Source organism: Peromyscus eremicus, chromosome 8a (genome assembly GCF_949786415.1).
Source record: "Peromyscus eremicus chromosome 8a, PerEre_H2_v1, whole genome shotgun sequence".
In the NCBI taxonomy this organism is placed as follows: Eukaryota; Metazoa; Chordata; class Mammalia; order Rodentia; family Cricetidae; genus Peromyscus; species Peromyscus eremicus.
In genome coordinates, this window is record NC_081423.1 from 63,142,731 (window position 1) to 63,214,819 (window position 72,089).

The window sequence follows — 72,089 nt, forward strand, 5'->3', positions numbered from 1 at the left end:
AACCAGATGGATCTCTGTGAGTTCAAGGCCAGTCTAGTCTATAGAGCGAGATTCAGGACAGGCACCAAAACTACAAAGAGAAACCCTGTCACAAAAAAAGCAAAAAAAAATAAAAATAAAAAAATAAAAAAAAATAATAGTGGCTTCATGTAATTATAAGGATTAAAAGACTAAGTAGAAAATAGAATTTCATGCCACTTAAGGATTATATAATTGTTGCCTTAATTAATTTGCCATTTAGTTTCTCAGCCAACAGAAAGTCCTTGAAAACTAAGTAAGTGTTCCATTTTCTCATTAGTAGAAATAGCTAGCAATCACCCACAAACTCACCAATGTCTGTTGGCTTCCAATCCCTGCTCAACAATGCCAAATATACAGAAACAAAACTGGGTATTTTTCTTCCCCAGAGTAGTCTTGGTTCTCCAGTACTTCGGTCCTTAAAGTGTAAATCATGTTGGGTGCCTTTAATACCAGCACTCAGGAAGCAGACATAGGTGGATCTTTGTGAGTTCAAGGCCAGCCTTGTCTACACAGTGAGTTCAAGGCCAGCCAGAACTATATAGTAAGACCCCATTTAAAAAAAAAAAGTCCCAGTAGTAAAGCCTATAGGTACTCAGGTCCATGAATTCTCTGATCACAAAACAGACCCAAGAAAGCATCTAGCATTTTGAGCAGCAGGCAAGGGCCTCACTACCCAGGAGGCCAAGCACCCCTGAGTGACAAGGGCACTCCACAAACCAGTAAAAAGGCGACAAGAGAATCAGCCTGCTTTAGCCCAGTTCCCAAAAAGTGCCCCTTACTCTTCCCCTACGCAAAAACCTAGAGGCTGGTTGACCTCTGGTTCCTCCATAGCCTTTACTAGCCCAAATCCTAGGCACAGAGGATCCTGGCAGTATGGCTAAGAGCAGAAATACATGAAATCAATGGACCCTGTGCAGAAGCCTGTGATGCTGGAGGCTTTTGCCATCCAGGCCTAGAAAGGAGCCCAGAAACTCTTGCTTCTGGAGCTGGTCCAAGCCTAGGTCATTGGAATAGCTGCAACCTTCAAGCAACCCAAGATGGATGTCCCAATGATAGAAGGGAAGGAAGACTTCACCACCACAGACCCATATCTCAATTCCTGTGATGTTAATGTGCACACACCCACTAACTTCTAGCAGGCCTTCTATCCCAGGGACTCCCAATACAGGATTTCTTGCACCCTACTTTTTTACCTTGGATGTATATAAATGTATTTACATATTCTCGTGTATGTACAGATATCTATCGTGTGTAGGTGGGTACCCACAGAGGTCAGAAGAGGGTGTCATCAGATTGCCCTAGAAGCAGTTACAGGAGGTTGTAACTGTGGACGATGGAAACCAAACAGAAGAGCAGCCAGTGCTCTCAACTTCCGAGCCATCTCTCCAGCCCATAGATCGGTCTATTTTAGAAAACCCTTGGGAGGCAGAGGCTGACGGTTCTCTGAGTTCGAGGCCAGCCTGGTCTACAGAGTTACAGGACAGCCAGGGCTATGCAGAGAAACCCAGTCTCAAAAAACAAAACAACAAGATGAAGAAAGAAAAAGCAACCCCCTTAAGCTGTGCTAGAACCAGAGCCATCACTGAGTTGGGGGCACCGTTACGTGTGGGTCCCTGCAGGCTTTACTGTAGGCAGAGAAAATGATTCAGGGAAAGGAAGAATGAAACTCAGATCAGTCTGACTTTGGTAACTGGTGCCAGGCCAACACTTCTTGGAGTCTGACGTTAGCGCGTATATTTTTGCCATATTTAAGCATAGCACAATTTTGGGGGGAAAAGTCTTTAGATAACCATTATCTCAGTCTTGTGAGGACAGCAAAGTTTAAGACATGTTTGCATTGAAGCTCTTTACGAAGTACATACAGCTTCGCCCATAAGGTGGGTTCTTGTTGACTTAGAAGCCATGTTCAAGATAAGGGTCTAAGGAGAATGACTGAGGTAAACATAATGCCTGGTACTAAAATAGCATAGAAGTCACTTAGGCTGTTGTAAAGTATAAAAGACATCTCTCACAAGGATGAGTTTTATGACCTGGAAGGTTTTAGGGGAAAGGGTCTTGGATAAGTAAACCATAAATCCTGAGAGATATGGGTAGAGCCTGACTCATCAGACAGCAGAGGATCACCCAGTTGTAAACTACACCCAGCATTCCAGAAGGAACAGGTTAAACATCTCTTTCCTTTGAAGGATGCCTGCATGTTTAACTCTCCTGCTTCTCCTGTGCTTGTCTGTGTGCACAGCACTGTTTGCCCTCTATAGTTACTGTAAAGCTTGCCTGTGTGTGGAAGGAACCCTTTCATGCTGCGCTAAAGGTAAACACAGCAGTGGTCAGCAAAGGCTCCTGTCACCAAGCCTGCCGACAACTTCTGTCCCCATGATCCACGTGGTGGCAGGAGAATCAACCCCCACTGTTTGTCCTCACACCTCCACACACATACATGTGCAAACAAGTAAAATGTAAAAAGTTACCAGTCAGTTCTGGAGAGAAGGCTCAGTGCTTAAGAATACACACTGCTCTTGCAAAGAACCTCGGTTCTAGGGATCAAACTCAGGTCATTAGGCTTGGTAGCAAGCACCTTTACCACTAAGCCATCTCACCAGCCCACTTCTTGTCCCCTGGTACCTCTTGGACCAATGCTCCTGGAGTAACATTTGTATTTTAGGCCACTAGATAAACACTAGTCTTACATACATTTTTTTTTCACTTTAGTTTAACTCCAACTTAGTTGAAAATGGATGCTAATTTTGTTATTCTTGTTGTTGTGAGTTGTTCTATATGGCACTGGAGACTGAAACCAGGGCCTCAAGCATGCTGGGAAAGTGTTCTATCACTGACTCCGGGGTTTAAAGAAAATGCTAACTAGAGTTAGACCATAATGTGAAGTCAGTGCAGGATTACTCACGTTTCCTTGTCCAGAGCAAGGCCTGATCTGAAACATTTTTGGTGTGGGAGAGAAAGGGAGGATTCAAATTTTCCTATAGTGAAAGAATTTTCCACCCAAGTGCATCTTTATGCATCATGTATCTTACCAAAGAAAGGTGGCAAAGAGCTGACTCTTAAGCAGAGCAAGGTGATGTGTGCCTGTAATCTCAGGGAAGAGGAGGCAGAAGAGTCAGGAGTTTAAGGCCATCCTCCACTACAAAGGGAATTTGAGGTCAATCTGGGTTGCATGAAACTATGTTTAAAAGAGGAAAAGAGAGAAGAAATTGCTTTTTCCTTCTCCTTACTAGGTGAATGTTTATTTTCTTGAACACTTACTGGCTTTCATTTTAGATTTTGTTCTTTGCAGAAGGTACTACTTTTTCAGAGCAATCTTGTCAAACTTAACGAGATTTAAATCATCTAGGAAACAAACTATGGAACTGTCTATGAGGTCATTCCAAGTGTTCAATGGGGGAAGAAAGGTGGGACCACCCTCTGAGCTAGGGGCCCAGGCAAGATGGCTCAGTTGGCCAAGGTGTTTGTTGCCAAGCCTGACACCGGAGTTCAATCGCTGAGACCCACCTGGTAGGAGAGAACTGACTTCTCTGAGTTGTCCTCTGACCGCCACACATGCATGATAGCATGAGTGTGCACACACTCACAAAAAATTTAAGGAGAAAGCAAGTGTATACACCAGTATTCATCACTCTCGGCCTCCTGACTATAGGTACAATGTGACTGGCCGCCTCCCATTTCTTCCTCCACGCCTTTCCCATCTAGATGAGCTGTCCACAAAAAGCCTGTGCCAAAATAGTCTTCCACCTTTAAGCTGTCTTTTGTCACGTGTGTTGACAAAGCAAGGAGAAAAATAACTAGTACACTCAAAGTCTAAAATTTCCAGAAATGGTCGGGCAGTGGTGGCACATGCCTTTAATCCCAGCACTTGGGAGGCAGAGGAAGATGGATCTCAGTGAGTTCAAGGCCAGCTTGGTCTACAAAGCAAGTTCCAGGGCAACCAGGTCTGTTGCACAGAGAAACCTATCTCAAAAAAAAAGCCAAAATTATGTATGATATATTGATATTGATATGTCTTCTTTTAATGATTTATTTATTTATTTGCATTGGTACATCTGTTTAAGGGTGTTGAATCCCCTGGAAATGAAATTAGACAATTGTAAGCTGCCATGTGGGTGCTGGGAATTGAACCCAGGTTCTCTGGAAGAGCATCCAGTGCTCTCAACTGCTGAGACATCTCTCCAGCCCTGATATTGATGTCTTATACATAATCAATAATCCCAGCCTGAGGCAAGAGGATTACTAGATCCAGAGGCCATCCTGGACTATATAGCAAGACCCTGTCTGTAAATAAATGATGAGCACATACACATATAAAGAAAAAATGCAGAAACAGAGGCAAAACACCAGTCGACTAGTCGCTTCCTTGAGGTAGACAGCATGTTCTGTCAGCTCCCAGGTACCCAATTCCCTATCAATCTCCACAGTGAAGCCTTCCTTTTCTAAATGAGGGCCTTTCCCATGAGTAAGTGTGATTAGGGATGCTTTGGACTCCGCTGGCTAAGAAACTATCGAAGGAAGGTCTTAAACTGATAAACCGCAGGTCTGCTCAGGCCCTTATTAAACTCTGGGCTGACTTCCCGAGAGAGCAGGTAAACAGCCTCCAGCACACTGGGTTATCCGAGCTCTTACAAAAATGTTTGGTGGATGCTTTCAGAAATACGGTTGCTCGTTTCTCTTTCAACAAGACGCTTTGTCTTAAACAAGGCCATTAATTGCCAAGTCGTGGAGTCCACATGGGGAGCCTCATACAGGTGACAATTCAGGGCCATTTACATGCCACTAAGCCAAAGGGTCTCTAGCAGGTGGTACAAGCCTGAATTTCATTCTTCAGCTCTTCTCTTCGACCTCAAAGAGAATGTTAAAAGTGGATGCCAATGAAAGGGGGAGTTAGGAGGTCAGAGGTGCAGGAAGAGGAGTAGGGCATGTCCAGTCATAACAGGCAGCCCCAACAATTCTCCTGCCTTCTGGGAAGCTGGAATGCACACTGTTTAAAAGGCCTCACAATACTGGAAGAAAGCCTGGAGAAAGACAATGGATTTCCAAGCAGAGTGCTTTAGTGGTGCCAGGGACCAGGGTGAGAAAGGAATCAGCCTAAAAAGGCATGGTGGTAAGGCTGTAGTAATCACACCAGCTCTAAGCAGCAAGACAGTCAAAACACAGAGTCTGGAGGCAGACTGGCTGGGTTCAAATCCGCTCTGCCAATTACTAAACATGGAACTGAGCTGTGACTTACTTAGCTGAGTCCTCAGTAGCTTACTTAGCATTACAGGACCCAGCGCCTCCACTCCCAAATGCATACCCCAAAGGAACTAAAGACAGCATCAGACAAAACAAGGATGCTTGTAGCAGCCCAGTCACTAGCAGGAAGACACATTCCAGACGTCTGTCCATCGATGGATGAAGATCAACAAAATGTGGTACATCCAGTGGTGGAAGTATTCACCCGCAGAAAGGAATGAAGTGCTGACATCTCCTGCAACATGAATGAACCTCAAAAATATGCTGAGCTGAAAGAAGCCAGGCACGAGAGACCATTTATCACATGATTCCATTTATAGTCAACTCACATTTTCCTACCCACAATAGGTAAATGGATAGACAGAAAGCAGATGAATGACAGCAGTCTCAGGAGGGGGAAATGGAGGAACTACTGATGTACAGAATTTGCTTCTGGAGCAATGAAATGTTCTGGAACCAGCTGGTCATGATGGTTATAGAGTACTTCCCCCATGACAGATGCCTCTGGAGTATACGCCCCAAATAGTTAAGTAACAGACTGACATTACTCATCTTTTGCAACCATCAGAAAACTGTCTTTAGCTTACTCTATGCCTCAGTTTCTTCATCTGTAAAATGGACGTAGGGTTGTTGTGAGAGTGTGTTTTAAGCAAAAGGGGGGGAGGGGAGAAGTCCCCTAGCAACGAGTACCCGGCAAGAGTAAGCCATATGCTTCAGAAGTTTCAATTAACACCACTCATGAGAGCTTTCCTTAAGGTTAGAAACACTTTCAAGTCTGTCTGATGAACAGTCTGCCATGTGTGCCCACTAAGCACATGAATGTGGCCAGGATTTCTCACTTTATTTAATTATAACTAACAAACTTACACAGGATTGGTGGCTACTGACTATTGAACTGGACAGTATAGTTTTAGGTCCTCCCACTCCACCCTCAGAACCCTAAGAGGTAGTTATTACCAGCCCCATATTAGAGATCAATGTGAAATGTCCCTCACAGGCTCGTGTGTGAACACTTGGTCCCCAGGGGGTGGCACTACTTGGGAAGTTGGGGAGCCTTCAGATCGGAAGCACAGGTGGAAGTGGGTCAGTGGAGTAGCACCCACAGGGCAATGCACAACTGCCTGTAGCGCCCCAGTTCCTGGAGAGCTGACACCCTTGTGGTCTGTGGGCACCAGGCATGCACATGGTTCACATGCATACACATATGCAGGCACTCACAGGTACATATCAAAGCTTGAAACTTTGAACAGCATTCCACTACAAGATCAGCCCTGTCACTTATACATATGCACATCCATCTACCTGCTAAACGTATTTGTCTGCCTCTGCCTGCTCTGGGACGCAAACTCCAAGGCCATTTGCCCTGCGATTTCTCGTCTCCACTTTCAGGAGACCACCACCCTCTCACCACGGAAAAGAGCACATGCTGTCCTACTCTGCCCTGACAAAATAGTCTCACCCAACTCTGCAACCCAGTCACTTCCTTTCCAAATCTCTTCATATTCTCTAGTATGCGCCATCTTGGATCACCAGCCCAATTACTACACATATGGACTGTGCCAGGCAAGGTGCTGGGTGCCAGATACAGCCCTAAGCATAGTTCTACTGCCAAGGAGCTCACTGCTAAAGCAGGGGCCGACACTGAACAAGGGCAGGTGAAGACTGTAATAACGGTCTTGGGAAAACCAGAGGCTGACTAGCAAACTCGAAAATAGGTTTCTGGAAACCCTCAATTAAAAGGGGCCTTTGGGTTCCTTTAAAATATAAAAGTACACACATATGCGACCTGGTGTTCAGGATGAGCGGAGCATCCCACCAACACGTAGGCATCTTTAGGTGAGCCCCCTCTTCTGTTGCCCTTACCTGGCCCTCATCCAGGCTCCCCAGCTGCTGTCCTCAGCTCTGCCATCAGCTTCAACTCTCATTTACCAAGACACAGAGGAACCTCCAGCCTTGCTTGCCTTCCAAGTGCCCATCTACACCCATGGGCTTCCTGCCCTGAAGCCTCTTAGCAGGCTATTACCGGCCTCAGCTTGCCAGCCCACAGGCTTCCCCTGATCCATTGCACCTGGCCACACCTCCCCACCCCCACCCCACCCCACCCCACCCCACCCCGGGCTGCAGGTGCTGGCAGAGCTCACTTCTGAGCTGGGGGAAGCTCCTGCAAGCTCCACAGCTGCTGGCCTGAGGCAGTCATGTGGTCTCCAGCACCTGACCACAGCTGCCTGAGATTCCAGGTGTGCTAAGGTTCCACACCCGGGAAGCTGCTTAGCCACAAGATTCCCAGGATCTGGCTGCCAGCTAAAGAATCTATTGCAAAGGTCTGTCCTCAGCAGTGGCTACTCCGGGTCAAGGGGAAAGGATTCCTGTCAGGAAGAAGCCTGGGCAGGGAGGCGCTGACAGACATCATGTGCTGACAGGACAAGTACTCCCCACTGTCCAGTACTTGTTTAAACTTCTGGGGTATTGATGCTGGCAGCAACTACCTGTGTAAGGCTTAAGGCTGGATGACTAGCTGGGTCTGAAATGGCAAGTATCATCCTTACCCAACAAGTGCTGTCTTTCAGCTTTACCACCTGAATTCCCATCACAAAAATGGCCCGAGTATGCCTGATGGTATAAAAATGCCTCTGAATTTCCAACCACTTTTCACCCTATCATTTCACAGGTTTTTCTCTAATTCTAGGATGCAATTCAACTATAACTTATTCACAAATGGATGAGAACTCAGCAACCAGGTCCCCCACCCTGAGTTAAGGATGGTCTTTAGGGTTAATCCATTCAACACCAAGAGAGTTGGTCAAAAACTCCTACATTGTGTGGACCCTAAACATTCTGTCCTGTGACAGACTCTGACCAGAGCCTGCTCACTCTCCTTGTTGTCTCAGAGCAAATAAGGTGGCACCTAGGACAGGCAGGACTTGGAGGGGAAAGTCCAACTGCAGACAGCCTTCACTGATGCACTCCCTTCTGAAGACTCAGGAAGTCCCACCCCAATATTATATAAGCAATCAAATAGTGCTGGGAGAGAGACTTCAGGAGTTGCCTGAGAGATGAGGAGAAACAGAGCTTTTATGGACTTCTCAGTGGTGCCTTTCAACCAACCGTGCTCCTGTAAGTAACCCCCATAAACTCACTGGTTCCCTAGGCTACACTTGGTATGGTCTACTGGAAGTGCTGGTGTGTGGTGAAGAGACAGTTGTTCACATGTCCCCAGGAAAAACCAGACAACTGTCCATTTCACCACTACCACCCCACCCTACTCCACCCCACCTTGCCCCCGCCTCTGGCACTACCTAAACTCTAGCTTTGCTCACCAAGGAACCTTCTCAGTCTTTTGGGACATACGTGAGTCTTTTCAACTTTATCTACCCCAGAGAATGTGTTTATAAACAACACAAGGCATTAAGGGAAGAAAATAGGGTAAAGCTGACACATAATAGTCAATGTTAGGGGGTTGGAGAAATGGCTCAGTGGTTAAGAGCACTGGCTGGTCTTCTAGAGGTCCTGAGTTCAATTCCCAGCAACTACATGGTGGCTCACAACCATCTATAATGGGATCTCTCTTCTGGTGTGCCTGAAGACAGGTAACTCATATACATAAAATAAATAAATATTTAAAAAAATATATTCAATGTCTGTTCCTCCCCCCATATACTTTCCTATAAAGAAGGAAATGTGGCCAATTAATGTGTGTTCTGTTGTGCTGATCCACAACTCAGTTTCCTCAAATCTGACTGCCTCTGTCACTGTGCTTCCTATCAGAATCTCTTGCAAGAGTGGAAATAAAAGGTCTATTATCGGTACTAAGTAACATGGTAACCGTGGGGCTATTGAAGCACTTAAGATGTAACAAGTGTGGCCCCTCATAGCTGCACAGACCTTTAATCACTTGGCGGCGAGACAGAGGCAGGCAGATTTCTGTGAGTTTGAGGCCAGCTTGCTCCGGATGAGTTCCAGGCCAGCCAGGATTACAGTGAGACCCTGTATCAAAAAAAGTCAGGCATTGGTGGCACACGCCTTTATTCCCAGCACTCTCAAGGCAGAAGCAGGAGGATCTCTGTGATTTCAAGGTCAGCTTGGTCTACAGAGAGTGTTCCAGGACAGCCAAGGCTACACAGAAAAACCCTATCTCGAAGAAAAAAAAAAAAAGAAAGAAAAGTAAACAGTGTGAATAAGAACTGGACTGCTTAATTTTAGATATAAACATAACTGTCGCTGAACTAGCGAGATGCATTTTCATGATATGCATAATCAGACTAGGTGACCCACCCAAAGGTACCCTTGCTCCTAAAAGAGCCTACGATCATCCTCTTTGCTCTCTATCCTACAAGCAACATGTACCTCTTCCTAAAACACCACATAAATAGACTTAGAAAACTGAGCCTTCTGGGTCTAATTCCCAGCACTTCACAACCACAGGTAATTCCGACACTTTCTTCTAGCCTCTAAGGACACCAGACATGCAAATGGCACACAGACATACATGCAGGCAAAACGGCCGTACATGTAAAATTAAATTTTTAAAAAGCAAATGTCAAGCAAACAAAAGCTCAAAATAAAAATGTACTAAATACTCTAACCTACATAAGAATTCAATATATACTAAGGGTCATAGAATGAACCAAACAGAGAACCATCTGACTAGCTACCTAGTGCTACTTGAGTTGTCTTTGGCAAGAGACTTTAATACCGAGGGTGGAGAGTGGTGGAGTGTTTACCTAGTATTTGTGAGGCCCTAGGTCTGATATCAGTACTGGGGGGTAGGGGGATGGGAAATCATAAAAATTCTTCTGGGCATCAAAAACACCAAACAAAGGGAAGAGGAAGCATAAACTTATTTATAAGACATGAAAGACAAACAAAATACTAAAACTCTCAATGCATTTTTAAAACATAAATTAGTAAGAAAAAGTAGTTTAAACAATGATCTATCTTCATCTACTAAATAAAGAATTATAAACTGATGAAAATGAAATATGTAATACCTAGTGCAGACAAAGGTGTTGTCTCTTTCACATGCTGCTGGAAAGAGCAAACTAGAAAAACATCAGTATTCTGTCTTTCACCTAGATCCAGCAATTTCACTGTCAAATAAGTCCCCTAAGGAAGCACCCATGGATGTGACCAAAGATTGACAAGAATCCTCACCAACAGCATTTATAATTAAAACAAATAATAAATGGCAAGGTCTAACCACAGGGGATTAATAAAGTAAGACAATGGAATGCTATGAATTCCTTAGGTGTTTTTTAAGTTCATTTAATAACATGAGAAATAACGTAACATTAATGAAGGCTTAATATTAAGTAACTTGTTCTGAATACTTTCCCAGTGATATCAAAATGTTATGTTAAAGCCAGATCTAGTGATTCAGGCCTGTAATCTCAGCTACTTGAGAGGCTGAGGCAGGAGGATTGAATGTTCAAGGCCTGCTTAGACTTGAGTACTTTCAAGGCCAGCAAGAACTTAGTGAGACCAGCTCAAAACAGAAAGTAAGAGGGCTGAGGAGCTGTCTCCATGGTAAAGCACATGCGTCAAATGCATACAGATTTAGTTTCTACCCTTGGTATCAAAGAGTGAAAGGATTGCTTCCAAACAATTTCTTTCCTCCTCCCCTCCACCCTCCACCCCTCCCACTAAGGCACTTCCCCACTCCTTTTGTTGCTGGGCCTCCTCTATACAAACACTTCTTGGCCTGTCAATCCTTGGAGTAAATAACTTTTTTTTTTTTTTTGAAGATTTGTTTATTATGTATACAGTGTTCTGTCTGCATGTATGACTGCAGGCCAGAAGAGGGCACCAGATCTTGTTACAGATGGTTGTGAGCCACCATGTGGTTGCTGGGAATTGAACTCAGGACCTTTGGAAGAACAACCTTAACCTCTGAGCCATCTCTCCAACCCAGAAAATAACTTTCTGCGTTACCTTAACCTTCTTAAAGGACAACTCCCCGCTATACCCAGCACCTCCTTCTCTGTTCCTCATCCAAGTCTCCCTTCGTTCCTGCATGTGAAGGAAGGCCTGATTTCTTGAATGATCTAGAAGTACAAATCCAACTTTGATACAGGGAAACCAAGTCACTTAGGTTCAACCTCATTTGGATTACAGATGGCTTGCTTCAGCTCAGCACTGCCCTCGTCCTTCCTGTCTCCACAGGCATCACACAGGCTTTCACAACAAGGTGAAAACACACAAAACTATCCTTTCTCTTGCGTGTGCACTGGCTCCATCAGACCTAGTCTGGATTAGAGCTGTATGTGCTTGTCCTGGAACAAGAAATGAAACTCAAGCGTACGATTTCCATGTATTTTAGATTTAACAGGCAGCGGCAGCTCTCTTTTCTGGAACCAAAGATTAATGCCAAATTAAAGTATGTTACAAAATCAATCGGCTACCCTGTCTGCCACTTCTCAACAGTTCATACACTGACTCCTGCTACAAACTGTCCTAGAGGCTTCAATACAATTTCACCAAATTGGTAGTACTCTTCGCTAGTGGCCAGCCTGATGCATGGCATGTTTAGCTACAAACAGCTCTGCTGACTGTCCCTGTAGCATTTTCATGGCTCGCCAATAGATCTGCCCACAGTTCTCAGGTCTGCCGAAGGGGTGGCTCAATTCTTCTTTGATGTAATCCATCCACAGATCTTGAAAAGGAAACAAAAAAATTACTGTAAACCTAATTAGAAAGCTGGGAAGGCTCTATTAGGCAAATTCAATTATTTAATACTAAGCCAATTAACAAGTTCTAAGAAACTTCCACACATACAATTAATATAAGTAAAAATTTAGAATATATGAATAAAATGAGGTACCATGTAATACTGATACATATAAGCATTGTGTAAGGTTTAAATAAAGTTAAGCCTGTCTATTGCCTCAAACGTTCATCATTTCTTTACAGTGAAAACTTTCAAACTCCTTTCTACTTCGTTGTTTTGGTTTTTCAAGACAGGGTTTCTCTGTGTAGTCCTGGTTATCCTGGACCTCACTCTGTAGACCAGGCTGGCCTGGAACTCACAGACATCCTCCTGCCTCTATCTCTTGAATGCTGGCCTACTTTTTTTGATTTTTCAAGATCGGAGTCCTTGCTGTCCTGGAACTTGCTCTGTGGACCTGCCACTGCCTTCAGAGTGCTGGGATTGAAGGCGAACACGGATACCGTCGTCCGGGTTCCTTTCTACGCTTTAAAGGGCACCGTACACTGTTGTTATCTAGTCAGCCCCCCACCCCCCGCCACAGCAGACTAGCCCCAGTATAACTGACTAAGCACTCACAGACCCTCCTTTCCACTGTGATGACCAGCCGTGACTACTGGCCTATACTAACGTTTATACATACTTGTTTTGATTTCATCTGATTTAGTTTGATTTTTTGAGACAGGGTCTCATTCTGTAGTACAGGCTAGCCTGGAACTCACTACATAGCCTAGACTGGCCTCAAACTCCTGGCAATATTCCTGTCTCCACCTCTGCAGCAGAGGATTATAGTTATGAAGCACTACATCCCAGCACACATAATTTTTAAAGAGTTGTTTATTTTATATTGTGTGTGTGCATGCACACCTTCATGGCATGGCATACATGTGGAGATCAGAAGACAACTTGAGGAAGTCAGTCCTTTTTATCTACCGTGTGGGCTCAAGAGCTCCAACTCACGTCTTCATGCTTGGAAACAAGTGCCTTCAGCCATTGAGCCAGCTCACCAGCCCACATAAATTTCTTTTTTATGAGACCCAAACCAAGGCTGGGCATGGTGGAGTATGTCTTTAATCCTAGCACTCAGGAGTCAGAGGCAGGCGGATCTGTTTGAGGCCAGCCTGGTCTACAGAGGGAGTTCCAGGACAGCCAGAGTTACACAGAGAAACCCTGTCTGGAAAAACCAAAAATAGAGAGAGACCAAAACCAAGCAAATCTTTGTCTGATCCAGAGTCCTTAAGAGAACTAGTGGATATGAGAACTTGCAAACTTCAATTGTAAGTAAAATCCTATGCTACAGAGGTGGAGACAGGGGTATTGGCAGGAGTTTGAGGCCAGTGTAGGCTATGTAGTGGGTTCCAAGGTAGCCTAGACTACAGAGCGAGACCTTGTCTCAAAAACCACAAGAGAAGAAGGCAGGAAAAGCACTGTAGAACTGTTCTAAGAAGGGCCTGAGGTGCAAACCACAAACACTATTCTACCCACCTACCAGTCCAGAGACTGCACGTGCATCGCTCACACACACAACTGAAGTTTACTTACCAGAATCTGTAGACCCAAACTCTCTCAACGCCCTCTCGTAATATTCCCTCAGGTTTGCCATCTTGCAGGGTTCCTATAAAAACAACCAGGAGATCTGGCTTCATCGTCTAACCATAAATCCATCTCGACTGTATTTTAAGCAACTTCTGTTAGGTATCTGAAGGGGAAAGAGCAAACCAGCCTAGTTCTCAGCTTATCCCAAAAGAGGAAGAACAAGACTTCAGAGACTGCTCAGCAGCCAAGGGCACCTGCCACCAAGCGTGACGGTCTGAGTTCAATCCCCAGCACCCACAAGGCAGAAGCCGAGAATCAACTCCCAAAGTTGTCCTCTGAATGTCACACTCACACTGTGGCACACAAAAAATAAATACAGGCCGGGCGGTGGTGGCGCACGCCTTTAATCCCAGCACTCGGGAGGCAGAGCCAGGCGGATCTCTGTGAGTTCGAGGCCAGCCTGGGCTACCAAGTGAGTTCCAGGAAAGACGCAAAGCTACACAGAGAAACCCTGTCTCGAAAAACAAAAAAAATAAATAAAAATAAATAAATAAATAAATAAATACATACATACATACATACATACATACAACCAGGAAAAAAAAACACGTTTACCAGAATAAAGTGAATGTCAACCAGGAAAGCACTTTGCCCTGCTGACGTAGGAAAAAGTCTAATTATATTCAGGGTGGAACCTGTGAGGTGTCACAGGAATAACACTTGAAACCCTTGAGGGGCTGAGTGGAATTTAAATGAAAAAATAAACAGACAGTTCTATAACCTATGCTAGGACTTCCTCCTTTGAGAATCTGTGCTCTGACACAGAGTTACGACTACCTTAACACCTTCCTTTCTCTTTTTTTGAGACAAGATTTCATTATGTAGCCCAGGTTGGTACAGAGTTGATAGCAATCCTCTGAGTGCTGGGATTAAAGGCATGAGCTACCATACCTTGCTCTAAAACTCGTATACCACAATAACACATAAATATTAGTACATGATCTTCAAGTTCCTTAAGCCCTCTGGCTTTAAGTACTCCTTCACCTGGCAAGCACCTCAGCACCATTACAGGTAACAAAGTGTGGGCTATGTCAGAACACAGTCCAGGAATGGAGTCAAGTTAGGAGAATTCTGAGTGCTTGTGAGAACACTCCAAGAAAACAAGACAGAGTCTTGTGACCTCAGTGTCTTCAAAAGCACAGAACTGTTCTTGGAATGTGTTTTCATGCTTTTCCCAGGTGCAGCAGGCAGGAAATGCTTGCTGCTGTTATTATTCAATTATCCTTTATGTGCCTCTATGGAAAGCATATTTTTTGCCATGTTGGCTTGTCCTTGAGACTGTATACAGTCTGAACTCATGAGAACTTTACTCATATGACCTGTCTTAACCTGAGTATAAATTGTCCGAGGCTCCAAGTAAGGTTGGCTACTGCATGAGAGTTTAGTCCACCTCTCCCACATTCTCCCAGGTCCTCCCACCTCTACAATGGCGACAGGCTATAACCTAACAGAATAGTGGGCACTACTTTTGTAGCTCTGGCTGTCCTTGAACTCTATGTAACTAAGGATGGCCTGGAACTCCTGATCCACCTGTCTCCACCTCCTAAGTGCTGAGACAGCAGGTGTTCACCACCACACCCAGTTTATGTGGCACTGGGAACCAAAGCCAGAGCTCTGTGCATGCTAGGAGAGCACCCTACTACAGCACCTCTAGGCTCCAGCTCCACCTCTGCTATTAAATGTATTCCTTTGAATGCATTTTCACAGTAGATTAATATCATCTAAAGCCTTTTTTTTTTTTTATTTTCCTTTTTTGGTTTTTCAAGATAGGGTATCTCTCTGTGTAGTCCTGGCTGTCCTGGAACTCACTCTATAGACCAGGCTGGCCTCAGACTCAGAGATCCGCCTGCCTTTGTCTCCTAGCTACCACCATCAGCTTCACTGAAGTCTTTTGTATGGGGCTGGAGAGATCTGCTTAGCAGTTAAGAACACTTGCTGCTCTTGCAAAGGACGTGAGTCCTGTTCCTAGCCTAACACCCAAGTCCTGTGGATCACAAACACCTATAACCCCAAATCCAGGGGATCCAAGGCTGTCTTCTGGCCTCCAAGGGTATCTACACTCCTGTATAAATACCAACACACACACACACACACACACACACACACACACACACACACACACAATTTAAAAGCTTTTTCAAAAAGTATTTAGTATAAAGAAACTATTTCGCCGGGCGGTGGTGGCGCACGCCTTTAATCCCAGCACTCGGGAGGCAGAGGCAGGCAGATTTCTGTGAGTTCGAGGCCAGCCTGGGCTACCAAGTGAGTTCCAGGAAAGGCGCAAAGCTACACAGAGAAACCTTGTCTCAAACACATACACACACACAAAAAAAGGTAACTATTTCATGAATTCAATCCCTAGCACCATTTAAAAAAAATTAGAAAAAAATATTTTCCTTATTCAAATTTCCCCTTACCAAACCACATTATATGAAGTCAGTTTAACCTCACATGCATAAATATGTAAAAACACTTTGCTAAGTGATCATAATATACACTGCTCAGTACATATTCTTTCCTCTCCAATATCCCATTGGGCCTTAGATGTCCCACACTCATTTAGCATGCAGAGGGCCTTCCTATATAGATGAGGCTAAGACTTAAAATTAAGTGACTTGCCCACAGCATAACTATTATATTAATAATCCAGAGAGTGGTTATTAAATATTATGTTAAATTATCTCATCATGTAAGACTATACTATACTTCAGCATAACAGGTACTTGACTTAAGCAACAATGGTCAAAACCATGAAAACAGGAGTTCAATCTCACTAGCAATTTTTCAAAATTCAAATAAAAATAAATACCAGATGAAATACCAAAATCAAAGGAAAAAAAAAAGCTGAATACTTAGAGAAACTATGAGGAAATTTTAGCTGACTATCTCTATAAACAATTATAATTCTTTTGGAAGAATGCATGTTAGCATATATATGTTAGCATATATAACCTGTATGGTGGCACACTCTGACTTTTTAAGAATTTTTTTTTATAGATTTCTCTATTTTATGTGAGTGTTTAGCCTGCATGTATATGTACATCACAGGAACACAATGCCCATGGAGACCAGAAGAGGGTGTTGGATCCCTTGGAACTGGAGTTACAGTTGCTAGAAGTCATGAGGGTGCTGGGATCCAAACCCAGGTCCTTTGGAAGAGCAGCCAGTGCTCCTAACCCCTGAGTCACCTCTGTCATCCCTATCTGACAATATTATTATTATTATTATTATTATTATTATTATTATTATTATTATTATTAGTTTTTTTGAGACAGGGTTTCTCTGTGTAACAGTCCTGGCTGTCCTGGAACTCACTTTGTAGACCAAGTTGGCCTCAAACTCACCGCCTGCCTCTGCCTCCCTGAGTGCTGGTATTAAAGGCGTGTGCCACCAATCCCAGCTATCTGACAATATTTTAAAATGCATTTTTTTAGGCAGGGCATGGTACCACACACCTTTAATCCCAGCACTCAGGCGGCAGAGACAAGCAGATATATGCATATTCATATATATATATTCCAAATTTATATATGCATATACATACATACATATGTATACATATTCCAAATTTACCATGGTCAGGAAATTTGATAATGAATACTTTTTTGGATAAGCTTAGAATAAATATTGTTCTTTTTTCTTTCTTTCTTTCTTTTTTTTTTTTTTTTTTGTTTTTTCAAGACAGGATTTCTCTGTGTAGCTTTGGAACCTGTCCTGGAACTTGCTCTGTAAACCAGGCTGGCCTGGAACTCACAGAGATCCGTCTGGCTCTACCTCCTGAGTGCTGGGATTAAAGGCGTGCGCCACCACCGCCCGAAATTTGTTCTTGTTTTAAGTAAGATATCATGTAGCTCAATGATGGAGCTCTCATCTAACATTAGCAAGTCCCTGAATTCAATCCTCATCACTACAAAATTAACTAATTAAAAATATAAATGCCAGGCAGTGGTAACACACACCTTTAATCCTAGCACTCAGAAGGCAGAGGCAGGTAGATCTCTATGAGTTCAAGGCCAGCCTGGTCTACAGAGTGAGTTCCAGGACAGCAGGGTTACACAGAGAAACCTTGTTGTTTGTTTTGTTTTGTGATTGTTTTGGGGTTTTTTTTTTTGAGCCAAGACCTTGCTATAATATAGCCATGGCTGGCCTAGAACTCACTACATAGAACAGGCTGGCCTCAAACTCAGAGATCCTGAGTGCTGGGATTAAAGACGAACACTACACACCACCCTGAGCTGTGTATTATTTAACTGAGACTCTCCTACCTTTTCACTTTCCTCATAAGTTACAGTTAAAACCATCAGAAACAATAATTACGTGCTCACTCTACAGCCCAAGCCAAGAGAACAGTGGACTGCGGAGGCCAGCAGCAGCTGCGTCACCCAGCCTAGCAGGGAAGCTTCCTGTTCTCCAGACATACATCCTCTCTCGGCTTAATGACCATTCTTACCAGCTCTATGGAAAGAGGCTGAACCAAGGGACCAGGAGTTTGCACTCCACTCTAACTAAAGTTTAAATGAAAGATGCTGCCCTGAGTAATAACCACAGAGCCTTGTTTCCAGCAGGAAGGGCTTAGAATACTCACCTGCTCCTTTTCAAACTGTATCATTTTCCTGAAAAAATCAACTGAAAATGGACGGTTTTCCTGTAAACTAAAAAGTGGGTGAATGTTAGTTCCCACAAAGTCAGAAGCCTTTTATAAAAACTATATATTTTATATTTTATTTTATATTTATAAACTATATATATTATATTCTATAAACATGAATAACCAGGCTTTGCTTCCACAACAGGCAGTTTAACAGAGACTCAGCAGCAATCTCAGGCAAAACTGGGTCTGATGGAGTCACTCCCATGCCTCAATTTGGAGTGACTGACCCTTCACCACCCTTAAACAATTTCCCATACACATATTTGTTGTTGCTCATTTGTTTGTTTTAATAACATGTTTCTCTATGTTGCCCTGTTTGGTTTCTATGTACTAGGCTCAAATGATCTCCTGACTTAGTCTCCTGGGTTTACAGGCATGTTGTACACATGAGGCTCCACACATCTATTTTAAATAACTGCTGCTATGGAGATGCTTTCCTAAAGAGGAAGGAGACAGTCTAATGCTTAGCAACGGTATTGAAAACTGGGATTATAGTGTAGCATCAACTATATAAGAAACAAGTTGCCAGGCGGTGGTGGTGCACGCCTGTAATGCCAGCACTCGGGAGGCAGAGGCAGGTGGATCTCTGTGAGTTCAAGGCCAGCCTGGTCTACAGAGCTAGTCCAGGACAGGCTCCAAAGCTACAGAGAAACCCTGTCTCGAAAAACCGGGGGGGGGGGGGGGGGGGGACGACAAGTACTAAAATAATGTAGTAGTCTAGAGATACAGCTCAGTGTACAGCCCTTGTCTAGGTGCAAGGCCCTGAGCTCAATCCCTACTGCCTTAAAAACAAATGATTTGTGCTGGGCAGTGGTGGCGCACACCTTTAATCCCAGAACTCGGGAGACAAAGGCAAGCGGACCTCTGTGAGTTCGAGGTCAGTCTAGGCAACAGAGTGAGTTCCAGGAAAGGCGCAAAGCTACACATAGAAACTCTGTTTCGAAAAACTAAAAAAGAAAAAAAAAAGAAAAAGAAATGATTTGCTAACAGAGCTGCTTGTACTAGTGACAATTACAGTCATCAATGAGCTAACTGTCATTTCCCCTGTGTGTATGAATTGCTTCAACTGTGCAAAAACAGAAAGAGGAAGTTAAGTTTTGACAGTCCCTCTGATTACCCCTCCAGACACTACTTTTAATCCACACAGGCTTAGTATGAAGGGCTGAGTGTGGGCAGGAAGACTAGAAACCACTGTGAGCACCTGGGAGTACCTTTTAAACACTGCTCTGGTCTTTTTGTAGCCACCGCTTCGATAAGCCCAATCCAGGTATTTCTCCTTCAGAGTTACTGAATTGGCACCTGTGACAGCTAAAATAGCTTTCTACAGTTAAAAGAAAAGAAACAAAGACAAGCTGTGTAAAGGAACTTAGTGACATCAAAACATGTTACCAAGACCCACCCCGAACCACTAAGTAAGTGGAGACTTGAGATATGAAACACCCACTCCTGCACCACGAGGGTCAGAAGAGGAAGCCTGTACCTTAAAGATTGCTTCAGTGTCCTCCTGGCTGTTAGCACTTTCACTCCACTCTGCCCAAGAAATCCACAAGGGCAGGCAAACCTGCTCACAAAAACAAACAAACAAACACACAGCTGTTAGATTTGAGTTTCTCAGCACTGTGCTCTGAAAACTCATCACTATGAAGACGGTCACTGCAGCCCCCTAGCCAAGTCACCCAGAGCAACGCTTCGATAATTTAGTCCAATTCTGAGGGGATCCTGACTATAGCCATCATTAGCAGTCACCGTTCAGTTAAACAAGTGACGAAAAGCCACATCCAGTCAGCCCCACAGCTACCCAGGTCACAAGTCTGTGGTCTGGGAGGAGCTACTTCCTAAAAACTGATCTGGGGGGAGCTGGAGAGATGGCTCAGAGGTTAAGAGCACTGGCTGCTGTTCCAGAGGTCCTGAGTTCAATTCCCAGCAAACACATGGTGGCTTATAAACATCTGTAATAAGAACTACATACATAATAATAAATATTATATACATATATTTAAAAAAAAAACTGATCTGGGGTGGCCTGCCTGATCTTCACGGTGTAGAGAGGGACAGACAGCAGTAATGTATTTTGTTCCCCCTCTGCAGTACATTTTCCCAGTCACTAAAGAAAAGATTTACTCAGGCAGTGGTGGCGCACGCTTTTAATCCCAGGACTTGGGAGGCAGATCTCTGGAGTTTGAGGTCGGCCTGGTCTACAGAGCTAGCTCTACAACAGCCAAGGATACGTGAAGACATTCTGTGCTGAGGAGCCAAAAAAAGAAGGAAAAGAAAGATTTTCTACAAAGTAAGTTTAAAACATTAATGTTTAGATTTTTGTGATTTCAAGTTCAGTTTATGATCAGATATGAAAATATTCTATTACTATTTCTCATTTGTAAGACATTTAAACAGAATGAGAAATCTTACATTAATAAACTTACAAATACAGACTAGAAATAGAAGTAATTTTTTTTTTTTTTTTTTTTTTTTTTGGTTTTTTGAGACAGGGTTTCTCTGTGTAGCTTTGCGCCTTTTCCTGGATCTCGCTCTGTAGACCAGGCTGGCCTCGAACTCACAAAGATCCACCTGCCTCTGCCTCCCGAGTGCTGGGATTAAAGGCGTGCGCCACCACCGCCCGGCAAACTATTACCATTTAACCACAATTATTCCAGGGTCTGCTCTCTTTAGACAATATATTACAAATGAGCTTTCACTGAAACCTTAGAAGATTTTCAGAGAGAGGGCTGGAGATCCAGCTCAGGGGATAGAGTGCTGCTTAGCCTCACGAAGCCCTGGCTTCAGTCTCCAGCACTAGATAAAGCAGACATGGGAAAGCGTGCCTGTAAGTCCCAGCACTCAGGAGGTAGAAGCAGAAGAGTCAAAGTTCAAAGTTCTCCTTAGGCCAGCCTGGGCTACATGAGACTCCATCTTTTAAAAACAAAAAATAAAACAAACAAGCCAGTTTTCCAAAAAGAGTAAAATATAAGGACTGAGAGTTGGCTCTATGGTCAAGAACACTTGTGGTTACAAAGGACCCGGGTTCTAGCCTGAACACCAACATGGAGATGCAACACCTCCTTGGGCACCAGGCACACACACGAGACACAGACATACATGCAGGCAAAGCACTCATACACATAAAATAATAAAGAGAACGAAACATGAAAGACAGACTTCCCGGACCTGGGGTTTGAGATGTGCAAAGGCTTCTTCAAACTGCATCGCTACATCGGGGCTCTTTGCCCCAATGAGCACCTGCAACTTCAGCTGCCACATTGTTGCAGAGTCCTTGAACAATTCCGTCCCATCTTCTGCCACCTGCAAAGCCTCTTTAAAGAGGTCCTGGCGCAGCAACAAGTCAATCTAAGAAAGACAAAGTACACTGTAAAGCGCCACTGGAAAGCAAAATGATATATATGAATAGAGGCATATAAAGACTATTTATGACAATAATCTCAACAGTCTTCCCACTACACCTTTTACCATAGCTGCTAGGAGCACAAAGGGCAACTAGAATTCCTCCTCCTTCCCCTGCTCCTACCCATAGGACTATCAGAAAATCATAGAGGAGGGCTGAGGAGAGAGATGGCTCAGCAGGGAAGGTTCTCTCTTGGGATCCCACACTGAAAGGAAGAATCACCTCCCAAAACACTCTCCTCATACATGTATCATGACACATATATACACAGAGTAATGATATTCCTTTCATCAGAAAAAGGATGAAAAGCAGAGCGTCTAAGTAATTTAAGCTAGAACCCATACCCACTAACTAGAGCATAATAAAGGTAAAAATAGTATCTATAGATTCAGAAGGAAATACATGTATTCGTTCAATGAACTTAACTGGTATAACTTTTTCAAAACGTAATTTGACACTATATAACAAGAATCATGGCGTGGGGTGGGGAGCTGGAGAGGTTAAGGTTCAGGGATTAAGAGCAGTAGCTGCTCTTCCAGAAGACCTGGGTTCAATTCCTAGTATCCACATTTGGCTCACAACAGTATATAGCCCAGTCTCAGGGGATCCAACACCCTCTTCTGGCTTCCTAAAGCACCAGGTACACATGTGATGTGAAGATGTACATGCAAGCAAAACACTCACACACATAAAAATAGTCTTTAAAACAAATAAACAAAACAAAGAATCATGGAAGTGTTGAGTCTTAAATTTTACTTTAAAAAATAACGACCCCCCCCTGCAAAAAAAAAAAAAAAAAAAAAGAAAGAAAATCTTATCTGTTCAAAATACTTGTATCCATACTAGTTTATTATAGGGGGGAAAAAACTAGTATCAGTCTAATTTTACAGTATTGTGAAAAAAACCAATGAATAGCAGTCTGTAACTAGTTCCTTCAGCAAGTACATTTACTATGCATCGTTAAAGGCCAAATTTAATACTGAGCAAATCAGACATTGCTCCCTGCCCACAGAGCTTCCAAGCTCACGAGCTCTGTGGCACACAGAAAAGGAACCACCTGCTACAGGAGTGCAGGGCAGAAGGACCAGCACTGTGTATGGCAGGGACGAGGAAGGACTTCAGGAAAGGAAGCTCAGACTTAAGGAGAAACAGAAAGACAGGGAAACACAGAACCGGAAAAGGCAAGGCTCTGCAACCAGTTTGCACAAGGGGCTGAAGACAGAGACGGCTTGGCACGAGAGGAAATTCATGTTTGGCATGACTGGAGGGTGGGATGCCAAAGAGAAGACTAAAGTAGATGTTTCTGGACATATAAGCAAAAATCAAGGTAAGAAGTTAGAATAAATTTTTTAAAAAAAAGTTTGAATAACTTTACCCAACAGACTATGAGATAATACAGAATAATCTTGTGATTTTTACGTTTATTTGTGTGTTTAAGTTACATATGTGAGTTTGTATGAGTGTACACATGTGCATTTTGATATAGGGGTGTGTGTGTGTGTGTGTGTGTGTGTGTGTTGATTTGGGTGCTTTCTACAATTACTCTCTTTTTTTTTTTTGCATGTATCTATGTGTGTGATGTGTATATATGTATGTGCTCATATGTATGTGGGTACATATATACATGCTGGCGCACATGCATAGTGTACTTGTGCATATGGAGGTCCAAGGCTGATATTAGCTTCAACCATATCTCTCCACCTCATTCATTAAGGCAAGGTCTCACCTCACAGCTCTAAACCCAGAGCTCAGCTCACAGCTAATCTAAGTAGCCAGGTTCCTCTGGGCATCCTGTCTTCCCCTAAGCACACTAGAACTCCAGGCATGTATGTAGGTGCTGGGGATCCAAACCCTGGTTCCGACACTTGTACAGCAAGCACATACCGGCCGAGCCATCTCCCAGCCCTCACTTCATGTTCTGAGATAGTGCTTCTCACTGAACTGGGGCCCCTCTAAGCAGCTGCACTGGAGAGATGAGCTCCAGGGAGCCTGCCTGTCTCTGCCTCCCCAGCACTGGGGCCACAGCACCAACACTGCAGAGGTGAGAGGAGGAGGAGGAGGAGGGAGAGCAGAGGGAGGGGAGGGGAGAGGAGGGAGGGGAGGGGAGGGGAGGGAGGGGAGGGGAGGGGAAGGGACTGATGAGGAGAAGATGGGAGGAAGGACGATGGAAGGGAGGGACCCAGGAAGGATGGGGAGCAGAGAGAAGGGGAAGAGAGAGGTAGAGGAAGGGAGAGAAGCTGAATGGAAAGGACAGAAGAGAAAAGGGCTAGACAGAAGGCCCTGCAATTAAGAGCACCGGTTATTCTTCCAGAGGATCCGGGTTCAATTCTCAGCACCCACATGTCATAAACGACCATCTATAACTCCAGTTCCATGAGAGCCAAAACCCTCTTCGAGCCTGCACATACATGTTATACATACATATGTGCAGGCAAAACACTCAAACACATAAAATAAAAAAGAAATCCTTCGCCGGTTAGTGGTGGTGCACTCAAGAGGCAGAGACATGCAGATCTCTGAGTTCAGCCTGGTCTCCAGAGAGAGTTCCAGGACAGCCAGGACTGCTACACAGAGAAACCCTGTCTCAAAAAACAAAACAAAAAAATCCTTTAAAAATGTGGGGAGGGGGGATGTGTAAGAGAAGAGACATATAAGGGAAGAAAGGAGAAAAGAGGAGGGGATGCCGAGGAGGGGATGCCAAGCAGGCTCTCTCTGACTTTCCTGTTCTGGTGTCCTCGATGTTAAATCAGAATGAAGCATAGGTAACGGGCAATGAATGTGCTTCCTATGGCCTTACCCACTGCTTGTACTGGACTTCAGAAAGGAGCTTCAGTTCATGCGCCTTCCTGAATGCAAACATGGTTCTTTCCAGCCTCTGAAATCAGAAACATCTGGGGTCATTAAACAGAATCCAGCAGGGGTCTCTGGCCACTGATCTGGGCAAAGTGCTCTTGCACGTTTCTGAGAATTCAGAGATGGGGCTCAGTTCTGAATGGGGTGTCACTCATGATGAGATGAGCTATGCCCCTGCACTTGGCACAGCCCAATCAGCAGAAAGCCCTCCTATCGTATACCCAGAATGGGGCAAAGCAGACAGGTCACCCACAGTGAAAAATCGAGTGGCTAAGTCTGAAATTCTGGAAGCTGGCCCAGACCCCAAAAGAACTCTGTCCCTGTCTAGTCGACAGACACTTTCTAACCAACCACTGTAGCTATACAATGGAAATCCTTACCTGCCCTCTGAGGGGTACACTACTGGTCTTCTTAGAAAACCTTTCCAAACAAAAGTTGATGTAACACTTCCACATAGCCTCTGGAAAAGTCAGATGACATCAATTAGCTCACCATCCTCTTAGTCCAAACATCTTCCTTTCAAAGGGAAACTGCTCTAAGAGAATGTTTAAGTCAACAGCTGAAGATGCCCCAGTGGTTCAGAGTACTTGCTGCTCTTCCAGAGGACCTGAGTTAGGATCCTAACATCCAAACTGGGTGGCTCACAACCACCTGTAACTCCAGCTCCAAGGGATCAGACCATCTCTTTTGGCTTCTGTGGACACCAGCACACGTGACATTATTCATTCACAGGGACCAAAATACATACGCATAAAATGAAAATAATAAAAATAAATTGTTTTTAAAAACAAAGTTTAAGCTGAGTGGTGGTGGCGCATGCCTTTAATCCCAGCACTCGGGAGGCAGAGCCAGGCGGATCTCTGTGAGTTCGAGGCCAGCCTAGTCTACAGAGCGAGATCCAGGAAAGGCGCCCAAAGCTACACAGAGAAACCCTGTCTCAAAAAAAAAAAAAAAAAAGAAAAAAGAAAAAAACAAAGTTTAAGCCGGGCGGTGGTGGCGCATGCCTTTAATTCCAGCACTCAGGAGGCAGAACCAGGTGGATCTCTGTGACTCTGTGAGTTCAAGGCCAGCCTGGTCTACAAAGCGAGTTCCGGGAAAGGCGAAAAGCTACACAGAGAAACCCTGTCTGGAAAAACAAAAAAACAAAAAACAAACAAAAAAACAACGACAAAGTTTAAGCAAGGCTTAGTGGCTCATTCCTTTAATCCCAGCACTCAGGAGGCAGAAGGCAGGTGGATCTCTGGAAGTTTGAGGCCAGCCTGGTCTACAGAGCAAGTTCCAGATAGCAAAAGAAAAGTTTAAATTAACCTAGCTAAAACAACAATGCTACTCCCATTATAGAGAATCAAACATCAGATATTGGGGAAAATCAACTGAGCAAGGACATAAACTCAAAATCCTTGTCTAGGCTATCTCCACTGCCTATATTTCCAATATTACCAAACAAGAATGTAATCTCTAAGGAAAGATACAAGATGAAGCCACATGTAGTGATTCATACCTTCAATCCCAGCAGACAGATCTCTGTGAGTTTGAGGCTGGCCTACCTGAGAAGTCCTGGGCCAGCCAGGGCTACATAGTGAGACCTTGTCTCCCCAACCAAAACACACACACACACACAAAGAAAAAGAAAAAGAAAAAAGAAAGATACAGGATAGTACTTAAACAATTATAATCTCTTGGGGTTTAGGGGTTGGCTTTGTTTTTTGTTTTTGAGACAGGGTCTCATGCAGCCTAGAGTGCCCTCAAACTCACTATATAGCTAAGGATAACCTTGACCTTCAGATCTTCCCGTCATCACCTCCAAGGTGCATTATAAGGATGGGCCAGCACTTGCAGTTTGTTACAGTGCTGCAGATCAAACCCAAGGCTTCATGTGCTCTGTGACAGCACTTTCCAAATGAGCTACACCTCCATCCCTTGAGTTATACTAAGTATGGATGCCAGACAGATGAGCCTAAATACCTCTATCGCTGAAGAAGTTCATGAAAACTCTAGCACACACCCATAATACCAGCACACAGGAAGCAGAGGCAGGTGGGTCGGGAGTTCAAGGCCAGCCCGGGTTACATGAACTCTCATCATGAAAAACTCTAGTTTTTCATCATCACAGAGGGAGCTACTAGGAAGAGGCATATAGGGTTAATAATATAGCTCAGGTGATTGAATGTTTGTCTAGCATATGTGAGGCACCACACATACTGGTCCTGAAGTTCAAGGTCATCATGGCTTATATGATAGATTGAGGATAGCCTGGAATACATGAGGTCTTGTCTCAAAAAAGAAAAGGGGGTATAAAGAGGCTAGCAAAACAGCTCAACAGATAAAGGCTCTTGACGCCAAGCCTGATGACCTCAGCCCACTTCCTAGGTAGGACCCACGTATTAGGAGAGAACCCACTCTAGTGAGTTGTCCTCTGACTACCAAATGTATGCTGTGGCATGCACTCACACACATATACACACACAATAAATAATACATGTAATTACTTTTTTAATTTAAGGGAAGAAAAAGAAAGCCAGGCACACTTTAAACTCCTCTACTGAGATTTTCTTCCTTTTTTTCTCTTCTAGTGGGGACAGAACTTGGGGCACATGCTTGCTGGGTAAGTACTCCACCACTGAGCTATATCCCTCAATAGGGAGAATTCCCATACCAATTTAAGTGCTGACAATGAGAATGTCAGTTTCCCATTCCCGGACTCTTACACCACAAGACAGACTCACCCGTAGGCAGGGTCTTCACAGCCTCTTCGTACACTGCACAGCACCGTTCCTCCCTTCGGCCCACTTCCACTGCTTTGGCTTGTTTCGATACAGGCTGCTCTTCACCTGGTTGGGACTGGATCTCTAATTCTCGCCGTGCCACATAATCCCAAGTGAATGGGTCATCGGTGTGCAGAGCTTGAAGGCTGAAAATGACAGCTCACTGGCACCTGTCCCATGATAAGAAACTAATTCCAGAATAACAAAGTTCTGATGGCCTACTATAAAGGACATGGGATACCCTTTTACAGCTGCACCACCACAACAGTAATTTCCTGATAGGCTTTCCAGAATAGCATAACATATAGACTTATCAATGGAACAGAGTTGTTATATATCAATTAGATTTCAGAATGTTTCAGGCATCATTTACAAATGTTAACTCTGAGCTGGACATGGTGGCACAAGCCTATAATCCCAGCATTCAGAAGCCTGAGGCACAGTGATTCCCACAAATTCAAGACCAGCCTGAGCTACATAGTGAGTTCCAGACCCTGCTTTAAATAAATAAATAAATAGGAACACAACCCCAACAAATATTAACTTTAAAATTGTAACAGCTTGGGGGCTGAAGAGATGGCTCAGTGGTTAAGAGCACCAGCTGCTCTTCTAGAGGTCCTGAGTTCAATTCCCAGCATGTATGTAGCAGCTCACAAGCATCTATAATTGTAGTCCTCATGAATTCCTATGCCCTCTTCTGGTGTATAGACGAACACGCAGACAAAACACCCATCACATAAATTAATAAATCTTTAAAAAAAATTATAATAGCTCAAGTTGGGCAGTGGTGGTACACACCTTTAATTCCAGCACCTGGAAGGCAGAGGTAGGTGGATCTCTGTGAGTTTCAGGCCAGCCTGGTCTATAAAGCTAGTTCCAGAACAGCCAGGAGTACAAAAAGAAACCTATCTCAAAATGAAAAAAAAAAAATCATGATAGCTCTCCAAATCAGATCAGTAGTCACCTTCGGCCATAGAAGCTTGAAGAGCCTGGGCTCTTGAATTCTTCAAACAGAGGCAGAGAAAAAGCACAATCTAATCCTCTACCAAAACCCTGAAGACATCCAAAGAACAAACTGATGCATGTTCTAGCTTATCTCCCATGACCCTAGAAATGGAACCTAAGAATGGAAGTACCTAATGTAATCACTATCAATGGTTTGAATGTGAAACATTCCTCCCAAAGGTCCATGGATTTGAACACGTGGCCTCTACTTTGAAGCACTGTTTAGGGAAGTTATGGAATCTTAAGAAAGTATAGCTTGTGGGAGAAAGGATATCACTGAGGGCAAGATATGTGGGTTTATAGCCATACTCCACATCCACTCACTCCGCTTCCTGTGTGCAGGTAAAGATGTGATCAGCCAGCTGCCTGCTCATATCAGCATGCCATGTGTTGCCCACCATTATGGACTCTAGCCCTCTGGAACCATAAGCTAAAATACACTCTTTCTTTTGTAAGTTGTTTTTGGTCATGGCGTTTCATCACAGCACAAAAATTAACTAATACACACAAAATAATTTTTGTTTGTTTGTTTTTCGAGACAGGGTTTTTCTGTGTAGTTTTGGTGCCTGTCCTGGATCTCGCTCTGTAGACCAGGCTGGCCTAGAACTAACAGAGATCTTCCTGGCTCTGCCTCCCGAGTGCTGGGCAAATAATTCTTAAATAGCAGAACCAGACACTGCAGCTTAAATTATCAACATCACTAAGCTATAATGAGTTATGAATACAATTCTGATTTTGAAGAAAAGAAGAATGTGTATTGACATAGCTTTTACGATATGGTTTTTGTTGTTTTGTTTTGTTTTTCGAGACAGGGTTTCTCTGTGTAGTTTTGGTGCTTGTCCTGGATCTCGATCTGTAGACCAGGCTGGCCTCAAACTCACAGATCTACCTGCCTCTGCCTCTGCCTCCCGAGTGCTGGGACTAAAGGTGTACACCACCACCGACAGGTATATATTCTTCTTCACTCCTCCCCAGACTCAAGTCTTTATTTATCACAAGACAGAAATAGACATGTTCGCCTTACCACTGTTTTACTTACTCATCATAAATTTCTTTTTGTAGATCCTTGGCAAAATCAAATAGTTGTGCAATTGAAAGAAGTGATACATGAAATTCTGCACCTAAAATTTTAAAAAATCAAGGGAAGTTTGCTGGTACTTAAATTGTAAAGACAGACTTTACTCAAAAAGTACTGTTTTCTGTATGTGTTAGAGTTAGTCTTTGGGAGTTGTTGTCTTTTGCTCTGAACAGGGTTCCACTATATAGCCATGACTGGCCTCTACTCCTCCCCGAGCCCTAACGGTAGGGATGAAACCTAGGGTCTTGTGCATGCTAGGCAAGCACTCTATCACTGAGCTATAAGCCCCACCACAGACTGGCCTCCAACTCATGATCCTCCTGTCTCAGCAGGTGTTAGGTAGCACCATGTCAAACTTTTTTTTTGTTTTCCTGGTGTTGGGTTGAACCATGACCTCATGCATGATGTACCACTGAGCTATGCCCATAGTTAGCCTTCTTGTGGTGACTTTATTTTAAATGGAACAGAGAGGAAATATCATCCTATATCCCTACCACATAAACAAAGACATTATTAATGTTTTGAATATTCTAACTACTTTTAAGTTTCATAAACTTAAGGGCATAAGACAAAGATTAAATCATCTACTCTTTTTTAACTCCCCCAAATCAGTTGACTACTCAATAAAACCTTATTGAAATGCCCGATGATAGCTCAGAAGGAAGCTTTTTCTGAAGGATACAGTACATTTTGCCTACAAGCTAATAGTCCTTCTCATCACAAAGAGAATGCCTAAAAAAAAATATCCAGAGGATTCTTACCTTTAATCTTGCTTACAGAATTTTTGTAAATGATCCGTGCCAACTCGCCCTTAAGGATTTCTTCAGGATGATCAAAATTCCCCTACAAAGTGTTACATCAACCATAATTGAAAAGACAGTACCAGGAAGTACAAACAAACGAACCCACCAGGATGGAAATTAACTATCCTAGACTACCAGTGTAGGTAAAAGGAGAAAACCAACTCCTACAAGTTGTCCTCTGACCACCACACACATACCATGGTACCTATGTGCCCACCCCCAACACACACACAAACAGATGAATGAAAGTATCTTATGGCTAAGCACAGCTTTAATCCCAGCACTCAGGAGGCAGGGGCAAGTGGGTCCCTCTGAGTTCAAGGCCAGCCTGGTCAACATAAAAGAGATCTAGGCAGAGCCACATAATGAGACCCTGACTCAAAAACAATTAAACAAATGAAAAATAATAATTGTTTTTCAATTTTAATAAGGGTCAGTGAGACGGTTTCATGCATAAAGATCCTGCTGCCGAGTCTGATGACCTGAGCTGGATCTGAGATAAATAATGGAAGGAGAGAACCAACTCCTCTAGTCATCTCTGACTTCCACGGTGTACTGTGAACACAAATAAATAAATGTAGTTTAAAAAGCAAATAAGGGCTGGTGAGACGGCTCAGTGAGTAAAGGTGCCTGCTGCCAACCTGACCCACCTGAGAGGGATTCCCAGGGCCCACCTGATGAAGGACAGAACCAACTCCTGCAAGTTGTCCTCTGACCTCCACATACTTATCATGACATGCCCCCCCTCAAAACAGTATTTTCCAATGTAATTAAAAAGTAAAATAAGGTGGAGAAGCAATTGAGAGACACACATCAATCTTTAGCTACCACATATATGTACATACACATGCACTCTTGTATTCCCTCACACACAAACACATAAGCGTATACCACATATGCATGCCTCACCTACACACAAAGTTCTGAGCTAGAAATACAGTAACAGTACAGCAAGTTCCTTTCTCTGTTTCTGTTTTGTTGTTTTATATTTTGAAGACAGGGTCTTGCTATGTAGGCCAAGATGGCCTGGAACTCATAATCCTCCAGGCTCAGATTCACAAATACTAAGATTACAGGTATGTCCCATAATATCAGTTCTAACATTCAAAGCTTATTCTTTAAAGTTATTCTGTCACATTTCAAATTATATAAAAAGGAAAAGAGCTTGAGAAGGTAGAGCACACCTGTAATCTCATCTCTTAGAAGGCTGAGGCAGGAGGATTAAGAGTTCCAGGTTTGAGCCAGCAAGATGGCTCATTGAGAAAAAGGATCCATGTGGTAAAAAGAGGAAACCGACACCCTCAAGCTGTCCTCTGACCTCCACACAAGCACCATAACATAAACACACACACACACACACACACACACACACACACAATGTAATTCTAAAAATTAAAGTAAATTACAAATTACAAATTCATCTATAAGTAAAAAATGTGACATTACATTGGAAAAAAAATATATATCTCAAAAATTCTTCTTTTATTTGTAAGCAGGCTCAAAAGACTAACACTTGATAGTACATTAGGCTCTTACCATATCCATGGCAGCTTTATCAAATTCCTGCTTTTCCTTTCTCAGTTTCTCAGCATGCATCAGCTCCATCCTAAAGTACTACAAAAAGAAAATAATGACCTAGAAGCCCTTAAAGATGCTTTTTAAATTAAAAATATTCAAGAAGCCTTCATCAGTATCAGATATAGAAAAATGGAGGACCATATTTTACGTTGGGATGAAACCAGCTGATATTGACAATGTGTGACGGAAGAGATTATTTTAAGAGATCATTTGACATGTAATCTAAGTGCATGAGTGAAAAGACTTAATGGAAGTTCCTGCAAGTATTTCATTTAATCTTATCCATATATAGTAAAAAGTATCCACAAAGGCTAAGTGGGTAACCGAGATTTCTATCCCATGTAGCAACAAAGAAGCAGAGCCATATGAGAATATGTTTACTAGACGAAAACTGTCATTTCTTTAGGGTGATGGTTTGAATGAGAATGGCCCCCACAGGTTCATGCATTTGAATGCTTGGTCCACAGTTGGTAGAACTGTTTGGGAAAGGTTAAAAGGTGTGTCCTTGTTAGAAGAGGTGTGTACTTAGTTAGGGTGGATGTGGGAGCCCGTTTTCGGGTTCCTCATGACTTTACCCAGCATGTCCACATAGAGGATGATTAGGACCACGGGCCTGAGTGCAGGTGTCTGAGATGGTCTGCACTTGGCTGTGCTGGGGGAGGAGGTCTTTTGCTCCACCCCTTGGAGTCTCTATAAATACCCTGGGGCAGAGACAGTTGGGGCCTGTTGGAAAAGGTTCCAGGCCCTCTCGAGGCTATCCTTTATTTTATATCTGTTTATCTCCGCAAGATTCTCCTCAATAAATCCTTCTATCTAATATTTCTGCTGCTCACACTCAAGAAAACTCTGAAGAGCTGTGGGGTTGGTGGGTAAACACCCCACAGAATGGCGTCATGAACAGGGACTAAAGAAAAAAGGGGAAAAAGGGGAACTAAAGAAAAAAAGGGGGACTAAAACAAATGAACAGGGACTAAAGACAAAAAAATAGGGACTAAAGATAAAGGAAAATAAGTTTTATTACAGAGTTTTTGGCGAAAGTGCTAAGTTAGCCCTGCCAGTGGAAAGGCATGTCAGTGTTATGGAAAAATATATATATATATAATTGAGGGACAGGGGTTTTATCCTCAAGAGAAAAGGAAAACGGACTGGAAGGATGTCTGATGCTGCAGCGCAATTCTCTTCTGTCAAAATTTTCTATCTTCTATCCCTTTCTCAATTTCTATCTGTGAAAAATAAGTAAAGTACAGGGTAGTAACATAGTGTAGGAAAACTTAGAAGTGTAAGATTGTGTAGAAAAAAATTTAAGTAAGGCAACTAGACAGAAAAACTCTTCAATTTTCTAACTTTGGGGGCTATGAACACAAACTAGGGGGGGAAATCTTTCTTTGGGCTTTCCGGGAGGTAAAAAAAGCTCTTCTTTGAGCTTATGGGGAAGAAAAAGTTTCATATGGAAGCTTTTGTCCTGGGGACAGCTGAAATGCTAAGTCCAAGCAGCAGGAGAAAGTGTTTTCTCCCTGAGGCAAAAAATGGGGGTGTAAAAAGCCAAAAAGTTTAAAGTTCAGAAGTTTTGGGAAAAGTTGGTCTTTCTCTCTTGGAAAAAAAAAAATCTTTCTCTTAAACTAAAAAGCTTTTCTTGGAAAATTTGGGGGGAAAAATCTCTAAAAAGCTTTAATCTTTCTCAAAAGCTCTCTTAAAAAACTTAAAAACTAGAGCCTTTCAGAACTCTCAGAAGGACAAATTAGAATCACCTGAAGATATTAGTATGGGGATCACCTGTGATTAGCTCTAAGGGAAAACAACAAACTTCTTAAGACAGCAAAACCTCTCTAAGTTCTCTTTCAAGCTTTAAAAATCCTCTCTGCAATGCAGGAGGCAAGGACAAGTTCCTAAAAACCTCTAAGCTCTGTCTCAAGCTAGTAAAAGACAGTGGGTCAGAGTACCCTGAGGGAAACGCTTGGGAGAGTGCAGGTAAAGAGCTATAGGGAGCCCAAAAGGGCAGGAAAACTTTACCTGAGAAAAGCAAAAAAGCAGAGCTTTTCAATTTCAGCCGAGCTGAGGCATCTAGGGTTTTGTTTGAGTGAGTGTTTCAGAATGAAATGGTGCTCCTAATCTTCCTAACGCAAAGATCCCCTGAAGCAATGCAAACTGTTAGCATTGTATCCTCGCTTCTGACCAAAAATCCAGAGGTGACTGGCCAGCGTCTCTGAGTTGGAGTGCATTTTGGGGATACTAGGGTTCCTGCAGTGGTAAACTTCCTGGAGCACAGAGCTGAGGCAGGAAGGTGCAGGACTCAGGGGAAGATTGCTAATGAACAAACAAAGCTAAAGCCAGTGGGAACAGCACAGTTGCCTGCTTTCCTACAAGACCCGGTGTTGTGCCCAGATCGTGACCCCCAGAGAGACCACCAAGGACGAGCATACCAGAATGCAAAAGCAAGGTTTATCTTTGTTACAAGTTGCGCGACAGGGAACTCATCTCAAGCACTCACTAGCCTCAGTGCAGTGAGGCAGAGAGGAGTTACTCTTTCTTTGGGAAGTTAGTTTTTATAGGCAAAACCATAAAATTTCTTAGAGGGGAGGGGGTTAGTACGGGTCCATCCTTGATTGGTCCAGTTTTTCCCAGGCCTGGACTTTGTCTTATTTTGCCTTATCTGTTTGCCTGTCAGGAGTTTTACAACTCATCTCCGGGGTCTGGTCATGTTATCTCCGGAGAGGGGCATCTCGTGGTTAATCGGTTACCACCAGACATCCTGACTTTGTTCTTTTGAAAACACCTGTCTTTACCCTCTCCAGGAAGGGGGAACTGACTCATTTTTAAGATATCTCTTTCCTCAGCTCTTTTGGGGTTCTAGGGAAACTGTGTCGGGGTCTTTTATCTCCAATGCTGAGATTAAAGGCGTATGCCACCATATTCCCATCCCATTTGGTTTTTTTTTTTTTTTTTTTTTTTTTTTTTTAAATTTATTTTATTTATTATGTATACAGTGTTCTGCCTGCATGTATCACTGCAGGCCAGAAGAGGGCACCAGATCTAATTGCAGGTGGTTGTGAGCCACCATGTGGTTGCTGGGAATTGAACTCAGGACCTCTGGAAGAGCAGTCAGTGCTCTTAACCACTGAGCCATCTCTCCAGCCCCCCCATTTGGTTTTGAGACAGGATCTCTATAGCCCAAACTGGCCTGTGTTATACCCAGATATCGTCCCCAAAGCCGCCACTGGAGACTTGAGGTACAGAATGCAAAAGCAAGGTGTATTCTAAGTTTACAAGCAGGGAGGCTCGTTCCAAATTTCTCACGGGCAGCAGGGAGGTTGGAAGGAATGCTCCCCTCTTTGTGAGGCTAGGTCTTAAAGGCACAGACCATATAACTCATTTTCCACAACCCGCCTCCCTTTTTTAGTCTTTTGGTCGAATATCCTGACTGTGTTTTTTAAAGTCCCTGTAGCTGATACCGCCACCTGGGAAAAAGGGGTCTAAGTTCTTATCTACACTTAGGAATCCTGGTTTAAGCTTCTCTTTGTCTGTAGGGGATAGAGTGGTGGTGGTGGTGGGGGGTTTACTGAGGTTTCACACCGGGTTGATAGGTCCACAACTTCAAAAAGAAATCTGAGAAAAGCTTTCCTATCAGAGTAAGGACCTTTCTGGGAAACAGTAAAGCTGAACTGTGTCTGAAGCAATTGTGCTGCTGAGTCAGAACGCTGTCTGGGGAAAGCGCCCAAGCCAGGGCAGAACAGAACTATCCAGGAGTAAAGCTTTCTTTTCTGTCAGAGAAAGCACCTCTTACCCGGTGAGATTGAGTGTAGCCCTAAGGGGTGATTGCCTCTGGCATAAGCTCTGTCCTTGAGCACCTAGACAAGCAAACACAACCCACTAGGGGACTGGGCCAGGTGAAGGCCTGATGAGGCAAAAAAATTGTCCTAATGGGAGTTTAGAAATGGCAAAAACCTCCCTTGCTAAGCTTGATTTATGAACACAAACCTCAGACCCCGAAAAACAGAAATGGACTAAAGCCCCTACCTTCAGAAGCAAAAAAGCTGCCACTGTAGTGTCGGAAACTTGTTTCTGGGGTAGAGGGGATAAACTGAGACCAAACTGGATACTGTAGGGAGAAAGACTCTGAAGAAACAGAGGGGATAGATTCCTCCCCAGAAAATGCATGACCTGTGAAAGCTGCTAAGAGTTTGAGGCAGATTGGGGGGGAAAAAGCCCCATACCTCCAAAGGCAGCTAGCAGAAGAACAGAGCAGCCTGAGATATCTGAAGTTCTGCATCTGGGGGGAAAGGAACAAGCAAAATGAGAATAAAATCAGTGGGAGAAAATCTCTGAAGGAGCTATGGAAAAGCTCTGTTGTAAATATTTGTTTTTTACTGACTGGCGAAGGCAAACACAAGCCCCGAGGAAAGTTGCTATCAGAAATTGCCCACCTCAATGTGTGCTAAGGAGGCAGGTGCAGTTCTGATTTGGGGGCCAGTGTCAAATGAAGGAGAGACACCTGTTGAAGCCAGCTGAGGAAAGAATAGGAATCTCCCAATGTGCCATAGCTGAAAATGTAAAATGCTTGTTCAAATCTACCGTTGCAAAAGCAAAAAACTTTGTTCAAACCTCCCTGGCAAGAATTTGTAAGCAAGTCTGATAAAAGAACCAGTTGACTCTCAGACCCGAAAAGAACTATGGGAAATGAAGTCCAAAATCTAGCTTGCAATAAGAAACTGATATAAGGGAAATGCACTCTGGGGAAGGTAGTTTTTCCACTAAAGATGACGACATTGCCCTGAAACACTTTTGTCAGCTCGAAAATACATTCATGGTAAACAAAACACATCTTTTAAAAGAATAAGGAGGAAAATCATCTAAGAGTTTAAGTGTCAGTTCCAATAAAAAATTGAAAGGATACGGAACTAGGTGCTTCTCGGTTTTTTTTTTTTTGGGGGGGGGGGGTTGGTAAAATGCCTTATTTACCCTAATAGCTGTGCAAAGTTTTTACGGTAGTTGGATGACAAAAAGCTACCTATAAGAGCAAACAAGCCACTTTAAAATCCTTAAAACAAGGGAAAGCAGTTTATACACTGAATGCTGTCTTAGATATGAAGAAACTTATGTTGAAATTAAAAAAGTTCTTTGCCTTTTGAACAAACTGCCTGCAATGAGTAATTCTTTTGCAAATCCAATAAGGAGACAAGGAAACAGGCATTCAAAAAGAAATGACTGCTTTATAGATGGGAAACAAACTTCAGAAAATCAAGCTGTCTTACAAAAGAGTTGCTTCACCTGAAAGTTCCTTATAAAAAAATCAGTGCTAAATATTACAGCTGCTTAATAACATCAGGAGTTAAAGCTCATGAAGTGAAAATACTAAATCCTGAAAATGCTTTTTCTCAAAGTAAGCTAATGAAGGATCTGTTTCATGAAAGAACATCTATGTTCTTGACTCCTTTGAATAGTAACAGTTTTGGTGAAAATATTGGAACTAACAACAATCAAGTCAAAATGTTTCAATAAATTCAAGACACTATTCCACAAAAGAAAGCTGCCATGCTTTGTGGGCCATATTAGAGCTCACTTCAATCTTCCTGGTCCTGAGGAACCAGGAAGTAATGCAATGGCTGAGCATTATCCCAAGTGGAAATGGCTCAACAGTCACATGTTCTTCATCAAAATAGCAAAAGCTTAAGAGAAAGTAATTCAATCTTGCCAAAGAAGCAGCTCGTCAAATAGTTAAACAATGTGGGATATGTCCAAAATATTTTCCTGTCCCTCACTTAGGGGTAAACCCTCGAAGTCTTCTTCCCAATCATCTATGGCAAATGGATGTTACTCATATTGCAGAATTTGGCAAATTAAAATATGTATATGTGACCATTGACACTTATTCAGGATTAATAACTAGTGCACAACCTGGGGAAGCTACAAAACATGTAATTATGCACTGCTTGAGGTGTTTTTCGTATATGGATATACCAAAAGGTCTCTGGCTTGAGAATAAAAGTTCAGAGACGCTTGTTTGAACAAAAATTGTTAACTGCAGAAAGTTTTGGTTGTAAAACGTCTCTTCATATTTGGAAGTGAAAGCCTGATACCAGAATTTACTTGTTTGAATTTTTTGAACTTTTTTTGGGGGGTTTTTTCGACACAGGGTTTCTCTGTGTAGCTTTGCGCCTTTCCTGGGACTCACTTGGTAGCCCAGGCTGGACTCGAACTCACAGAGATCCGCCTGGCTCTGCCTCCCGAGTGCTGGGATTAAAGGCGTGCACCAACACCACCCGGAATTTTTTAAACTTTTGAAGATAAAACTACAAAAAGATTTTGGTTATGGATTTCTTCATATTTGGAAGGCTAATACCAGAATTTATCATTTGAATTTAGGACTTAATGAACTGAACAATAGATTTCATTGCAATGGGACAATTTTGAGTTTACTTATAGTAATGACCTAGAAACCGTTTTCTGGAATTGGGTTAAAAATGGAACTGTTTAAATGAAGAAATTTATTGTTTCTACCTAGACTAAAGATGCAAAATTTTGTGTAGGCATATACGCTTTATTAACTGGTGATTCATGAATTGTTTTATGGCCCTGTTTATGTAAAATGGAATTACTTATGGAACTGATTTTGTGTTACAAATGGAACTGTTTAAACAGAAAAGTTTGGGTTTTCTAACTAGTCTTGGGACCTTGTTTAAAAAATCATAAAGAAAAGGAGGAGTTATGAAGTTGAATTATGTTTGCAGAAATTATGTTTAACCTATTGATATTAATGCACCCTGGTTTTGTGGAGTTAAGGAAATATTTAAGTTTGATGTGAATACATCGAAGTTTTTCCTATGTTCTGTTAGCAAGAAAATTCAAATGATTAAGAGTTAAAGTTGTAAGATGGAGAAAATTGTTAACTATATATAGCACCATATGCTAATTCAAATGGTTCTCTTAAGAGTTTGCTTTGTGTTATAAGATTGGGAGAATTGTGACTATGTATAGCAATACTTACATTAACCTGTTAATGGTAATGATGAAGCTAAGGGATTCTTTAAGTTTGTAGTTGCCTTAAGAGTTTTTGGTTTAGGGGGCTGGAGGGATGGCTCAGAGGTTAAGAGCACTGACTCCTCTTCCAGAGGTCCTGAGTTCAATTCCCAGCAACCACATGGTGGCTCACAACCACCTGTAATGAGATCTGGCGCCCTCTTCTGGCCTGCAGGCATACATGCTGTATACATAATAAATAAATAAAATCTTTAAAAAAAAAAAAAGTTTTTGGTTTAGAAAGGGCTTGAGGCAGCTAAGACTGCTGTAGTCACCTTGGACCTAATTCAAAAGAGAAATGCCATCTTTATCATCCTCTATTCCCATACTGGGAGGTGTAACAGCTATGGAGTTGCTGTAAGCCATTAATAATGAGTTATTTTTATATATTAAGAAAGGGGGACCTGTGGGAGCCCATTTTCGGGTTCCTCATGGCTTTACCCAGCATGTCCTCATAGAGGATGATTAGGACCACGGGCCTGAGTGCAGGTGTCTGAGATGGTCTGCACTTGGCTGTGCTGGGGGAGGAGGTCTTTTGCTCCACCCCTTGGAGTCTCTATAAAAACCCTGGGGCAGAGACAGTCGGGGCCCGTTGGAATAGGTTCCAGGCCCTCTCGAGGCTATCCTTTATTTTCTATCTGTTTATCTCCGCAAGATTCTCCGCAATAAATCCTTCTATCTAATATTTCTGCTGCTCACACTCAAGAAAACTCTGGGGAGCTGTGGGGTTGGTGGGTAAACGCCCCACAGGTGGGTGGGCTTTGAGGCTTCAAAAGCATACATCATTCCCAACTAGCTCTCTCTCTGCATCACACTTGTAGATCAGATGTAAGCTCTCAGATACTGCTCCAGCACCATGCATGCCTGCCTGTTGCCATGCTCCCTGCAATGATGGTCATGGACTTTAACCATGAATCCCTAAACTAAATGTTTTCTTTTATAAATTCCTTTGGTCATGGTATTTTGTCAGGACAATAAAAAAGTAACTGCAGGGTGCAGGGGCTCACGCCTTTGATCCCAGCACTTGAGAGACAGAGGGAGGTGAATCTCTGTGAACTGAAGGATAGCCTGGTCTATGTAGTGAGTTCAGGAATGACCAGGGTTCTGTAGAGACCCTACCTCAGAAAGGGAAGGGGAAGGGAAAAGAGAAGGGAAAGAGAAAGTAGTCATATTTGGGCAGGAGAGATGGCTCAACAGTTTAGAGTACTTGTTACAGAGGACCCAGCTTTGATCCTCAGCACCCATATGGCTGCTCACAACCGTCTCTAACTCCAGTTGCAGGGTATTTGATGCCGTATTCTGGTTTCCTCAGACACCACACATGAAAGTGGCACCCACACTTATATGCAGGAAAAACACTCATACACATAAAATAAAATAGTAGGGCATGGTGGCACACACTTTTAATTCTAGCACTTGGAAGGCAGAAGCAGGCTGATCTTTCTGAGTTTGAGACAAGCCTGGTCTACATAAAGAGTTCCAGGACAGTCAGGGCTACATATCTAGACTATTTCAAAAAAAGAAAGAAAAAAAAATTAACTAAGAAATTTTAATGTCACTCTACTTATTTTGGTCTTTTTAAATTTAATTATATTTTTTGTGTATGGGTATTTTGCCTACACGTATCTCTGTGCACCACCTGGTGCTCTTGGAGGTAAGGAGAGCCAGATCCCCTGGAGTTACAGATGATTGTGAGCCAACAGATGGTGGTGGGAATAGAACCTAGATCCTCTGCAAAAGCAGCCAGTGCTGGTAACTGCTGAGTCATCTCTCCAGCTCCTCTACTTTGCTTTTAAAAGTTGCAACAAAACGATGCTGCAAAGATGGCTCAGTGGTTAAGAGCACATGCTGTTCTGCCAGAGGACCAGGTTCAATTCCCAGCACCCATATGGCAGTTCACAACTGTCTGTAATTCCAAGATCTCTCTTACACAGACATACATGCAGGCAAAACACCAATACATATAAAATAAAAGTAATTTTTTTTTTTTAAAGTAGCAACAAGATTTTCACAAAACACAATTACCATGAGGGGGAAAAAAAAGGAAACAGAAGCAGAGAAGGAATAATTACATTTTAAGCAGTATTTGCTCTCTGTGTATCACAGAGATGTCTCTCATTCTCATTCTAAGTGTCATAGAGATATTTCATTCTAAGTATCACAGAGATATCTCCCTCTCTCAGTGTCACACAGATACCGCTCTCTTATCCTATATGCCCAAATACTCACTTCTTGATAGAGTTTTGGACACTCAGGATGAAATCGTAGAGCCCGAAGAAATAACTGTCTGGCACTTTCTGAAGACAAGCGATCTTCCATTTCCCATTTGGCTGCCATAATCCACAAAGCTACAGAAAGAAAGAGGGAGAAATCAGACTTGATTTTTGTAAATTAATCAATACTCTACTTTTAATACTTAATGAGTTATTTATTAATCTTACCAAAGGAAAAGGGAGTTTCTAATACTAAATTTGGCGACTCTATCTAAAGCTAGAATAAGGGCTGGCAAGCTAGTTCATCAGCAAAGGTGCTTGTCATCAATCCAATGACCTGAGTTGGATCTGCAGGACCTACATAGTGGAGAAAAAGAACTAGTTCCCACAAATTTTCCCCTAAACTTTACATAATGTGCCAAGGCATATACATGCCCACACATATACACATATGGCTCACACATACACGAAATAAAGAAATGATGTACTTTTTTTTTTTTTTTTTTTTTTTTTGGTTTTTCAAGACAGGGTTTCTCTGTGTAGTTTTGGTGCCTATACTGGATCTTGCTCTTGTAGACCAGGCTGGCCTCAAACTCACAGAGATCCGCCTGGCTCTGCCTCCTAGAAAGAGAGGGCTGGGGAACAGCTCAGCAAGAGAACATTGCCTATAATGTACAAAGTCCCTGGGTTTGGCCACCAACTCTGCAAAATGCAAGACTGCTTTTAGTAAAAGTGACCCCTGGTTGGTAATCACATCTGGACTTCCTTGGAGTCACAAATGGTGGTAAGCCATTGCTTTTAGCACTCTTGAGCATGTGACTCCTAAAACTGGACATGGATCTTTCCAGAATCTCCTGCACCCACAAGTTACCCTTCCCACTCATGTAGTCCCTCCAGAAACCTCAACTTAGGAATCACACTGACTTTTAGTCCTGCAAATTGCTAAGATCACTTGAGTCTTGTGTCATATAAACCTTTGGTTGAACCTAATACCATGAGAACAATTACTAGAGCACCTCTGCTAGACAAGAGGATGCCCCTTACTCACCACTCACACAAGAATGTTTCTCTTATAAAACCCTAGTACAGGCCAGGCAGTAGTGGCACACGCCTTTAAACCCCGCACAGGAGGCAGAGGCAGGTGGATCTCTGTGAGTTCGAGGCCAGCCTGGTCTACAGAGTGAGTTCCAGGACAGCTAGGGCTACAAAGAGAAACCTTGTCTTGGGGGAAAAAAAACAAATGAGTACACACTTTGTGCCAGCCAACCTTATAAATCTATGTTAATATTTTGTCCTTCTAACTTTTAGAATCGCTCAGAATCTACTGCCTCCAAATAAAATGTGTTCCACGGAACTATCAGCCAAAATGATACACCACCCTTCCTGTCCACAACTGCAACAGCTGGTACAGCAACAAGATGGACAAAGCAAGTGGGATAAACTAAGACGCAGCAACTGTCTAAGCTCAAGCCCGCCGAACAGTTTCCCAGGTTCATCGAGCACAGTAAATTCCAAGATGGCCTGAGTTTGAATAAAATGTAGAAAAAGAACTGTTGAAGATTTTGATATACCTGGTTTGTTTGAGTGAATGGCAAGCATGGCAGAGAATATCTTGCTAAGCTGAGCTTTAGTACCCTGTAAAAGAGGAGAAAACACTCTACTTCCTGCACAAAGAAATCACTGCTATTCATCTGTTAGCAATATATATTTCTTACTAACTATAAATCCAATGGTAAGGCCAGGTGTGGTGGCTCACACCTCAAACTCAGAGCTCAGGAAGCAGAGGCAGATGGATCATTGTGAGTTGAAAATCAGCCGGGCCAGCTAGGGCTACATAGTGAGACACGCATGCACATACTCAATGGAAAATATCTGCTACTGCTTGAGACATAACAACAAATAAAAACACACTCATGCTTTTTATACCTGAACCACTAAACACAACTTTCTAGCACTAATTTTTGTTTTGTTTTGGTTTGGTTTTTGGTTTTTGAGACAGGGTTTCTCTGTGTAGCAGCTCTGGCTCTCCTAGAACTAACTTTGTAGACCAGGCTGGCCTCAAACTCAGAGATGCACTTGCCTCTGCCTCCCGAGTGCTAGAATTAAAGGTGTGCACTACCACCGCCCGGCTCTAATTTTTTTTCTTAACTGAACAAATATGTATAAAAATGATTTTCTTTTCAACTGACTAAGAATCAACTGACTTAGAATCATTTACACAGTCAGATACACAAATGTGAGACTGAGGCTCAGCTCCTGTTTCCCTGGGTTCTTTCTCCAACTGTTAAGCTTCTACCTCCTGAATGAAGCTTAAGATACAAATTGCAGAAAGGGAAGAAGAAGCTACACATGGCTTTACTTACCCATTTCTTACAAAAAACTATATAGGATAGCCAAAGCTGAACATCATCCTGCAAGAAAAGCACAGGATAAGAAACTTGAATTTGATCTTTACATTGTATTAGTTCACTTCGTTGAAAGAGGCAAATTTCAAAAGATCCAGTGTGCCACACGTTCTTCATCTATGAGTGTCTTCCTCACTGAAGCCTTGGACCTCTTAAACATGAGAATTCAATCTAACTCTCCACTCCTACCTACCATGTTCCAAGACAAAATCTACACTTATCTAATTTGTCCAGTAAAATTCTAAAAACTTCTCAAACCAGGTAAAGAAACACAAACTTTCCATTCTCATACATACTCATATACGTGTGTGTGTGTGTGTGTGTGTGTGTGTGTGTGTGTGTGTGTGTATGATGTACATATGATGTATTGTGTATATATATACACATCAAAATCTGAACATCAGCTCATTGAGGTACCACCCATCTCCAAGCCATCATCCATCTCCCTGGTGATTTTCTTTACTGTCTTCTCTCTGATAGTGTTTCACGTATCCCAAGCTAGACAGACCTTCTTTTTCACAAATACAATACCCTAGCCAGGCGGTGGTGGTGCATAACCTTTAATCCCAGCACTTGGGAGGCAGAGCCAGGTGGATCTCTGTGAGTTCGAGGCCAGCCTGGGCTACAGAGTGAGTTCCAGGATAGGCAAAAAACTACAAAAAGAAACCCTGTCTCGAAAAAACAAAAAACAAAAAACCCAAAACACCCAAAAGTGTGCACCACCATGCCCAGCTCTCTTTTGATTGTCTTTTCTTTCTTTTTCTTTCTTTTTTTTTTTTTTTTTTTTAAGACAAGGTTTCTCTATATAACAGCCGTCCTGGAACTCACTCTGTAGACCAGGCTGGCCTCGAACTCAAGAGATCCACCTGCCGAGTGCTGGGATTAAAGGCATGCATCACCACCACCTGACCCTTTTGATTTTCTAATCCCTAATAATGTATTAAATACAGTGTTCAGTGTCATCCTCACAGAATAACAATAAAATGATAAGATGAACTCTCTTAATGGTTTATGTGGCTCAAAACCTGTTTCAAGCAATGGCACCATCATGCAAATAAATATTGAGAACTAGAGAGGAACAGAGAGAACATGGTATTTGAGTAGCCAAACATCTAACTCATAATACACATACCGTATATCTTCACTTCTCTTCAAGTATGCACTCATCACTTACTTTCCACTTTGCCGAAGCACGACCGAAGACACCCTGTACCCGATGTACAATAGAATATTCAATCTCATCCTTCTTAAATGAATATTTAATTCTCTAAAAGAAACGAAAACAAAAACGAAGCCTCTGTTAATCACATTTATCCAAAATAGCATTCTCACGTACTCACACTCAGTACTGACAAAAACAAAAAACAAAAAAAAAAAAAAAAAAAAACAACTACAAGTATCCACTTTGGGCACAGCATAGGTTATCAACAATCAGTGCCTCCACAACAGAAAAACCAACTTAAAAAATTAAACATCGCGCCGGGCGGTGGTGGCGCACGCCTTTAATCCCAGCACTCGGGAGGCAGAGCCAGGCGGATCTCTATGAGTTCGAGGCCAGCCTGGGCTACCAAGTGAGTTCCAGGACAGTCACAAAGCTACACAGAGAAACCCTGTCTCGAAAAACCAAAAACAAAAAAACAAAAAAACAAACAAACAAAAAAAAAGAATTTAAAAAAAACAAAAAAAAATTAAACATCGCCAGGTGGTGGTGGCACACACCTTTAATCCCAGCACTTGGTAGGCAGAGGCAGGCAGATCTCTGTGAGTTTGAGGCCAACCTGGTCTACAGAGCGAGATCCAGGACAGGCACCAAAACTACACAGGGAAACCCTCTCTCGAAAAACAAAACAAAAAAAAAAAAATAAAAAAAAAAATAAACATCAACTTACTGCTCTTCTTCTCTGGATCAGCTCCAAAAGTATTAATTTCATACTATGTGGGAGTAAATACAAAGAGAAGCGTGAAAACTATAATCTTTTAAATACAGGATATTAATAAAAAAATTAAGAACATGAAATAAAAGATAATTTATCAATAGGCAGAATTTATAAATCTCTAGAATTCACTAAAAACTCATCTCCATAAAACTTAAAAATATATATATAGTAACAACAGGTTTGTAGGCAAGATTCAAAGACAGCACATTACTTATAAGCATGAGACCTGTAAGAGCTATAATATCAATTAACCCAACTTCCTGACTTAAATTTAACAGCATATTCCAATTATTAGTCTAAACAAAAAATCTAAGTCAAACATTGTGACACACGTCTATACCTCAGAGGCTAAGACTGGAGGAGCGTCATGAGTTCAAGGTGCTAGGAGAGTAGGCCACGAGGCACAACACTTGCCAGTCAGTGTTGCAGCATACTCCATTAATCTTAGCACTCCAGAAGCAGACAGGTGGATCTCTGAAAGTTCAAGGCCAGCCAGCCAGGGCTACATCGTGAGACTCTTATCTATAAAAAAAGACTTGCCTGACATGCACACAGCGCCCCCACACCTCCAGGTACAGTAATGCACATCTATAATCTCAGAATTTGGGAAGTGAAAGCAGGATTGCTTTTTTCTTTTATATTTTCTTTTCTAGTATTTTGAGATAGTGCTTCATGTAGCCCAAGCTAGCTTGGAGCTTACTAGGTAACCAAGAATGACCATGAATGAACATATGATTCTCCTGCCTCCAAGTGCTAGGATTACAAGGGTGCTAGGATTACACATGTAATTCCAGCCACCACATCCAGTCTTACACAGTGCCAGGGGTTGAACCCGGAGTTCTGTACATACTAGGCAAGCACTGTACCAACTGAGCTACTGCCCCAGCTTCAAGAAGCGCAATTTCAAGTTAAATTCCCAGTAGAGCCCCTACCAGACATGGTGACACATGCCTTTGTTTTGTTGTTTTTACATGTATGGGTGTTTTATTCAAATAGATCTGTGTATGATGTATACTAAGTATCCCCAGAGGCCAGAAAAGGGCATTAGATCCCCCGGGACTACAGTTACAGACAGCTGTGAGCCACCATGTGGCTGGAAATCAAACCTGTGTCCTCTGGATAAGCACTCAGTGCTCTTAACCACTGGGCCATCTCTCTAGCCCCATGACACATGCTTTATCCTAAAGCTCAAGAACATGAGATATTGCTGGGCGGTGGTGATACGTGCCTTTAAACCCGGCACTCAGGGGACAGAGGCAGGTGGATCTCTGTGAGTTCCAGGCCAGTCTGGTCTACAGAGTAAGTTCCAGGACAGTCAGGGCCTCTATAGACACTGCACACTACATGATATACACATAGAAAAAAATGTTTTTGTCTTTCTGGTTCTGAGTCCTTACATAGTAGCTGTTCTCCCTCATGTGACAATTCATCCCATATGTCTAATTTTCCCATAGCTCCGTGTCCATTTAGAAGACGGAAGAATCTTGGAGCTAAGCAAGCACTCTACAGACCTTCCAATCATCTGCTACTGTCAGATTCTCACTCCTCTATCCTGCCCACTCCTAAAAAGGCAAATTTCTTGCTAAAATCCTGATGCACAATGATGTCTCTGACCTACTGACCCAACAGGAGGAGAGGTCAGCTCGACAAGGACTAAGCCGTAGTTGGTAATGCCACTCCACACAATTACCTCTGACCCTAATAAAAATGTGTGCGCAATCACAGAATCCCGGAATTCTGGAGAAAACTACTATAAGTTCATCATTGTCTGAGTTAAAATCTTGGGCTTTTTTGTTTGTTTGTATGTGCATTAGTGTTTTGCCTGCATGTGTGTCTGTGTGAGGGAGTCAGGTCCCTGGAACTGGAGTTACAGGCAGGTGTGAGTGCTTGGAATTAAACCCAGGTCCTCTGGAAGAGCAGCCAGAGCTCTTAACTACTGAGCCGTCTCTCCAGTCCCAAGTTAAAATTTTTGAAGGGACTAAAAAGCTATGAATCACTCACTTGAACATAATTGATAAAGTCTTCCTTGAGAAGGGTCCTCCGCTGTATTTTGTACTCTAGATCAGAAGCTTTCTTGATGATAGCCCTGCAAAGGAAGCCAATTAAACTATAACACTTGAAAAGTTAAATCTGAACTTAAGATTTTTATTCTGGATATACTGAAAACACACATTTAACAAAACAGCTAGTTCCTGAATACAATTATCTTCCACTTATTCTCTTACATAATTACCTCTGTGCTGTTAAGAACATCCAGACATATCTTTAAACTTTCGGGAAAAATCACCTCAGTTGCCAGGATCACTGCCATTTCCACCAGCAAAGTAAATAATGCCAACACTTTATTACTTATACATATTATTAACATAGATTTCTCCTCCAAATTAGGTTCCTTGGGGGCTTGTCAATTTTTTTTTCCTGCATTCCCCAGAATCAAACCCAGACCCTTGTGCATGCTAAGCAAGAACTCTTAGCTGCAGCCTCAACCCTCAACGCTTAGGTTTTTATGATAACCAAATCGCTATGCTAAAATCTTGATTTCTATATTTTCAGTATGTGAATTCTGAAAAATCTAAACTGTCTCCATCTAAAAGGCTTTTCTACAAAACACTTAGGGGAGAAGACAGCCCATCCTTAGCTAAGGAGTGAACATACATGTGTTTTAGGAAGAGTGAATACAGAACATACTCAGTAACATTTAAGAACGGAAGAGTCTATACTCACATTAATGTAATTCATCCGGAGTCAATGTAAAGTGAATTGTCACAGAGAATCATTGAAAGTAATTGATTTCTAACAAATTACCGGATGTCAACTATATGCCAGGTGCTGTGGCAAAGCTCTAAACAAGTCTATGAAACGGGTTAAATGGTCTCCAATCTACAAGCTTAGTTAGGAAGTTCTACCCATTCCCCCGGGCTTCCATGGCGCTGTGCTCGAATCTCTAAAGTTGTATACCCCAAGCTTTTAAACTACAACCAATTTTTTAAAAATTCTATTTGAATTCTCCCGCCATTCCCATTGCCCAGTAGGTCCTTGATGGGCTGGGATCCTGGCTCTCTCACCTCTATGGCCCCAAGACCCTGACCACTGAATGACCGTCAGACAGACTGACAGACAGATCGCCCTGCAATGGGTTACGGTTGAATGCTGACCGTCATCAAATCCCGGCAACGTTAGGAAAAAACAAACTCGGAAAAGTCCCCCCACGCCTCCAGCTCCCCTCCGCCCGCCCCAGTCCTTCCTCTTCCCTGACCCTCCCTCTCACTTAATTTCCGCGCGACTGAAGAGTCCGATGCGCTCCAGCTGTTCCAACTCCGGGATTCGATCTTCTATGCGTTCCTGAATTATCTCCGCCATGAGGCTGGGACTTCACAAGCCGCCGGGCGGCCAACACGCGTACGAAGTACCCAGCTCTCAGCCTTCAGGATCACTCTTACTGACTGACTGAACGTGCTTTCTAGGTCCCGCCTTTTCCGCTTCCGCCATTGGGAACGTCCTCCTCGCTATCGAAGCCGCTGTCGCCTCCCTGTGGTTGACTGGAGAATGGCAGCGGGAACCCCTTCCGGTCTGGACTACAGCTCCTGAGTGGGCGGGGTTGGGCGGAGCTGGAGGCGGGGCCAAACCCTCGCGCCACGGAGACCGGAAAAAACCCCTGGGGGTTACCTGAAAGAGCCCGAAGTACGCTTTCTACTGGATGTCATCTGTTTTTTATCATTCTCCTATCCCAGGTCCTCACTTCCCATCACCGAGAACCTAAAAACTAAAATATGTAATCGAAGATGATATTGTTAAATATGCAAATTCGATATGGCTCTAAGACTGACCACCGGCCTTAGCATTCTGCGAGCTTCTGGAAAGCAGCTTGGTAACTTGGATTTTCACGTGCCGATTGAAGCCTCTGCATGGGAGGTTCGTTTTAAAATGGTGAGAAGTGTTTTCTTATTTAAATAATTAGGGCCATCATGCCGCCAAGCTTGACCACCTGAGTTCAGTGGAAATCGAGGACTGATTCCTACAAGTTGTCATCTGACCTCAACATTCGCCCTATGGCACACCATACACACACACACACACACACACACGATTTTTTTTTTTTTTTTTTTTTTTTTTGGTTTTTTGAGACAGGGTTCCTCTGTGTAGCTTTGCGCCTCTCCTGGAACTCACTTGGTAGCCCAGGCTGGCCTCGAACTCACAGAGATCCGCCTGGCTCTGCCTCCCGAGTGCTGGGATTAAAGGCGTGCGCCACCACCGCCCGGCCCACACACACGATTTTAAATTAAAAATAAATATCCTGATTTACGTAGACAAAATATTTCAAAATACTGGGTTCCAGTAGATATCAGAGTCTCATTTGTTTTAGAAAACAGGATTTTGATAGTGAAAAGTTTGAAAGTCTGTGAAATAAATCAATATTTACTTAGATCTTCCTTACAGCATTGCCCAAGCAAATTAACATTTCTAAGAGAACCATCCTGTAACTCACAGGGGAAGCAATATTGCTGGTATAATCACTACACCTAAAAACAAAAAAACCTCCGTGGTTCAGTTCTCTTGAAGTCCTGGGAGAAGATAAAAAGCCAAAGCAGGGGTTCTTGTCAGACCTGTTATTACAACACTCACATCATTGCCTTGATCCCCTATGTGATTTATGAAAGGGAATAGACTTAGCAATTACCCAGTTCCACCCAGTCCTTTGCCTTCCTTTTCTTTGCGTTTCACATCTTGCCCCACCGGTCTCAGAACAGACACAGAGGTTGATGTGGGCTTCAACATTTCTCAACACTTTCAGGGCTAAGATCTGAGAATGGTAGGAATTCACGTGTGTAAATCAAAGATGCGATTTCTTTGTAATAGTAAAGTGGGACTGGTCAACAGCCAGAATGACCGTGAATAGCAAGTTCAGTATGGACAGGGAGTCCCCCAACACTGAAGATTAGAGAAATGCCTCGCTTGTAATTAACAGATCAGCAAATAAATGTGCAAGGCATTTACAAACTTTAAGTACAAGGAAGTCAACGAGCTCTGGCAGATTGTAATCCTTCATTTTGAGGCAAATTTGACAGAGACCTTAACGAGCTAACTACAGTTCTTAAATCAACTATGCTCTTACTCGTTTTGAAATTTAGCTATTATAATTATCTTGTCCCTAAGAATCATAATAAAAATGGCAAAATCTTCTTTTCACTTCTGCATCTCATAATATGAGCTGTCTCACTATGTGCCTAGAGTACTATGTGCACTGTGGTTAAGAGAACTTTCTGCTCTTGCAAAAGAATTTACCACATGGTAACTCACAATCATCTGTAACTCTAGTTCTAGAGTTCACCTTCTTCCGACTTCCTTGGGCATCAGACACATAAGTGGTGCACATGTATAGATATATGTAAAAATTCATATACATAAAATAAAATGTATAAACCTTTATATGTCGATCCACCTAATCATATCACATAAATATTTTATTTATTTGGCCAACCCTGGTGGTATACACCTTTAATCCCAGTACATGGGAGGCAGAGACAGGTGGCCTCTTATTTGTTTGTTTGGGGTTTGTTTGTTTTTGTTTTGTTTTGTTTTGTTTTTTATTTTATTTAGTTTGGTTTGGTTTGGTTTTGGTTTTTGGTTTTGAAACAGGGTCAGCCCTAGTGTCCTGGAACTCTCTGTAGACCAAGCTGACCTCAAACTCAGAAGTTTATCTGCCTCTGCCTCCCCAGTGCTTGGATTAAAAGCATGTGCCATCACACACAACTCTATTTTTTTATTTTTTATTTTTTTTGAATATCAACCTAAAAGGGCTGAAAGCACCTGCTAAGGGCTGGAACATCTAGTTCAGTGGGATAGAGTTAGAATGCAGAGGGTCCTAAGTTCAATCCCCAGAACACCCCCTCCAAAAAAAAAAAAAGAAAAAAGAAAAGAAAAAATTATCAACCTTCTTCTCTAAAGCATGTAAAACATTTACATGAATTTTGCATTCTATTTCATGTAGCTCAGTCTGGCCTCAAACTTGCTATTACAGCCAAAATGACCTTGAATTCCTGATCCTCCTGCCTCTATCTCCCAAGTGCTGGGATTCTGGGCCTGTGCCACTGAGCTTGGCTTTTTTTTATGCATTTTATTTTATGTATATGAATTTTTTCATATATCTGTACATGTGCGCCACTGATGTGTCTGATGCCCAGGGAAGTCGGCAGAAGGTGAACTCTAGAACTAGAGTTACAGATGATTTTGAGTTGCCATGTGCCAGATCCTCTGCAAGAGCAGAAAGTTCTCTTAACCACTGAGCTGTCTCTCCAGCCCCGTGTGCTTGGCTTTTTAAGCGTTTGTTTTTCGTGCTTTAATCTTTTGTGTGTATGACGTGTGTTTATGTGTCTGAGTATGTGGAGCCACAGGACAGCTTCAGATGTTAGTCCCTGCCTTCCACCTTCTTGAGATAGGAACGCTTTTTATTGATGCCTGAACCAGGATAGCTGGCTCTTACGGTTTCAGGGCTTCTCCTGTCCCCACTTGTGTAGAACTGGGTGCTTTGGATGACTTCTAGGGACTCTGGTTTCTGGGGACTCAAACTCGGGTAGGTCCTCATGTTTACATGGCAAACACTTTACCCACAGAACCTGCTCCCAAGTCCAATGGTTATTTTAATCTAAATTTTCATGATCTATACCCCCACCCCGATTACCAAGAAAGAGTGATATCAGCCAGAAAGATGTATTCCGATCACCCATGGCCTTCAAGGAACAGTTGGTCTCCATTTTGGTGCTGATGAGCCAGTCTGGAAAACAGCAAACAGCCCTCAATTAAGGTCCTGAGACAATCTCATAAGGAGCCTACCAGAGGAACACTAACCAGAAGCTAAAATGTCTATTCTTACCTTTAATGCACTTGAATGCAAACTTTAAAGTAAACTTGAACTTTTCCTTGGAGTGGTCACATTGTACATCTGAAGGCAGAGTTCATAGAGAGCTCAGTGGCTCAAAATAGCGGAGAAATAAATGTCCCCCACCCCCACCCATTATTATTTGATAAAGGAAAATACCTAATTTCAAACACAATGAGAGGCAAAGCACCTGGAATCCCATCCCCCTACTTCGTTCAAAGTCCCCCTGTCTGTCTCTCCCACACAGAAGGCCCTGAGACTTCAAAGTCAGGCAGAAGTGATGGACACAGATGGGTCTTTGATGCCTGAGAACTTCAGAGCCCTCGGCTTGAGTCGAGAGTGGAGCATCTGCACTCTTCAAACCTTCCATGTTCTCTAGCACTGTAGACAGGCAAAGGCATCCAAGTTTGGGGTGACATGCGTTACATGCATTAAAATCTTTGGAACCAGTAACTTTTCATTTCTTTTTCTATTATTTATAGCTCCTTTTGCTCTACAAACTGCACTGGATAGTAAATTACTTCTGGCACCCAGCCTTGTCAGCTTGCCAGACTTCAACGGGAGCAAGTTTTTACAGCCCAGCTAATAAGCCCTCGCAGTGAGGAGGTGGGCAGAATGGAAATAATGACACGGCTTTTAACTGCAGGAGCACAGAGTGACAACGCGACACTCTAGTAGACTCCACTTCTTAACATTTTTTTTTTTCTAATGAAATCGGCACTTTTTTTTTAGGCTACTGTGGTTCAAAACACGGGTAAATGGAAAGGGTTTCTTTTAACTGGAAAAAAAATGAGTTTTGTGTGTCTTTCCTGTAGTTTAAGTTACTGGATGTTGTAAACTGAAAAATAATAAATAAAAGAAGGAGGAGCAGGTGAGAAAAGGAAGAGCAAGAGTGTGGCAGCTGGGTAAACAACCTGACTATTGAAACTGACATTTTTCCAAAACCATGTTCCAAAATGACGGGCTTCTAGACCTGACAATTGTCTGTGTGCAAATGCATTCTGCTAAAGCCATGCCTGATTAGCTACAACCACTATTTTTTCCAATTTTCCCAACTACAGTCAAAATTAAGTTCTAGCCTTTGAAATTTTTTTTTGGACAAAACATTCAAATGAAAAAAAAAACTGGAAGTGAGTATCGTATTTGATTTTTATCGTTGAAAGAACTTGAGCAGTAGTTCCCATTTCTCTAAACTTAATAGTACCATCTAATCCCATTCACAATTTACAAGTGCAAGAATTTTTTTGCCTTCATCTCATTCCGCTTCCCAATTAGACCTGGTCTGATTAGCCTCAATACCACAGGCTCAGTCGGAAAACATCGATGCAAAGAAGTTTGTGAAGTGTGTGTGTGTGTGTGTGTGTGTGTGTGTGTGTGTGTGTATTAAAATAATGTGGCCCTGCCCCCAAAATGTCAGCTTTCTAATAATTTCCCAACAATGTCATGCTATTTTATACCTCACTAAACAAATATGTACTATTTTTTAATGTCTGGAAGGCTCACTATCTGTTTGGCAAGTTTACTTCATAAAAAAAAATTTTTATTAAAATTCAAAATTAAACTTGCTTTTTACACACTACCACTTAGCCTGGTCTACAGAGTGAGTTCCAGGACAGCCAAGGCTACACAGAGAAACCCTGTCTCTAAAACCCAAAATGTCTGGGCAGTGTGGTGCATGCCTTTAATCCCAGCACTCAAGAGGCAGAGGCAGGTGAATCTCTGGAAGTTTGAGGCCAGCCTGGTCTACAGAGCAAGTTCCAGAAAGCCAGGGCTACACAAAGAAACCCTGTCTCAAAAAACCAAACCATAAAACAACACACCACCCCTGTTTTTGTCTTGTTTGGTTTGGTTTGGTTTTTCAAGACAGGGTTTCTCTGTGTAACCCTGGCTGTCCTAGAACTCACTCTGTAGGCCAGACCAGCCTCAAACTCACAGAGATCCAACTTCCTCTGCCTCCCAAGTGCTAGGATTAAAGGTGTGTGCCATCTGGCTTACCATCACTATTTTTTTTAATAATTAGGTATATTTATATAAAAAGCTGCTGCTTGCTGGGAGATTTTACCCAGGACTATGATTGATTTCAAATGGCATTGCTTATCATTGCTACCCAATTGAATTTTTGTATTTTTCAAATGTATATGTGTAGTATATGCATGTGTGTATGTGAATATGCAAGTACTGTGTGTGTATGTGTGTGTGTGTGTGTATGTGTAAGCCGAGGTTGACACAGGAAGTCTTCCGCCATCACTCTCCACCTTATACATTGAGGCAGGGTTTCCTGCTGAATCTGGAGTTTGCTTTGAAGATTTCCAGTCAATGCCTCCAGATGTGGGATTACTACTGGGCCACCAAATCCACCCAGCTTTTACATGGGTTCTGAGAATCAAACACTGCCCCTAAGGTTAGTATGTTCATGGTTTCAGGACAAATCTTTTACCTACTGAGCCATTTCCACAGTCCCCAACTGGGGTTTATTTTATTTTATGTTGAGACAGAGTCTGGCAGTATAGCCTAGCTTGTCCTCAAACTGACCATCTCCCTGCCTCCACTTCACAAGTGCTGGCATTACAAGTGTGTGCCATCATTCCTGCTCTCCCATATGTAAAAATGAAATGTTCTTTATCTGCAGTTTCTAAAATGGTAGCCACTAACCACATATGTCTATTGAGAGGCTAGAACAGCTGAGAAGCTGAATTTTCAAAAAATGATGGTTAATATTTCTTTAATTTGTTTTTGTTGTTGTTTTTCAAGACAGGGTTGTCAGGCTTGGCAGCAAGCACTTTTACCCACTGTCATATATAATATGATTTAATATATACCTATGTATACACATACAGAGAGAGAGAGAGAGAGAGAGAGAGAGAGAGAGAGAGAGAGAGAACAAGTTCCTAATGCTCTAATTCCGAAGCTTGCTCTGGTGTTAAGGTGGAGGCACACACGGTTGATTTCAGCACTTTGGAGACTAAGGTAGGAGCATCACTGGAGCTCATTAATTCAAGACCAGCTGGGGGCGCCATTGAGATGGCTGAGTGGGTAAAAGTGTTTGCTGCCAAGCCCAACCACTTGAGTTCAATCCCTGAATCCCATGGGGGGAAAGGTGAGACCCATCTCCATATACTTGTTCTCTGAGTGTGTCCTTCCACTTGTGCACTGGGTCGTGGTTTTGCACGCCTTTAATCCCAGCACTTGGGAGGTAGAGGTAGGCGGATCTCAGGGCTACACAAGAAACCTTGTCTCAAAAGAACAAAAGTAGATAAAGGAAGAAGAAACAGAATGTGTAGAAAGGCAGGTGTGTAGCTCTAGGAGACCGCTTGCTTAGCATTCACGGGGCCTCGGGTCCAATCCCCCAGCTCTACAAGAAGAAAAAAAGGTAAAAAGAAAATGATTTGGTGGAGATACATTATTTACAGTCAAAAAGAATCTATGAGAGATAGGACGCTGACAAAGGAAAGCTGATTTTTCTTGGTTTTGGAGACAGACTCTCACCTTGTAGCTCAGACTGTTCTGGTACCCACAGTGATCTCCTTCCTCAGCATCTCAAGTGCTGGGATGACAGGTGTGAGCCCCTGCGCCCACCCACCTGACAAGGGAAGTTGTAAGGAAGCAAAACACACAGTAGAAACTAGGAAGTGTAGGAAAGATGTCGACTAAAGGAGCAGGGGAAGAACAGAGCACCCGAGAGAGGGTTGGAGAGTCGGCGAGTCACCCTGGAGTGAGGATGCACGAGCTTCTACAGCTCAGGTCCCGTTTTGACCTGTGGAATCGTAGTCTCTGGAAGCTAAGTGCCTTTGATGTCCTCTGTGTCATTTTACAATAGTGGGAAACTGCCAAATAAGGGAGCACCCCTGTTCTCCACCACTCTCCACCCCCCAAACAACACTGGAGCTTGGGCATAGCCGCTGCCACATACAGAATGAGGGCATTTATGTTCATACTTTCTGCCCAGGGATGCATCTGAGATGATCTTCCAAGCCCGGGGCAAATGGAGCCCATGGAGCTTTGAACATCTTTTACAAAGCACAGGGCGACCTGCTGTCTTTGGAACCACTGAGTTTTTCCAGAGAAAGTACAAAGAGGATCATGAGCAAAGTTCAATTATATGTATGTATGAAAATGTCACCATGAGGGACTGGAGAGATGGCTCAGCGGTTAAGAGCACTGGCTGCTCTTCCAGAGGACCTGACCTGGGTTCAACTCCCAGCACCCATATGGTGGCTCACAGTCGGATGCCCTCTTCTGGTGTGTAGGCATGTGTGCAGACAAAGCACCTGTACACATAAAAATAAAGTTATTTTTAAAAAATGTCCGTGTATGGGTGTTTCGCCTGCATGTACACATGGGCACCACAAGTGTTCAGTGCCCTTGGAGACCAGAAGAGAACAACAGATCTTGTGGAACAGGAGTTACAGTGCTTTGTCAACAATCATGTGGTGCTGGAAATCAAACCCAGGTCCTCTGGAAGGGCAACCAATGCTCTTCATCACTGAACCATCTCTCCAGCCCCTAAAGCTTTTTATATCATAGTTTTAAGCACAGAAGGATCTTTTAAAATGTTCTCACATAGGTTGAGCATGGTGGAAGTACTGCACACATTTAATCTCAGTGGACGCAGTTGGAGGCCAGAGACTTCTGGGACAGCCAGGACTACACAGAGAATTTCTGTCTCAAAAAACAAACAAACAAAAATGTTCTCACAACTCCTTGAGGAATAATTAAGATCACTAAGCTTTCTTTATTCTGAGTACAGTTTGGCAATATCTAGCCACGTTTTAAACACACATGACTTAAGCCCACCAATCCCAACATTTCCAAACCTGTCCTGTACAAAAATAATCAATGAAGCACTGTTTATAATAATTTAAAAAAGAAGAAGCTGGGCAGCGGTGACACATGACTTTAATCCCAGAGGCAGAGGGGATTGGGAGGCAGAGGCAGGCAGATCTCTGAGTTCAAGGCCAGCCTGGTATATAGAGCAAGTTTGAGGACAGCCAGGGCTACACAGAGAAACCCTGTCTCATCAAGAGAGAGAGAGAGAGAGAGAGAGAGAGAGAGAGAGAAATTATCTGTTAAGAAAGTAACTAAATAGTACAAGTATATAATGGTGTACTGTGTGTGTGTGTGTGTGTGTGTGTGTGTGTGTGTGTAGCAATTGAATTAATTATAGTATTACAGTACAAGGGCACATGATGTCACCCCCAGCTTTTTATGTGCCAGCTGGAGATTAGAACTCAGATCCTTATGCTGTGCATCAAGCCCTTTACCCACTAAGCCATGTCCCCAGGCCACAGTATAAAACTGTTAAGAGAATGAGGGTCAACAGAGTGGTACACATCTGCAGTTCCAGCACTTAGGAGGCTGGGGCAGCAGGATCGTGAGTTTCAGGCCAACCTGGGCTACACAGAAAGATTCTGTATCAAAAAACAAAACAGAAGAACAACAACAATGAAAAGAATGGACAGTGTGTGTGTACACGTGCATACACAATGAGATGGAAGGAGGACTAACACACATGGTTAAAAATTTAAAAGGCAGAGCCAGGCGGATCTCTGTGAGTTCAAGGCCAGCCTGGTCTACAGAGCTGGTTCTAGCACAGCCAAGGCTACACAAAGAAATCCTGTCTCGAAGCCTGCCCCCAAAATGTAAAAGGCACACTGAAGAATAATATATTGTATAATCCACTTTAAGAGTGTGTGGGAGGTGTTTAAACAAAAGAAACAAGGGCTAGCTCACTGGATAGAGGCACTTGCTGCTCAGCCTGGTCGTCTGGATTTGATCCCTGAAACCTATGTAAAAGCGGATGAAAAGAACCCGCTGCACAAAGTTGTCCCCTGACCTCCGCAGAAGGGCTACACACACACATCATGCACCCACACGTGCAATAATAAATAGGTAAAATTTAATTAATAAATAAATCTTGGAGGATTGCTCCCCAAACTATTCATATTTGTTATCGGAGGAATGGTGTAGTCAATATGAATCATACAATTAAGGCATATTGTTTCTGTGATTTCTGTTTAAGGAAAATGTTTTAATAGAGTCTAAAGAAAAGCCTTGGAATTAAACTCTTGTTCAGATCCCATGTTCATATCACTTTAGGTTTAGCTAGGATAGTAAGGTGAAAATATACTTTACCTGAATTTCTCACCGAAAAGTCACAGCAAATTACCTCAGCTTTTCATCTAGACATTGTTAGTTTTGTCAGAGACACTTCTGCCTAAAGGAACTTGAGATTCATTTCTCATAGGAGAAACAATCTTTGTAAAATGAAACACATAATAATGAATTATGTCTCTCTGGAAGATTCTGCCCCCTTCTGTCCCCCTATCTCACCCTAAGCTTCTACAACCTGGGAACTGTCCAGGTACAAATTAACATTTTAAAAGACCTCAGATTGTTCACACAAGCAGCTCTATTATTGGTCGCTCTTTTACACTTTTGGTTTGCTCAAAAACGCACATTCAAATTGGATCGCCTCCACTCCAGCTCTGCGACACACAGGTATTGTGGACAAGAGGCCGCTTTTTGACTACAAACTGCCTTATTCATTTAGAATAACTTCATTCGTAAGCTTCATTGGACAGCTAGTTTGTGCCCATCACAGGCATCACAAAGCAATTTGCCTACCTTGTCATTAATTCTTAAGCGACCCTCATTTAACAGATAAGCAAAGCAGACTCTCAATGAAGTTACTTGGCCAAGATCACACAGCTTGTGGCGAGCTTGCTGGGAAATTTAAGACTTGGGGTAAACAAAGGTGATTAACGGTTCTTTTAAACAGTTTTTGATTGCATTCGTTTTGAAGGCCAAGGAGCATTTTAAGGTTGTAAAACAACAATAACAATAATAATAATAATAATAATAATAATAATAATAATAATAACAACAACAACAACAACATAGCAGCATTCCCTGCTGGCTTGCATCCCCTCTCTCATTTTAACTTCGCTGTGCAATCATATGGACTGTCTCCAGACATTTCTGTTGACTTACCACCAAGTTTCTAAATGTTCCTTAAAACCAACGTGTAGCGTAGCACCTTGATGTTACCCAAACACCACCCTCCCCTTAGCTCTTTCGGCTCTTTTCTACCCAAATCCGGAGCCTCCTTCCCTGCCCAGGTTGACAGTTCTGTCCTGCCTCCTGCTTCGAGGTGTAGAACTGGCTGAGGCTCACTTTGGTCCTAACACACCCTGCAGTGACTGGCGGCCAGGGCTAGGGATGGACATGGTACAGCGGGGCTGCTGCCAAGGGAACAGGCTGCTCAGCCACCTGCCCTTTGTAGGCTACGGGGCAGGCAGGACGGGGTTGGGGTAAGACAGCTGGGGCAACACTCAGGGCTGAGGGCTGGGTGAGAGATCTAGCTCTGAGGTGAGAAACGGGGCAGAGCCAGTGTGGGAGAAAGGGTCAAGTCTGAGGCCAGGATGAGGTTAGGTCTTAGGTGCGGAAGGGGGTTCCAGGTCTGGCATGTGGATGGGGAGAGGTGGGGGAGAGAGATCGAGATCTGAGGTGATGGGGCTAGAGGGATCCAAGTCTGAAGGGAAGGTCTAGGGACGTCCTGGGGAGGATATGCAGGTCTTAAGTTATGGTTTGGATAAGGGTGGAATTGGAAGAGGGATCCAGGACTGAGATGGGGTGGGGATGAGGCTGGGGTGGGAGAGGGATCCAGGACTGAGATGGGGTGGGGATGAGGCTGGGGTGGGAGAGGGATCCAGGACTGAGATGGGGTGGGGATGAGGCTGAGGTGGGAGAGGGATCCAGGACTGAGATGGGGTGGGGATGAGGCTGAGGTGGGAGAGGGATCCAGGACTGAGATGGAGTGGGGATGAGGCTGGGGTGGGAGAGGGATCCAGGAATGAGATGGGGTAGGGATGAGGCTGGGGTGGGGATGAGGCTGGGGTGGGAGAGGGATTCAGGTTTGAGGTGGGGTGGGGATGAGGCCAGGGTGGGAGAGGGATCCAGGTATGAAGTGAGGTGGGGGTGAGAGCAGAGGGCTTCAGGTGAAGTCCGGAGTGGCAGACAGCTGATGGGTCTTAGTTTGGCTGGGTGTCGCGGCTGGAAGTGCCGAGGTAGAACTGCCGCTTCCCTCCCGAAGCAGGCAGCGCCTTGTGGAAGTCTCCGGCCCGTCCTGGACCCGCGACCGTGCTGCGACAACAGGGCCGGGCCTTGTCCTCCCGCCTGGACCCAGCTCAGAGCTCCTGCTTGGCGGAGCGGCTGGAACGCGGCGACAGCAACTCCTGCCAACAGCAGAGCCCTCTGCCCGCAGGCGATCGGCCTCTCCTCGCCACCGTTCCTCGTGAAAGTAGGGCCAGGTCGAGCCCCGGGCAGTACCAGAGCTTCAGGCTTCCCAGATACGGTCTCCTGGGCCTCCCGGGTTGAGGGTAGCGTTGCCGGCAGCTTCCTCCAAAGCAGGTGGGAGCAACACCACCCCGATCCAAAAACTCCCTCCATCAATCTCTCCACTTGCTGTCCCCGATCTCCCTTATAAAGTCTTCATCAATGCGAAGGGGGTTCAAGACCGCAAGAAAACTTCCTCTATCTTTACGGAGGCCAGCGGGGTCTGTTTCCCACTAACCGCGGGATCGCCTTATTGGTCCCTCGCCAATTCGGCCCTTCCATTCATCTTTCCCCATCCTCTCCAAATGTCGGTTCCACTGTGGGCTAAATAAAATTTTAATTTACATTATTACAGATTCAAAACTACTATTCACAGAGTGTCTGTGTAGTATAATGCATCTGTATTTCCTTTATCAGTCTTTCATTTTTCCCCTGGAATCAGCTATTGTCACAATTTTTGGTTTATTAAGGTTTCTATGTGCCCATCATTAATTATCTCTCCAATGCTCTGTCGGAACTGTAAATATTACTCGGCCTGATCAGGCTACATGTATTTCCTGTTGTTTCTTGGAAAAGCCTTCCGAATACAATCTTAGCTATTGAATACGAAGCCCCGTTGCACAACTGTTCTGGGATTTCTCTTCACTGTCATGCTGGGATTCCCCCTGCCCCCCTTTTTTTTTTCTTTTGGTTTTTCGAGACAGGGTTTCTCTGTGTATTTTTGGTGCCTGACCTGGAATTTGCTTTGTAGACCGGGCTGGCCTCGAACTCACAGAGATCCACCTGTCTCTGCCTCCCAAGTGCTGGGATTAAAGGCGTGTGCCACCACCACGAAACGAGATTTCACTTCTTGTGTGAGTCCCTTCTGCTCTGGATTCTATGTTTATTTTTCTCTTATATTTTGATAGAGCACATCCTCCAGTAACTTTCTGAAAAAGGGTAAGATGATAAAATTTTTTAAAGCTCTTGTCTCAAAATATCTTATTTGAGCACCTCACAAATTAACGTGATAATTTGTTTGAGTATATAATAGTAAGTTGGAAATTACTTTTCTTTTTTTAACTTATTTATTTTCATTTTATGTGCATTGGTGTTTTGCCTACATGTATGTTTGTGTGAGGGTGTCAGATCTTGGAGTTACAGGCAGTGATGAGCTGCCATGTGGATGCTGGGAACTGAACCCTGGTCCTCTGGAAGAACATCATGTACTCTTAATCATTGAGCCATCTCTCCAGCCCCAGAAATTACTTTTCTTTAGAACTGTGACTCATATCCTACCTTCCAGTTTAACTGCTGAACAATTTAATGAAATCCTTTTTTTATTTGCATGTAGAAATGCATTTGTGTGTGTGAGAACCTGTTTTCATTGTTAATTCTCGGAAGCTTCTATCTTTGATATTCTGAAAATGCAGGAAGACATGCTTTGATGTGCATCTTTTCATTCATTGAGTTAGACGGCTCAATTCAGGAACTTCCGAGTTTAGTTCTGAAGCCTTTCTTGTGTTCCTTTGTCTCCCTTTACATTGTTCATTATTTTCTGGTGTAGCTTCATTTCTCTTGCTGTGATAAAAAAGCAACTCAGGGGGGAAAGGGTCTACTCTTGATTACAACTCCAGGTTACATACGGTCCGTTATTGTGGGGAAGTCAAGGCACCAGGAACTTAAAAACAGCTAGTCACATGACATCCATAGTCAAGTAGAGAGAAAGGGGTGTATATTACTTGTGTTCAACACGGTCTTTAAACTCACCCAGTCCATGAACCCTTGTCTAAGGAATGGTACTGCCCCCAGTAGCCTGGATCTTCACACATAACCAAGATAATCTCCCACAGAGCTGCCCACAGGCCAACCTGATCTAGCCAGTCCCACTCAGAGACTCTCTACACAAGTGATTCTAGATTGAGTCAAGTTGACAATTAAAACTTATCATCACAATCTCTTCTCTCTCTCTCTCTCTCTCTCTCTCTCTCTCTCTCTCTCTTTCTCTCTCTCTCTCTCCTCACCATCTCTGTTCTTTTTTTTTTTTTTTCAAATTCCTGCTATTTGTGTATTGGAATTTCCAAATATTTCTATTCCTTCCCTTTTTTCTCTCATACCTCTCACCTTTTTTTTTTCTACTGTACAAATTTCCTCCATTCTACATTTCTTCATCGCCCTGTTTCCAGTTTTGGCTTTCAACAATGGTATGCTAATCAACATTTAGCAACAACCTCTTAAGGAGTGGGAAGAAGGAAAGAAAGGTCTTGATTTGTAGTGATTGCCCACTTGCATAGTGTAAATCTGTCCTTCACGTTGATTTCAAGCTACCAAGATTGTATCACTGAGCATGGCACTGGGAAAAGATATGTAATAGTAAATCATATTAATATTTCTAACATATAGTTTAGATGGACATAATCTCAAGAGCATATATAATAATATATAATTTTACTGTAAAATCATCTGAGATTAGTGTAACAAAGTAATCTCACTTTGTTGCCCAGATTGGCCTCAAACTCCTGGGCTCAAACCATCCTCCTAGGCCAGTCTCTGGGTAGTTCAGACTAGTTGAACACCACCAATACACCCACTCCTTGTCCATCAGATCTACTTTGGGTTGCATTATTGTCATTATAAAGGTAGAGGCAGACAGAACTCTGAGTTCAAGACCAGCCTGGTCTAAAGAGCTAGTTCCAGGACAACCAGGGCTACACAGAGAAACTCTGTCTGGAAAGACAAAAGAACAAAAACAAACAAACAAACAAAAAAGGAAAAAAAAGACAATCCAAACAAAACAAAATCTTCATGAGAAGGGCTGGGAGGTTAACAAGGTGGCTCAGTAGAGTAGGCAAAGTCTTTACCTTAAAGGCCTGATGACCTAAATTCAATTCCTTGGACCCACATAAAGGTAGAAGGAGAAAACTAATTCTACAAAGTTGTCCTCTCACACATGTACCAGCTGTGTGTGTGTGTGTGTATGGTGATATTTTATTTGTGCTGAAATGTAATTTTATTTGTATGTTAATAAATCAAAGTGCCTGGGGGTCAGAGCTAATAGTAAGCCATTTAGCAGAATTCTGGCAGCAGTAGCACACGCCCTTAATCCCAATCACATGACAGGCAGATCTCTGTGTGTTCAAGGACACCACCAGCATGGAGACACGCCTTTAATCTTAATACCAACCATAGAGACCTGGAGGTCTGTATAGACAGGCAGTGACGAGGAGGTCATGTGGTTGGGTTTACAACCAATGAGAAGGCAGAACAGAAAGTCAATAAAAAGACAGACACAAAGGGAATTGGTCCCTTTCTCAGGGGAAGGACGGCAGTGGCAGTGGGTGGTAAGAAGGTGGTCTTGGTCTCAGCTCTTAGCCACTGCTCTCTGACCTCTGGGGCTTTTAACTCTGCATTTGGCTCTGTGTTTCTTATTTAATAAAACCGTTCAGAATTACATCTACATGTGTGCATGACACAAGATGCATATGGAGGTCAGAGGACAACTTGTAGGAATCTGTTCTTTCCAACATGTAGGGTCCAGGGATTGAACTCAGGTTATCAGGCTTGGCAGCAAGTACCCAAATCTGCTGAGATATCTCATCTGTCCCACAGTGAGATCTTGCTTAAAATTAAAAATGCATCAGTAAATGAAATATAAAATGTATGTAAATATGCTTAAAAGTTATAACTGAAACATAAGCTTCCCATGTAAAGCATCTATTTATGCCTGTCATTACTGTATTTTTTTTCATGGACTTAGTACACATTTTATCAAAGTTGTACAATTTTCTGACCTAACATATTTAAGGTTATGATTCCATTTCAGATTGAGATCATATAATCCTCTAATTGTAGAAACAGGTTTAGAAAGTTGAAATAAGTTCTCCAATATCTATGCATGGGGCTTGTAGCAAGGATTAGATACCTCTAGGTTTAGCTCTGACTTCAATATCTTCTAAACACTATAGATGTTTACCTGGAGGCACGCTCAGAATTGTGCTGAGTAGCATTGGAAGCAATGTTTCGCCGATATGTTTGTTCCTTACACTAATCGGTTCAACAGACAATTATTGAATACCTATTCTACAATTGGCTTTAAAGACACACAGATGATATTGGACTCATTCCCAACCCTCATTATCTAGTGGAAAAACAAGTACAAAAATTATGGGAAACTTATCCTATCCTTATCCTGGGAAGACTGAGAGAAATTTTTCACTTCATAGATTCTGATTACAATGATAAATTCATATAACTTTACATTTGGGGGCATGAAACATTTCAAGTATATGAAAAGTATAGAAAGTATTTGTAGAATGATGCTGAAAGTAGTATGACCAGAGAATGGGAATATGGCCAAAAATAGATACATAAAGGTTGCCAGGCAGTAATGGTGCACACCTTTAATCTCAGAACTGTGAAGGCAGAGGCAGGCAGATCTCCTTGAGTTCGAGGCCAGCCTGGTCTACAGAACAAGTTCCGGGACAGCCAGGGCTATACAAAGAAACCTTATCTCTAAAAAAAACGAACCAGCCAGGTGGTGGTGGCGCATGCCTTTAATCCCAGCACTCGGGAGGCAGAGCCAGGTAGATCTCTGTGAGTTCGAGGTCAGCCTGGTCTACAGAGCGAGATCCAGGAAAGGCACAAAGCTACACAGAGAAACCCTGTCTCGAAAAAACAAAAAACAAAAAAACCAAACAAACAGTTAAGATAAATGTTAATAAGCATTCTGATTTTTCAAGGCCTTTATCTGAAAAAATTAGGGTAATTAATTTACTACAAGGTCTCACACTGGAGCCCTGGCCAGAACTTACTACAGTGACCAGGCTAACCTCAAACTTTGGGCAATCTTGTCTCTGCCTCCCAAGTTCTGGTATTAGAGGCATGCACCACCATACTTGGCTCTATCTTAATAATTTCTCCCCCCTGAAGTTGGTTCAGTGGTTAAGAGCACTGGCTGCTCTTCCAGAGGACCCTGGTTAGATTTCTAGCACCCACACGACAGCTCACAACTGTAACTCCAGTTCCAGGGGATCTAACACCCTCACACAGACAGCCATGCAGGAAAAACATATAAAATAAAAATAAATAAATCGTAAAAAAAAAAAAAAAGGAAAATAAAATGCTTTTTTTCCTTTTGAAATGGGGTCTTATGGACCCCAGACTGGTCTTGAACTCCTCTCATTGTTGAAGATGTTCTTGAACTGACCTGCTTTCATCTCTCAAGTGCTGGGGTACACAGTGTGCCACCACACTCTGTTTATGCAATGCTGTGGAAGGAACCCAAGACTCTAGGCTTGCTAGGCAAGCACCCTACCAAGTAAGCTACATCCCCAATGCTCTAAATATCTCTGAAGCAGGGCTGGAGAGATGGCTCAGCGGTTAAGAGCACTGGCTGTTCTTCCAGAGGTCCTGAGTTCAATTCCCAGCAACCACATGGTGGCTCACAACCATCTGTAATGAGATCTGGTGCCCTCTTCTGGCCTGCAGGGATACATGCAAGCAGAGCACTGTATACATAATAAATAAATAAATATTATAAAAAAAAAATATCTCTGAAGCAAGAACCAGTAGCTGGGCTCTTAAGAATGTCTTCATGACTCAGAGCTTTCCCAGCTATTTGTTGTGTATCATACTTCTCTCTCTAGAAAACTTTTCAAGCATCACAAAACCCTGAGCACAGGATGTAACAAGTTCCCCAACGATCTTTGGGAATGTTATCGTGAACGCATTCTCTCTGTGGCTCTGTTCTTTCTTCTGCTTTTCAAACACTTAACTAAAAAGCAAAGACTTCTAAGATACAAAAGCTTGTCCGTTGAGGAGGGAAAAAAGGAACTCTGCTTTAATTAATGGCATAACCAACACGATTAGAATCCTGAAAATAGAATTCACACTACAGTTTTATAGCACTCATAGTGAACTGACCATGTCCTTTATGATGTGGACTCATCTATAAGGAGGACATCTCCTGTGTAGAGAGTGACATCTCCCATTAAACAGGAGGCGCCAGAAACAGGCAGACCTTCAGTTCCTTTGCTAGCCCAACTGTTTCTTTCTTTCACCAACACTTGCTGCAAAGGACGCTGTGGAAAATTCTCCAGCAGTTGAGGATCATCTCTCTCCTCTCCAGTACTTCCAGGTCCTAGAGGAAAGAGACTCTTCCTCACTAAAATGTGGTGGCATTTGGTGAATACATGAGTAACTATTAACAGCACCAGCTGGAGTACGTATTGAGGAAAGGAAGCCTGAAGAGCAAAGTCATTCCTTAAAAAACAGGTTCAGCAGGTAAAGGTGCTTGACACACATTCCTAATGACCTCATCTTGATCCCTGGAACCCATGTAAGGTAAAAGGAGAGAAATGACGTCACAAAGTTGTCCTCTGACCTCCACATGACTGCCACGGCCTGTGCATGTCCCTGCCTCCATCACAAGGACACATACTCACACAGTAATCAGAGGATAAAAATGTAAAAATGCCTGGTGGTGTAGACCTTTAACCCCAGCACTTGGAGGCAAGAGGTAAGCAGATCTTCGTAAATTCAAGGCTGGCCTGGTCTACATAGCTAGTTTCAGGCCAGCACACTGAGATCCTGTCTAAAACAAAGAAACCAAAAAGAATTACTGGAGGCTCATAGCACCAGCAGGATGAGCAAGTATCACGGATTTCAAACTTCCAAAAATCTCTGTATTCACCAACAGGACCAGAAGTAGCATGATAAATGATACAAGAAAGTTGACTGGGGCACAGTCCTGAAGGTAAATCCTTTTAGAATGCTTCTCATGAAAAGGGAACTGTCCTAGAAAAAGTAGGGTTTGAAGCCAAACAACCAAATCCTGCTCTCAGGAAGTATGTTAGGGTCCAGCTGATAATAAATAAGAAAGGAAAGAAGGAAGGAAAGGAGAGAGGGAGGGAGGGAGGGAGGGAGGGAGGGAGAGAGAGAGAGAGAGAGAGAGAGAAAGAAAGCGAGAAAGCCGGGCGGTGGTGGCACAAGCCTTTAATCTCAGCACTTGGGAAGCAGAGCCAGGCAGATCTCTGTGAGTTCGAGGCCAGCCTGGGCTACAGAGCAAGATCCAGGACAGGCACCAAAGCTACACAGAGAAGCCCTGTCTCAAAAAACAAACAAAAAAAAAAAAAAAAAGAAAGAAAGAAAGAAAGAAAGAAAAGAAAGGTAAAGAATCAGGTTTGTTTTTATTTGTTTTTTCTTAGATTTACTTATTTTTATTTTATGTCTATGAGTGTTTGCCTGTAGTATGCACACACACCATGTGTGTGCAGTGCTGGCAGAGGCCAGAAAAAGGCATTGGCTCCCTGGAACTGGAGTCACAGATGGTTGTGAGCCTCTCCGTGTATCCTCTGTAGGAGCAGTCAGAGTTCTTACGTGCTGAGCCATCTCTCCAGCCCTGAAAATCTTTCGTTACCAGTGCTGGCTGCTCGGACTTCACTGAGGAAAGTGGAGTTGCAGCTGCTGAATTTGGGCAAAAAGGCAGTGTGATAGACAACGTTTCTAGAACCTGCTTTAACATTTATAAAGTAGCCGGGCAGTGGTGGCGCACGCCTTTAATCCCAGCACTCGGGAGGCAGAGCCAGGCGGATCTCTGTGAGTTCGAGGCCAGCCTGGACTACCAAGTGAGTTCCAGGAAAGGCGCAAAGCTACACAGAGAAACCCTGTCTCGAAAAACCAAAAAAAAAAAAAACAAAAAACCATTTATAAAGTCACCAATGTGTCTTTTATGTCGCTGTACAACCTTAAGAGCGACAGCACGGGGTTGGGGATTTAGCTCAGTGGTAGAGCGCTTGCCTAGCAAGCGCAAGGCCCTGGGTTCGGTCCTCAGCTCTAGGGAAAAAAAAAAAAAAAAGAGCGACAGCACAAGATCTCTGTGAGTTCGAGGCCAGCCTGGTCTACAAAGCAAATTCGAGGACAGCCAAGGCTGCACAGAGAAACCCTGTCTCATAAAACAAACAACAAACAAAAATTAAAGCGATACAATTTGAAGTTAGAAGAATGACCATAGATAACAACAGTGTACTGTCTCTGATTTGAACACTAACTACACAATGCCAGAAATATGGAGACATATGGTACCTCAGAACACTGAAAAGCTAGCCAACTATGTTGGTGTGTGCCCTTGGGAGATGTAATCACTTAGCAAGTTCAAGATCAGTCTAGCTATGTGAGAACCTGTCTCCAAAACAAACAAAAACAAACAAACCAAACATGGGGCTGGAGAGATGTCCCAGTGGTTAAAAGCACATATTGCTGTTTCAGAGGACCTGAGTTCCATTCCCAGCACCCATATCAGGCCGCTTACAGTATCTGTAACTCCAGCTCCAGAGGGATGCAACACATGTGGCCTCTGCAGGCACCTGGATTATTGTGCTTCTAACCTCCTACACACACACACACACACACACACATACACACACACACACACACACGTACATGTATTTTAAAACAAATAAAACTCTGAGACAGGGGCTGGAGAGATGGCTCAGAGGTTAAGAGCACTGACTCAGAGGTTAAGAACTCAAGAGGTCCTAAGTTCAATTCCCAGCACCCACATGGTGGCACACAACCATCTGTAATAAGATATGGCAACCTCTTCTGTGTAAGTAATAAATAAATCTTAAAAAAAAACTCTGAGACATAGAGAAGTTAAGTTCCTTAGAACCACATTGAATTGAGGAGAAAATAAAATGTTGATACACATTACAATTAGTTCAGAGATTTTTTTTTTTTGCAAAGTAGAATTTGAGACAAAAGATTTTTGAAACAGAAATAGAAAGCTCTTGTGGTAGTCTATGCCTGCCATCCCAGCTCTCAAGAGCTAAGTGAGGCAAGGGAATTGCTAATCCAAGTTTGAGGACAGCATGGGTGCTTAAGTTACATTTCTCTTCTATGAAAAGAACTCTTTTCAACCAGATAAAAATGTCCTGTGTCTCTGTTACTTTGATTCTGAACTTCTGGAAGTACAGAAATTTATCTTGACGTCAAAACACTACGAGCATTCACTCTATTTACGGTGACTCCCTGATAGAAAATGGTTACAGATTTCTGCGTTCTATTGTTGAATGCTTTTATAATCTCAAGAATTCTTTTTCTGGGCACACGGAGTATAAAATATCACAGTGGTAGCATCTAAACCCTATGCTGTTCTTGCAAAAGCAGATGCTAAATCATTCGGTGCTCTCTTTGGGCTGCCGCCTTACTCACTTCAACTGTGGAGGTAGCAGCTTGCTGCTGCTGCTGCTGCTGCTGCTGCTGCTGCTGCTGCTGCTCATCCTCCTCCTCCTTCTCTTCTTCTTTTTCTTCTTCAGGGTCTCTCTACATAGCCCTGGCTGTCCTGTATGTAGGCCAGGATAGCCTTGAATTCACAGAGATGCATATGTCTCTGCCATCAGCATGCTGGAATTATGTAATTAAAGGTGTGCACCAGTGTACTACCATTTCCAGCCTGGTAGCACTTTTCTTTCTTTTTCTTTTTCTTTTTGATTTTTCTTTTGTAACTGTCCTGGCTGTCCTGGAACTCACATTTGTAGACCAGAGTGGCCTCGAGCTCAGAGATCTGCCTGCCTCCCAAGAGCTAGGATTACAGGCGTGCACCATCACTGCCCAGCTGAGAGCAGTTTTTTAACTGGCCCTGTTAATAAGTTATTAGCATTTTCCATAAAGAAAATTAACTTAGAATGGTAATGACTGCAGGGATGCCTTCAAAAGGCTTCTAGGAAGTTGGATGGTGATGGCACATACTTTTAATCCCAGCACTCTGGAGGTAGAGAAAGGCAAATCTCTGTGAGTTGGAGACCAGCCTGGTCTAGAGAGTGAATTCCAGGACAATCAAGGCTACACAGAGAAACCCTGTCTCCAAAACAAACAAACAAACAAAAACAAACAAAACAAAACAAACAAAACAAAACAAAAGGCTTCCAGGCAAGTTTCCAACCACTACAGGGTCAGGGAGTATTCTTTCACAGTTTAAAAGACAGGAGGTCAGCCGGGCGGTGGTGGCGCACGCCTTTAATCCCAGCACTCGGGAGGCAGAGGCAGGCAGATCTTTGTGAGTTTGAGGCCAGCCTGGGCTACAGAGCAAGATCCAGGAAAGGCACAAAGCTACACAGAGAAACCCTGTCTCAAAAAAACAAAAAACAAAAAAAAGACAGGAGGTCATGAGTATGAATTCATTCTCCCTCTTCCACTCTGTGTGGGATGTGTGAGGGGTGGAGGTGTGTGTGGGGTGTGTAGAGATGTGACTGTGTGTAGGGGTGTGGGTGTGTGGGGTGTATGGGTGTGTGTGGGGTATGTGGAGGGGTGTGAGGTGTGTGTGGAGTGTTTGGGATATGGGGTGTGTATAGGGGTGTGGGTGTGTGGGGTATGTGTGGGGGTGTGTGTGGTGTGGGGGGTGGTGGTGGGGAGGTAGGGGGTGTGAGGGCTGTGTGGGACGTGGTGTGCGTGGAGTGTGGGTGTGTGTGGGGTGTGGAGGGGGTGGGCTGTGTGTGTTACTATGTTCCTCAGTTTGGCTTCAGACTCCTGAATTCAAGTGGTCCTCTTGCCTCAGTGTACCAAGTAGCTAACTAAGACTACAAGCATGCACCACCAAACAAAAAAAATTCAACCATGAATAATTGCAATGTTTTCCCAAGAAACTACTTTACTGGTGAATGTGCAAGCAGAAATAAAATCCCAAGTGGAAAAGGTGAATGAAGATTTTTATTTTGTTTTGTTTTTGTTTTTCGAGACAGGGTTTCTCTGTGTAACAGCCCTGGCTGTCCTTGAACTCACTTTGTGGACCAGGCTGGCCTTGAACTCACTGAGATCCGTCTGCCTCTGCCTCCTGAGTGCTGGGATTAAAGGCATGTGCCACCACCACCTGGCGAATGAAGATGTTTTATTTTATTTTTATGTGTATGGGTGTTTGCCCTAGGAGATCAGAAGAGGGTGTGAGATCCTGTGGAGCTGGAGTTACAGATGCCACATGGGTGCTGGGACTCCAACACAGGTCCTCTAAAAAAGCAGCCAATGCTCATAGCTGCTGAACATCTCTTTAGGCCATGGATAAGGATTTTTGACTATTTGAAGCACATAAACATTTCAAGAGCACTGAAGACAGGCATTGTGGAGCACACCTTTAAACCCAGCATTTGGGACGCAGAGGTAGGTAGATCTCTTTGAGTCCCATGGCAGCCTGGTCTACATAGTAAATTCCAGGACAGCCAGAGCTACATAGAGAGGCCCTGTTTCAAAGGACAAAATGAAACAAAAATTTGTTTCCATATAACAAATTAATTTCTAAATACTAATTGCTAAACATAGTAATGAGTAGCTGAAAACAGAGGTCTTTTTCTCGTACTACCCCAACCTCCAGGTCAAGGTCTGACTGTAACTCAGCTGACCTCAAACTCACACAGTAACCCAGGCTACACATGTTAACCCAAGATACCTGTTTCTCTTCTCTTCATTTATTCTTTTTTTTTTTTTTTCTTTATGACAGGGTTTCTCTGTGTAGCTTTGCGCCTTTCCTGGAACTCACTCAGTAGCCTAGGCTGGCCTCGAACTCATAAAGATCTGCCTGCCTCTGCCTCCTGAGTGCTGGGATTAAGGGCATGTCCCACTACCACCCAGCTTCATTTATTCTTTTCTCTGGTTTT

The 72,089-nt window shown here is 43.0% G+C and overlaps 1 protein-coding gene across 1 annotated transcript; it reads right to left on the minus strand.

Moving 5' to 3' along the window:
• Positions 1 to 11,554: 11,554 nt before the first annotated feature.
• Utp6 (UTP6 small subunit processome component) lies at positions 11,555 to 48,832 on the minus strand. The gene is given in 20 exon segments (XM_059271309.1): positions 11,555 to 11,908; positions 13,502 to 13,574; positions 18,141 to 18,207; positions 19,418 to 19,527; positions 19,687 to 19,767; positions 21,372 to 21,551; positions 24,404 to 24,481; positions 24,840 to 24,919; positions 27,186 to 27,370; positions 29,269 to 29,350; positions 30,069 to 30,150; positions 31,647 to 31,724; positions 40,932 to 41,050; positions 42,487 to 42,550; positions 43,279 to 43,326; positions 44,495 to 44,587; positions 45,210 to 45,239; positions 45,241 to 45,252; positions 47,259 to 47,343; positions 48,526 to 48,832. Coding segments are annotated over 20 exon segments (1,794 nt in total). The 5' UTR covers positions 48,618 to 48,832; the 3' UTR covers positions 11,555 to 11,753.
• Between the last annotated feature and the right edge of the window lie 23,257 nt (positions 48,833 to 72,089).